Source organism: Sorex fumeus, unplaced genomic scaffold (assembly GCF_029834395.1).
Source record: "Sorex fumeus unplaced genomic scaffold, SorFum_2.1 ptg000007l, whole genome shotgun sequence".
NCBI lineage: Eukaryota > Metazoa > Chordata > Mammalia > Eulipotyphla > Soricidae > Sorex > Sorex fumeus.
This window is the reverse complement of record NW_026606064.1, coordinates 60,983,237-61,055,325: the sequence shown is the minus strand read 5'-3', so window position 1 is coordinate 61,055,325 and position 72,089 is coordinate 60,983,237. Positions and strand designations below refer to the sequence as shown.

The following is a 72,089-nucleotide window of genomic DNA, read 5'->3' as shown; positions in this document are numbered from 1 at the left end:
CCACGATCAACTGTGTGCAAGCCCTAGTCATCGCGACAAAAATTATAAAGTTAAAGTCAAGTTTAAAGATAAATAAACAGAGAGTAAAACTATAATGTCATGTGTGGGCATGAAGAAACAAATTAATTATCTTTACTAAAAACAGTAATTATCTTTGGGATGAGAGGAGGCAGCAGGAAGGAACTCCCAGGGCATCTCAAATCTGTCTTCAATGTTTCTTTTCTTTTCTTTTTTTCTTTTCTTTTCTTTCTTCTGTTTTGCTTTTGTTTTTGGACCACACCCAGCAATACTCAGGGCTTACTCCTGGCTCTGCTCTCAGGGATCAACTTTGGTGGGGCTCAGGAGTTACATAGGATGCCAAGGATCAAACCAGGGAGGCTGCCTGCAAACTAAGCACCATTACCTGCTGGACAATCTCTTCGGCCTCTGTCTTCAGTGCTTAATGTTTTTTATTTAAAAAGGTCTTAGGAGACTGGGCTGGGGATACAACTCACTGACTGAGCACTTGCCATGAATGTATGAGGACTCGGGTTTGATTTCAAGCACTGCAGAGTCCAAAGCCTCAGCTTTGATTTTTAACATATCGAACGCAATGTATGCTGATGCTACTCTTGTGTTCAGGTGTTTAAAATATTTTATACTTTTCCTTCATTAAAGGAGAATTTCCCAGGAGTCAGAGAGCTAATGCAGTAGGGGGGCTCTGAGCACAGCTGGGTGGGGCTCAAAAAAAGAGAGGAGAATCTACTGGCTTATGTAAGAGGATGGTTTATGAATATATGATTGGGCATTTTGATCAGTTCAGAACATCAAGTGGTGGTGTTGGAAACTCTGTGTCTCTAGATCTGGGCTCTAATTTATCTCACAGGAGTTTGTTCATATTCGAGTTATTACTCATAAGTTACAGGACTCTGAAGAACTTCATGCCTTTGTTCCACTATTTCACTAAAGGTAAAGGTAAAGGCCCTCCCGTTGATCGTCGATTTGCTCGAGCGGGCCCAGTAACGTCTCCATTGGAGACTTTGTTGTTACTGTGTCTGGCATATCGAATACTCTCGGTAGCTTGCCGGGCTCTCTGAGAGGGGTGGAGGAATCGAACTCGGGTCGGCCACTATTTCACTATCCTTGTAAAATAGACATTTCTCTTCTGATGCTTTCAATGTCCTAGAATTTTATCCCATTGACTTCTGTGCCGATCTGTGAATTAAATCATTTCAAACAGGGGACAGAATCCATTAGCTAGGTCTCATTAAGAGCCTTTTACCACAAAGTGGTGAAACAGGAAGTCAAATTTTCCAAAATGACAATAAAGGAGATATTTCTTAAGGAAATTAGAAAGATGCTAATGAAAAAGAGAAATATGCTAACAAAAATTGCTAACAAAAAGGGAAATGTGCACGGGTCAAGTGATGGATATTGGAGAATTGTATGACTGAAACTCAATCATGAACAACTTTGTAATTTACATCTCATGGTGATTCAATTTTTTAAAAATCCTACAAAATAATAGAAAGGAAAAATACCTTTGAGATGACAAGAAACAACAGATATACTAGCAAAGGGAGTGTCCACAAAAAAAATTACCTGTATGCTAAAACTGTTAGATAGGTAGGCCAGTTTAGAACAGTACCCAGAATGCTCCCTCCAGCTCTAAGTGAGAAAAAAAAAGACTTTAAAGGATGTGGATGCTTGACTTGCACATGACCAACTCAAGTTTGGTCCCCAGCACCCTATATGATCCCTCGAGTGCTGCCAGAAGTGAACCCTGAACACAGACTCAGAAGCAAATTCTGAGCATTTCAGGATGTGACCCCAAAACAAAATGCAACAAGCCAAAAAAAGGGGAAATATATTTGTCTTGAAATAAGAATATATTTATATAGTCCTATAGGTAAATATGATATATAAACAAAATGCCCGAAAATAGAGTAGAATAGTGTATGAAAGAATAGTTTACTCAGGGAAGTCAAGATTTAGCACCAAAAAATCCCCAAAACAGATTGGTAAATAATAATAAAAGATCGGTGAAACTCTATAGGTTTTTTCAGTAAAAATCAGAACTCAGAAAAAGGGACTCTCATTGTTATTAGTACTTAATGTTTTCTGAAATTTTAGTCAATGTATTACAGGATAAAATGATGTAAGAACAACACGAAGAGAAGTTGAGAGAGTTACCATAATAATAAAAATAAGAAGCGGGACTGGAGTGATAGTTTTGCAGGTAAGGCTGTGGGCATTTGCCTTGTACATGAGTTGAAGCCCTGGTATCCCATTTGGTCCCCTAAGCACCACCAGAAGTGATTACTGAGTGAAGAACCAGGAGTTACCCCTAAACATCACCAGGTGTGGCCCCCCCAAAACAAACAAAAAAGAAGCTATCAAAAGCATACAGATACTTTTAAAAATTATCATACTAATAAAAATAAGAAGCTAACAATTTTTTTATTAGTAGACAATAGTCCAGTGTATAAATCAGCAACCCCTGATTGAAAGAATGAGGACACAGGCTTCCTTTGAAATGAAGAGAGTGATGGATACAGAGCCAAGTTGTTCTAAGAATTATCTCAGAACTAAAGGAAAAGAAGAAGACCAAGCCCCTTGGGAAGAGAATTGGCAGGAATAAAGCCAGAAGAAGGATTTAGCCAGCTGGCTTGAAACCCAAAATGTACAGACACCCCAATATTGAAAATCAGAACCCATGATGCTGGTAGAAAAGAGTCAGCAAGGGGCCCAGACCTGTATTTGTCAAGATGTCTTGGTGTACTGGAACTATAGGCATACTTAGTATTAGTACCCTGAGGTGAGATCAACAGAGCAAAAGACAGATGTCATGTGGTGTTGGGCAGGATCGTCGTTTGCTGAGGGTGGGAGGGCGGGCAGCCTGCTCCTAAAATGGGTATTTATTCCTCTGACAACTGAACTGGGCTGAGAATAGGGTAGAATAATCCTTACAGTGTTAGCTGCCATGTGTATAATGAAATAAACCATTATGATATAAGTACATTAACGAAAGAAATTTCCTAAAATTATAACTTTCCCCCCACCCCACTCCTAGTAGTGTTCAGGGGTTACTCTTGGCTGCGCAGTCAGGAATCATCTCTGACAGTGCTTGGGACCATTTGGGTTGCTGGGGATTGGACCAAGATCAGCTACATGCAAGGCAAGCACCCTGTCTGCTGTACTATCACTCCAGCCCTAGCAATTTGAACTTTTGAAATGGCAGATTCAAAGCTCTGTGAATTTGAGGACCAGGAATTCCTAGTTTCAAAAACCACTGGTTAAGACAGTCAGTTTTAGGAAAAAGGAAGAAACATTCTTGCTGTATCGCTGAATAAATCTCTGGAACCTATAAAGTATTTATGGAAAAACTTCTTATAAATTATTATGTAATAGTAGCATATAGGCTGGAGGGAGAAGACCAGAATTTGAAATGCCACCAACCCAATTGGATTCAGCATTATGCACCCCACACCCACTCCAGACCCTTCTGGCACAATCAGTTCAGTGCAATGAAGTGGACAATGGAGCACAAATAAAACTCCAGGGAAGTCCTCTGGGACTGATTTGAGGAATGCAAAATATAGCATCTAAGCTCAGAGTGTGATCTAGACTCCCTTCTTTTCCCTCCCCTCCCCTCCCCTCCCCTCCCCTCCCCTCCCCTCCCCTCCTCTCCTCTCCTCTCTTTTCCTTTCCTTTTCTTTTCTTGTGCCTCAACCTCCAAGGAGCAGCCAGTGGCAATAGTAGTTTAAGGCAAGCAAAAACTCTCTGGGAGAAAACCTCTCTTCTCTAATTAGTGGCATTGTGGAAGACCTCCGGTTGCAGCCACAGCTATGCTTAAGACCACTCTCCACATGTTCGGACGAGCCTCACGCACGAAGGAACCAGCAGAGGAATCCAGGTGTGCAGGACCCGGGGCGTAGATCTCCAAGCCTGCTCGGATTGGGACTGGGGCCTCCTCCATCCAGATTCCCCATCTTCCAGTATGTAGGCATTACACCCACCAACTGCCCTAGTGCCATGTAGTCCCATCAATGGCCAAGACCCAGAGACTATAAAACCCTGCTCTCGGAAGCAGACATCTTATTATCTAGTCTTACTCTGGAGAATCTGGCAGGCTACCCAAAGTATCCTGCCCACATGGCAGAGTCTGGCAAACTCCCCGTGGCATATTCAATATGCCAAAAACAAGTAACAATGATGGGTCTCATTCTCCTGACCCTGAAAGAGTCTCTAATGTGGCACTTTTTAAAATCTCAGGGCTAGAAGGAGACGTTACTGGGGCTTGCTGAAGGCAATCGATGAACAACAGGATGACAGTGAGTGATACAGTGGTTTCAAGATATGGGAGGCAACACCCAGTGCTTTTTTTGTTTTCTTTCCTCCCACCTTTTGATCATGCATATGGGCTAAGCCATGAAACTAAAGTACTGGTTTTCTGGCTGGAGGACAGGGAAGAGGCTATGTGAGGAATCAGAAAGTATTTAGGCAGATTACCAAGAGGGAAGAAGTCAGAAAACGATACTGTGCCTCGGGGCAAACAACACTCAAGCTCACATGATTAGATCTGATCCTGTTCAACCTACTAAGAACTGAAAACTGAACATCAGATACAACGTAATCCATACACCACATTCACCACTGGGTGGTGCTTACATTGGAGGAGTTCAAATTGCAGATTGACATTAGTTAGATAGAAAAGTGGGTTCAGCTATTGTCTTCCCCTGAACCAAATTAGACTCAATGGTAGAACAAATTATTGGTTTTAAATAAAAATCTCTCATTTACTGTTATAGTCAAGATGTCTAGAATAGTCAAGTGTTCAAATCAGTCTGTTAACAAAGAATCTGGAAAATTCTGAAAAAAATCTGGAAAACTCCCACCCAGAAAGACAATGAGGTACCAAGAGTTACTACAGGGGTCAGGGGCACATGCTTTGCTTGCTTGGGACCCTGGTTGGATCCCTCAGTTGCATGGACACAGCCATGCTGGCTATATCTCTGCACTAGTATTGAACTATGCAATCAGGTTGACTATATCACTGTGAGTGGCCCAGGGGCCTCTTGAGCACTTCTTGGGAGTCTCTCACAATGAAGAAGAAGATGAATAAGTTGCAATGTTGAGATTCCAGATTTTGATATTATTTGACTAAAACTTTGGAACACCTTTTATTTTTCTTGGGTTGAAAAACTTTTCTTTATTTCTTTTTATTTTATTTAATTAATTTATTTTCTGGTTTGGGGTCACATCCAGTGATACTCAGGGGTTACTCCTACTCTGGAACTCAGGAATTACTGCTGGCAGTGCTTGGGGAACCAGATGGGATGCAGGGGATGGGACCTGGGTCTGCCGCGTGCAAGGCTAATGTGCTCCCCGCTGTACTATGGCTCCATTCCAAAACTTTTATTTTTAAATTGATTTGAGATACTGTGATTTACAATTTTGTCAATGATGATTTCCTGTGTACATATTTCAAACCATACCATCACCAGTATCTCCTCCACCAGAGGATTTCAGTGTGCCTCCATTTTAACTCCTTGACCCCCAAACTCAGTTTTGTAAATGAGTTCCCTCCTTGTATTGCCTTTGGCTCTTTGTTGCTACCTTGTAAAGGACCTATTAAAAAAACACTCCTGGAGAAGGTCAGAGAAATAGTCTAGAAGTTGGGACTCTGGCCTCACAGGTGGCTTTACATATAATTATTGTATATTTACATATATTATTTTATTATAATTTACATATATTATTGCATACAATATATGAGGCTTTACATATAATTCCCAGCTCTCTGTACACCAACCCAGTGTTGGTGTACAGAGAGTGACACTACCTCCAGCCGTACTTTGAATGGAAAGTATTATCACTATAAGAAACATCTATGAAGTTCTAATCAGTAAAATGATATAATGCAAACATGTAAATATTTAAATAGAACATCTCTCTTTAATCAGTGGCCTCCCAAGTAAATTCATCTTCCTTTGAGACTTCTTGGTAGAGCGCTAACTAGAAAGTAGCCATGAGTGAAATAAGCTTTGCCAGGTCTAACTAAAGTGTGTACTCTGGGAGTTGGGGTCATTCGTAGTGCAGCTGAGCCCAGTGGTGAAGGCCTGATGAGTTCAATGTTTGGGCCTGGCAATGTTTGGGTGCCACCAGGGCCACCTTTAGGGGTGCTAGGTGCCATGTGGAGCTGATTGATTTAGAACTTGTCATGCTAGGTGCATATTCTATCACGTCAGTTATCTCCTGCATCCTGAAATTTGTGTTTTCACGCAAGTATATCCATAGAAGTGGATTCAGTCCCCATTCCCTGAAATTGTGACTGAGTGTTATATCACTTCAACTTGTATGACTTCATTTATATTCCTTGGTCAGAAGTGATACTTTACAGGTTATAATGAGTTTGGGATAATAACCACAATGTATTATTCCCAGTCAGAACTACCCTGCTCTAAAAAAAGATCTACTTGAGCCAAACTACAAAGCCTCAACTGTCTACTTTAGCTTTTCACCTTGACATTGCTCAGTCTTAGGACTGCAAGTTCATCCATGGGGCAAAAAGGCACAGTAACTGTCTCTTCTAGGAGCTTTACCTTTCACCCATTACTCCCAAATGACAGGGTTTTATCAAAGCAAAGTCATGAACTTCTTGAATGCAAACCAATGGGCCTGTGATTAGCAACAGAGACAGCAATATAGGTAGAGTTGTATTGGGAGCTTTTTCTTGTATCAGAAGTGAATGGAGCAGAGGCTGCTACATGGGCAAGGGATGCTGTAGGATTCTTCTCACAGCTAGCACTCGGACTCCAGCTGCAAAGCCTCTTTTTAGTCTTGGCCATTAGCAGCCATTCACAAGCCATGAGTCACAAAGCTCGTGTTTGTACCTGCCAGAGCATGTGAGTTCTGAAAGAAATACTTCACTCTAAGTTGAAACAACAAAAGATGTAGGAAAATTTGTCACCTCATGATTTTCTTTTTCTCCCCTGTAGTACCTTTATGGAACTATGGCTGTTGGCGTTTTCCCAACAGCACTGACTCAGGATGCCTTTCTCAATTCACCTTCCAGTGGTTCCTTAATTTTAATTCCTTTTTTTTCCCATTTTATCCTGGGCTTGCCCATAGATTATTTCATATTTAAGGTTTTAAGAATATTGCTTTGGGGCTTGAAAGACAGTGCATGTAGGAGGCCCCATTAGATCTTCAGTTCTGCAGGTGTAACCCCCAAACAAAATCAAAATATTTCCTTTGATATTACATTATGCATTGATCATCTTTTGGATATGGAAAAAATAAGACCTTCAAGAACAAGAAACTATGTCTATGTCTGAAATCTAAGAATGATTTCTTTCTTTAAGGATTTAAGGATAATAGTGTTTTTGCTGAGCAGATTATCCAGACCAAGTCACTGGTTAGGATTCCCAATTCTCTGAATCTTGTTTTGGTGTCCTATTACCTTTCCTGAATATTAGAAACAAAGCTCTAAAAAGAGTTCTAAAAAATTTCACCTGCAAGGCTTACATTCCCAGCATGGTTGAAATGATCTGTTTTCAGTACCCTGGCCACATTCAGATATTCTCATAATTTCCTATGAGGTCTTCATGCCTTTACTCCCTCCCTTTCCCTCATATTTCCCTCATATTTCCTATATACAGTTAGGTCAAATCTACCTTAAGTGTAGTATTTTACATGCCATACTTTCTTCATGAGGCTTTTTCTAGTTGTCCTTAATGTTAATGAGCATACACTCTTATCTGGGTTTCTAAAGCATTTATTGTCTCCTTCATTCACTGGACACAGAAATTTACTACCTTGTCTCATTTATGTATAGATGCTTATTTCCTTTCTTTCTAGCTGTGCCTGGTAGCAGTTGTGTATTGAGAACTATTTTCTGTTTGTGATAGATTCAAGAGACATATGAATTCCTATAAACAAAAAAAAAACTCAAGCAGACCATACTCTTCCAAACTTGTGAAGTTAACTAAGCTTCTTATATACATATATGTATATAAGCTTATATACATATATGTATATAAGAAGCTTATATACATATAAGTATGTAAGAAGCTTATATACTTATATGTATATAAGAAGCTTATATACATATAAGTATATAAGAAGCTTATATACATACAAGTATATAAGAAGCTTACATATATGTGTGTGTGTGCGTGTGTATAACCAACTACTATACGCTTGGCATTTTACTGAATGCTGGAGACAGGACAATGAACAAGGCATTAGTTCTGCTTTCAAGAATAACATTGTGGCTGTAGAAAATAGGAAAAATCCCCTACCCACTGTGTTATCTAGTCTCCCTATGAACTATCAGGAGTAATTCCTGAGTGCAGAGCTAGGAGTGGCCCTAAGCTTCGCCAGGTGTGGCCTCATAACAAAACAAACAAAAAAAATCAAGAAGAACATTTTGGTATGGGAGCAAGCAATTAGACATACAATTAAAATATCGTTCAGTACACCATCAGACTTTTTGGGGGGGGGGTCATAACCAGCGAGGCACAAGAGTTACTCCTAACTCATCACTCAGGAATTATTCCTGGTGGTGTTCAGGGGACCATATGGGATGCTGGGATTCAAACCCGGTTGGCTGCATGCAAGGCAAATGCCCTACCGGCTATACTATCGATCCTGGATCAATGGGCTGGAGCGATAGCACAGCAGGTAGGGAATTTGCCTTGCACGTGGCCAACCTGAGTTTGATTCCTCCGTTCCTCTCAGAGAGCCCGGCAAGCTACCGAGTGTATCTCGCCTGCATGGCAAAGCCTGGCAAGCTATCCGTGATGTGTTTGATATGACAAACACTATAACAACAAGTCTCACAATGGAGACATTACTGGACCCGCTTGAGCAAACTGATGAACAACGGGAGGACAGTGCTACAAGTGCAACACCATCAGAGCATGTAAAGGCACATACAATGCAGACTTGGCAGGCCAGAAAAGTCATCCCAGATAAAAGGGCCCAAAAGCTCAGACATGGAGGATAAATATGAATTTTCCAAGCAAAACTAAGCATTTGACTAGAGAGCCCAGGCATCATGATATATATATATATATATATATATATATATATATATATATGTGTGTGTGTGTGTGTAAGGTAAAGGTAAAGGCCCTCCCGTTGATCGTCGATTTGCTCGAGCGGGCCCAGTAACGTCTCCATTGGAGACTTTGTTGTTACTGTGTCTGGCATATCGAATACTCTCGGTAGCTTGCCGGGCTCTCCGAGAGGGGCGGAGGAATCGAACTCGGGTCGGCCATGTTGGCCGCTTGTAAGGCGAACGCCCTACCCGCTGTGCTATCGCTCCAGCCCTCATATATATATATATATATATATATATATATATATATATATATATAAAGGCCCTCCCGTTGTTCATTGATTTGCTCGAGCAGGCCCAGTAACACCTCCATTGAAGATTTTGTTGTTACTGTGTTTGGCATATCGAATACATCAAGGGACACATTTCAGGGACGTGTAAATGTGGAATTAAGTGTTTAGGTTTAGGAGTGAGAAAAATGTACTGGGTAGTAAAGTTATTTAGGAAGAAAGAACTCTGGAGAAAAAGGAAGGATTGAGGGGAATACAATGAATTCATTGTCAATCATGTTTTGCTTGGCACTCCATCTGGGTACCCTTAAGTTGTCTGGGCAGTTAACGTGAATCTCAGGAGAGAAAGCTTTGGGTCTCCTGCAGTGGGATGAGGAAACCATGTAAGTCCAAGAAAACAAGGTGTATATATACACAGTAAGAACATAAAATCAGGCTAATGCCCCCCAAATAAAAATGTTTAAGAGATAAATATGAAACCAGTAAAAAATCTGGATAAGACCAATGGGGCTGGAATGATATCACAGTGGGTAGGGCATTTGCCTTGCATGCAGCTGACCTGAATTCGATTCCCAGCATTCCATATGGTCCCCTGAGCACCACCAGGGGTGATTCCTGAGTGCAGAGCCAGGAGTAATCCCTGTGCATTGCCAGGTGTGACCCCAAAAAAAGGGGGGGAAAAAGGAAAAAATCTGGATAAGATAAAGAGATGGAAAGATATATAACTTAAAAATGTTTTGAATATAGTGTAGAATTCTAAAGTGCTCTGGGGGCCTTGGGGAACACCACCTGCTGCTGGGGATGGAACCAAGGGCTTCTGCAGGCAAAGCATACGCCCAGGCCACTTGAGCTATCTCTCTGGCCCTAAAATAACTGTTGTTTTTAAAAACAAAAATTAGTGACAAGAGTGGATATATTTTAATTTTACATTTTTATGCTACTCTTTAATGTCTGGGTTAATAGAAAACAGCTATATTCTCAGAACTGAGTCTCCCATCAGTCTGCTTTTTATCATACGTAGCCTCTGAAAAACTCCACTGTGCTTTCAGGGAACAAGAAGTACATAGCATCTTAAATAATTATCATACTTTGATCTCACATGCCCCCATGAAAGGGATTAAGGTCGACACTTTTATATTCCTGAGTCTGAGAGACTGTCAGTACTGTGAACCTCACAAATCTGCTCCTGCCGCATTAAGCCAAAAGTTGCCGAAATAGAGTTGACTGAGGTTCAGGGCTATTTTATGAGAGGTTTCGATGACTGGTTTGGTATCAGCTTCCCAAATTAGCAGTGACGTTCAATTTATTCAACAAACAGCACACATTATAATGTCATGAACTGTGAGTTTCAAAAGAAAAGCGCAGGGGGCACGTGTGGGACTTGAGCGTTCGGTGGCCAAGAACTGTTCCCCTGGCCGGCTCATGATGACAGACCAAGAATTGAGAGAATGGAGAAATAGGGTCCCAGGCTGGTAGTCAGTTTATTTCTCTCTCCTCCCCAGCATACTCCGATTTCTCCCCTTATAGCACAATTATAGTCATAGTTTTGCTCGTAATCCCAGTCATCATAGTTCCTTTATCCTAGTATCCTTGTAGACCTCAAAGTGTTCTCCCTCTCCCCTTACAGCATAGTTATATAGCAATAATGAAGGGTGGGGGTACACATAGGTGGGGTTGAACATTGTCATAACAACAAACAGAGGTAAAACCACTCCATCAAGGGAAGTTCTAGGGGATTAACTCAAGGACAAAATGTCATCTCAGGGTTCAGCCCTCCAGTTTATTAGGAGATCCGCTCAAGGATGGGGTTCCATTCAGGGTGTATTGCTTTCTCCTTTCCTCAGCTAGTAATCCATTAAAAGAATCATAATAAATTTACTTTTTATAATATTTCTAGTCATTTTGTATGAACACAGTAAGAGATATATTAAGCTTAAAGGTTGGCTCTCCCTGGGGACATCTTACTGTTTATTCCAGACAACAGTCCTCAGGCCAGGTTAGTCTTTCCTAACCCCAGCAGGGTCCTTATTCAGTTACTTCTTTTTGGGTCATGACAGAGTTTGTTCCATGACCATGCTCTTATTATACTTATGGCACTTAGCTTGTTCCCTTTCGATGCCAAGGTATCTTATGGCTTGCCTTGGGCCCATCCAGTCCCTTCATTGAAACCCTGCTTTTCGGGTGCTAGGAACTAAGGGAAATGAGGCTTAAGTCAGGTAAATATGATGGATGCCCAGGAGTAAATATTATTTGAAGTCAATTAAATCCCATGTTACGAAAGCAGAGCATGAACTGTCTTCCTGTGTCTATACAAAAAGGACATTGCTAAACCATGAAAGTGACATAAAGGAAAGAGAAAGGCAGTATAGGATTATTAGTGCTTGACGGAATTGGGAATTGGATGTGCCGCAGGAGCACTGTTGTGGGAGTAACTTAATAAACCTAAGCTTCTTGCAGTAGGAGCAAGGACAACCTAGTATTATCCAACAATAAACTACTTTAGACAAAAAATAGGACAGTAGGCTGAACCAAACCAAATTAAAATTTTTGCCTTCATAAAACCAAGTATTTGGAGGTTGCATTGCATTATAGCATTATATACATTTCAGGTGTACATTATTATAAATTAGCATCTTTTAGACACATTACAGTCACCATTAAAAGCCCAATTTCTTCCTCATCATAGAATAGAACACTTACTTGATTTACCCATCTCCTCCCTGGTTAAAGTTTATTTTTGTTGGTTAATTTGTTCTGTTTAGTATATAACTCATGTGAATCTTTGGAAATTATACAATGAATAAAGTAATAAAGAAAAAAGTACAATTTCTAGAATTTCTATACAGGGAACCTGTATCTATGATATATAAATGCATGTTTTCATTGTCACTGTCCTCCCATTGTTAATTGATTTGCTCGAGTGGGCCCAGTAATGTCTCCATTGTGAGACTTGTTGTTACTGTGTTTGGCATATTGAATACGTTACGGGTAGCTTGCCAGGCTTTGTCCTGTGGGTGAGATACTCTCGGTAGCTTGCCGGGCTCTCCGAGAGGGGCGGAGGAATCGCATCATATTTACATGAAAATAAATTTTTAGTGACTGCTAGCACTGATACTGTTGGTGTCCCCGGGTAATTTATGTGAAGTGAGGGGAAGAGAGAGGCTGCAGCCTCTAGAAGAGAATCTGCCATTTCTCTCTATCCAACGCTGCCACCCAGGAACAGCTGGGGAAATCCAGAACTGATAAGAATTGACTGTGGGCCTTGCAAGAAAGGAAAGTCAGTCCTAGACCTTACCTAGAACTTCCAGGATCTCACCTTTCTGTCACAGAATGGAAATTCAGGAGACAAGCAGTGGAATTTTATTTTGGTAGTTTTGAGGGATGGGTAGGAGGGGGAGTGAGAGAGAGAGAGTGAGAAAGTGGATGTGAGAGAGAAGAAAAGAGAGAGGAAGTTAGAGAGAGACAGAGATACACAGAGAGACAGACCCAGTATACAGCCTAGTCTTCGTTTGAAGGTACAAAAATACACATCTCAAAAGGGGAGATTTGCTTGGGCATCGCATGCGTTCAAAAACAACACATGAGCAACATATGTGCACACTCCTTTGTTCAAGGGGGCTTTTAGAGGGTTTCTCCCAGACTGCCCCACATAGGGCTTTCTACCTAGGTTACTAGGGCGTTTGCTAAGGGTTAGATTTAGGAGTAGTTGAAGGTCTTCTTTAATATTCCTTTCCTGGCCTTTGTTTTTGCTGGAGCTGCTCTCAGAGTGGGGTTCAGCCTTCTCTGGGTCTGTACCTGGTGCCAGGTAAAGGTCTTGGTCTTATCAGGCCTTAGTTTCTATGTCCACAAGGTAGGTTCTGACAGCCTCAGAGCCAGATGGATTTTACTGTTTCCCAGGAACTCATGCCATGGGGGAACCTTCCCTATCTACGTCTCTGCCTCAGTACCAAGCACCATGCTAGGTATTTTGAGAGCTTGTTTGGAGGTTCTAGCAGGAGAGCGCAGCTGCTTTTATACTCTCGACCGAAGACTGGTCCATCTCTATTCTGAGAAGGCCTTCCTCTTCAACCAAGCACGTAGTTTTGGGAGGGACGCACATGAAGCGGTGAGGGAGGAAGGGGACACCCACCTAGCCAGCCAGATCAGCCGAAACAACCCTGGTGATCACTGGGGTGACAGATGTCGCAGCCAGATCGCCCTCACATCCATGCTAGGTGTTTTGAGTCGTGATACCTTCACAAGGGGACAAAGCAAAGCATATACAAACAATTCCTGAAATTGTGTAACAGTTTTGAAGAACTGGAATAGTTGGTCTGAACTTGCACCACCAGAGTTCTGTATGACTCAGATCTAGCTGGAACTTCACATCTCCCCTTAAAGAGGAACTTACCTTTAAAGGGTACTCTTAATGGAAGAGAAGATATGCCAGGAATTAAAGGGGTCACATCTTTTATTGAGCACTTAACACTGTGCTTTCACAAAGTAATATTTATTTGGTTGGCATAATACATTTTTTTTTGTTTTGTTTTGCGGGCCTCATCTGGTGATGCTCAGGGATCACTCCTAGCATGCTTGGGGGATCCTAGGGAGGGTCTCGGATGGAATCTGGGTGGGCAGCATACAAGGCAAGCACCTTCTCTGCTGTCCTATAGTTCCGGGTCAGGTCAGCATAACTCTTCTAACAAGCTGGTAAGAATGATTATGGTCTCTGTGAGATGAGAAAATAGGCACAAAATGTACAACAAATATAGGTCACACGATATGGCCTAGTTGGAACCACACACATTATTTACTGTATGCAGCTTTCAAATCCAATCCCTTACCTCTGCAATGCAGCTGTGACAAGCAGTGGCTGGAATGAAGCGTTACTCAGACAGGACTCCTCTCTCTCCCAAACCCACAGTCAAAAGGTTTGGTTAGAATTTGGGAGGATCTGGTGGAGAGCCACAGGAGAAGCAGGCCTGAAAATGCCTCCAGACCCTGGCAGGCTGACTCATCAAGGGCAACTCTGAGGGGAGGGAGGTTGGTGAGTCCCCTCACCTACTCCAATAGAGCCCTGGAAGCCGAAAACCTCCAGAACTCAATTGCTGCCATGTTCACTGCCTAATTCCTGGAATAGCCACGCAACATCTCATACTCAACAACACTGAGGTACCAAAACAAATACTTAATGGCTCTAGGGCGAAATACAACAATCTTCACACGTTTTACTGTAAGGAAACTCTTTGTATCATTTTTAGTGGATTATTTATATCAAGCAAATGAAAATAATTTAGGTTTGCTTTGGGGGCAAAGTGGGGGGAAGTGGGGTGGAACATTCTAAATAAAGTGGTTAGAAGGTATAATGGTGGTGGGATTGGTGTTGGAATATTAAATGTAACAAATTACTGTAAACCACGTTGTCAAAAAAAAAAAAGGAATTAGGGAGGAGGCAGAACCTGGGGCTGGGGAAAAAAAGAGCACTGGGCTCTTCCATTTGCGCTTGCGCAGGGGAGGGCCCGCTCCCCGGAAATACCTCGGAGACTCCAGCTCTGCGCAGGCGCAATACGTCCTCGGGGCGGAAGTGGGCGGTCCCGGCGTCTCGCCACCCAAACAACCCCGAGTTGAGAGAAGGTGGCAGCCCGGCCGCAGTGCGCGTGCGCGGGGAGGTTTCCGGGGTTAAGGGTTGCGAGGCGCAGCGGGGCGGCCAGCTGGGCGACGCGCGGAGCAGGGCCAGGATGGACGAGGACGTGCTGACCACCCTCAAGATCCTCATCATCGGCGAGAGTGGCGTGGGCAAGTCGAGGTGAGGCGGGGCTACGGGCCGTGGCCGCGGCGGCCGGGCTCCTGGGGCCTGGGTGGACGCTGACAGTCGGGGCCGGTAAACGGCGGCGGGCGGGGAGGGCCGGGAGCGGGTGGACACCGCGCGTGGTCGCCCCCGCCGCCCCCGTCACACGGTGCCGTGGCCCCTCTCCCCGCGCCCGCCCGCGCCACTGGGCTTGGCCAGGCCCGAGGCGTCTGGATGGGAGGAGTGTCGGGGGAGAAGCAGCCCCCGACTGTCCCGCCGGTGGACACTCGGCGGCCGAACCCAGGGCGTGGCGGGCCGGTCTGGGCCCGTGTCCCCGGGACGCCGCGGGCCGCCTGTCCCCCGGCGAGTCGGGAGTGGCCACTGGGCGGCTCCGCGATTTCGCTCGCGCCGGCTCCAAACACCGAATGTTCCTCCGGGCAAGTTTCGTGGTGGCCCTCCCCCCACCCTCACCCCTACCCCCACCCCCACCCTTACCCTCCGGGATGTTCCCGGCCTATTATTGGGTGCCCCCCGACCGACGGTGGCATCTTTGCTGCTTTTTAACTGAGTCAACTGTGAAAAAACTGATTCACAGTTTTTTCATTATTTAAGATGCCAGCGCCTCTGCCCTGCACCGCCTTTGAAAAACACGGTTTTTCTTAGCATCCCGCCGCGTTTTATAAACACTGTCATTGAGTGGGTGGGGAGATGCTCTTGGGAGAAGATAATGCAATAGAGTTGAGTTACAAGGGTAAGACCTGGGCTTTGGCGGCTGTCAGCTAGGCCTCCAGAACAAAGTTCCCAAGTTGAACTTACCCGGCCGGCTTAACCCCCTCCCCTCCCCCCACCCCCCAGCCAGCTGGTATCTACTCAGGCAGCCTCAGTCTCCAGCAGTTGTTCAAGTGCCAGGACGGGTCCACGGTTTCCCATTTTAGCGATTTCTCCTGTTAACGTAACCTTTACACTTACGAGTTTTTAGATGTTTAACAAAGACTTGGTCGTATTTAGGAGTACGTGCGAACGTTTTTATTGTTAAAATATGACAGTACACTTTCAGAATTGGTCTCATTTAATGTACTCTCTGCATTGGAGTGAAAAACGTATTTCATAAGGAATAAATGCAGGGAAGATTGTGGATTGGCAAAAGATGATGGTCTGTGTGTGCCTTCAAGGGCGAAGTACAATCATTTTTAGGGTCACGATCATATTTGTGGATAAAAAAGTTAGTTCTGTGCTGACCACTGTAATAGTAGGAATTCTTTTATGACTTTCTCTCCCTTGAAATATGACCCTCATATAGGTTAAAGCATATGCAATTACTAATTTTGAAGTAAATGTGATTGAATATTATTTCATGTAGTGTGACCCTGTCTAGGGTTAGTTGCCCCTTTTACACCTTTAACTACCTCTTTTTACAAGAGGATTTCATATTTTGAAAAAAATTACTTTTCTAACTAGATATACATTCTAGCTTGACATTTCTGATGTAGTTGATTTTCTGTGGAAATCAGCTTTGAATACCTTCTGAACGGTGAAAAAAAATGGTTCTAAAATAGTCTATGCTTTTAAAGGTGAATTAATACAAAAACATATGTCATGGATGTAATCAGAAATTATTTGTTTCTATTTCTTTTTTGATCCAGATTTAGTGTACAGTAGAATTGTGTCGTTGAGAAGTTGTATAGGAAGTGATATCTTCACTAATTCAAATTTGTAGGGTTTTTATTTATTTTTTAAAAATTTTCAAACTGGTGGGAAAGTAAACAGTATCCGGATTTTGAAAGCAGTGCTGCCACTTAAGTGACTTTAATGTGATACTTGAATGCTCAAGGCTTTCAATTGGAAAAGGGGGTTGGAATAGGAATCGTTGAAACTCATTGGATATTAAGTATATGAAGTTCTTTGATTCAGTGACTAGCTGTGGTGAAGTTAGGAAATAGCCAAGCATTTCAGAAACTGGAAGGAAATACAGAGAACAACTGTTACCCAAGCAGTTGTTCCTCCCTCTACCCTTCCCATCCCTTTTTGGGACCAAATTCCTTTGTAAATTAAGAAATTTAGATTAGTTACAATCACACTACTTTTTATTTGTAACTCTATGTGGCATGTTTTTGGCTCCCTTACCTTTGAAAATCAAGATGTTAGCAGTATTTCTCAGTGTTTCTCTGACTGGCTCCTTTCTGATCTTCCTGTGACCCCCTTAGTCTTGTGGTATGGCCTCCCGTTTGTACAATTTTCTCCTGTGCACTCTTTGGAGTAACCTGGGGGTCCACAGTGCACCCCATGGACCCCACATGGAAGCATTAATTCTTAATCACATGTGGGGTATTGATTCCTTTTAAAATCTAATAAATGAACACAGCCTAGAAAAGTCCATGCAAAGGATTTTGAGTACTCTTCTTGCTATGGGTAGCTTTTTGTCCAAGACCTGTTGATGTATACTCAGAACCTGCATTAATATGTGTTGCTGTCCACACACCATTCCATTTACTGGCAGTGGACCATCAATGGCATGACAAGGGCTGTTGTAAGAATGAAACCCTGGGGGCTGGAGTGATAGTACAGCAGGTAGGGTGTTTGCCTTGCATGCAGCTGACCCAGTTCGATTCCCAGCATCCAGGAACTCAGTGTTCCTGAATGCAAAGCCAGGAGTAACCCCTCTGCATCTCTGGATGTGACCCAAAAAGCAAAAAAAAAAAAAAAAAAAAAAAAAAAAAAGAATTAAACCCTGGCTCAGTGGCTGGGATCAGTGCCTGACACATTGTTGATGTTCAATAAATAATAGCCAGTACCACTGATATTGCTTATATTATTGCTTTTATTTATTTATTTATTTATTTATTGCGGGGGGGGGGGGGGGCAGGTGTTCCCATACCCATGGCTCTCAGGAGCTATTCCCGGCTTTGTGCCTGAGTTTGCTTGTGAAGGTGCTTTGGGGACCAGGTGGTTCTAGGGCTTGAACTCCAGCCTCCTGAATGCGAAGTGTGCACTCAATTTTCTCTCAGGTCTAGGCATTGTTATTCTTATTTTCCTCCTATAAGGTTGTATGTTTTTTTAAAGATAGTTTCTGTGGTAACAGTCTTAGTGTCTTATCATTGTCCCTTGATATCTTTTTTTAATACCTAAAAGATCAGTTAACTGAACTTTTTATTGAAATCTTTACCATTGTTAATTTGAAGCTTTATGTTGGAAAGAGAATATTTTTTTAAGTGGTCTTTTAAGATTCTTGTTTTGTTGTCATGTGACTCACATTGGAATACAATAGTGATATCAAGAAGATTCAATATAAAATTTGCAATTTGACTCTTCTGTTTTCCTTAGCTTTTGTGGTTCTGGTTGCTTGGTAAAAAGAAGAGAGCAAGCAAAAAGGGATCATTTAAATACAGTTAATGGCACTGGGTTTGGAAACTATCAAGAGGTCATTACAGTTTGCAATATACTTTTCAGCCCCCTCCCGTCCCGTTCCCTTCCCCCCACCTAGAAAAAACCAACCCAAAACAACAACAAAATCAAGTCTAGCAGCAGTACTTATAGTTAAAAAAAAATACTCTTTTTTTTCCCCTGGAATTCAGATATATAAAAGCTATTTTCTAGATTACCATTGTATACAGGTCAGTACCTTAGGAGGCATGTAGGTAAACTTACATATATATATGTGTGTGTGTGTATGTGTATATATATATATATATATATTTATGTGTGTGTATATATATATATTTTGAGGGGGTCACACCTGGCAATGCATAGGGGTTACCTCTGGCTCTGCACTCAGAAATTACTCTTGGTGGTACTCAGGGGACCATATGGGATACTGGGAATCGAACCTCGTTGGCCGCATGCAAGGCAAATGCCCTACCCACTGTAATATTATTCCAACTCCCAGTTACCTTTTTTATATTTGTAGTGCCAGGGGTGGAACTAGGAACTCACATAGCAGTCACACATGCTACCCTCACATATGCTAGGCATACATGCTACCCTCACATATGCTAGGCGTACATGCTACCCTCACACATGCCAGGCGCACATGCTATCCTCACACACCGCCAGGTATGCGTGCTACCCTTGTACATGCCATGCACACAAGCTACTGTTGAGTCACAACCTTTGCCCCATCTTGGAGTTGTTCTCTGTTGACAGTCTTTTGTATATATATATATATGTATGTATGTATATATATACACACACATCTATCTATCTATATATATATACTTTACTGCCTTAAAAATAGTTTATTACTGTGTTTTGTTGTTATCAGGATTAGGGGTCATATTTAGATGTGGTGCTCAGTCGACTCACAGTTCACCCCAAGAGGCCGAGTTTTGGTGTTCCCATGCTTGCGCTTCCTGGCCATGGCATATTTTTCAGTTGTGGTGCTCTGGAGGATTGCACCCCTTTATTGTGGAACTGCAAATATGCTTGGCTGTGGTGTGGACAGAAATTGCTGGTTAGTTGCCTGCATCACACTCAGTGCCTGTAGAGGCACTGGGATGGACTTTATGGTTTTCTACTTGCAGGGGTTTCTAAACCACTGTGCTGCTCCTCCAGGCCCCTTTGCCCCCCCCTTTTTTTTTTTGAGTGGGGTGGGGAGACATACCTGGGGCAGTGCTTATGGCTTTGTGCTCTGGGATCACTCGTGCTGCTAGGGAGACCAAGTATAGTCTCCTGTATTGATGTAGGGTCAGTAAGCAAGCACCTTACCCTTTGTACCATCTCTCTGGCCCTCTGCTGTCATCTTTTGCATCTTCTGCTGCCAACTTTTCAAAATGTTTAGTGGTTTCTGGATTCCTTTCTCTGAAAGTCTCAGTAACTTCCCGTTGTGTGATTGATTTCATACGCCCCACCTAGCTAACTTATACCTGGTCTGACCTTGTGATCTTTATCCCCTGACTTTTTACTCTATCTTTTCTTCCCACTTAGATAATAGTCCTGTTAATTGTAATTAAGCACAAGACTTCCAGGTCTTTCCTTTTCGTTTCCTTTCTATTTTTGAGCCACACCCAGTGGTGCTCAGAGCACCCTGGAACTCGGGAGACCATATGAGGTGCTGGGAATTGAACCCAGGTCGCCCGTGTATAAGGCTAGTGCCCTACCCTCTATACTCTCTCTTCAGCCCCAGGCCTTTCAGTTTTTACTTGAACTCAGAATGAATCACATATCAGATTTTAGAAAATAATGTTTTTGTGTTCCAAGTGACTTCCAAAGCTTGACATGCTGCTAATACCACTTTCTCATACCAGTAGAGGTTTAAAAAAAAAAAAAAACAAACCTTTCACTCTTGGGAATTATGTGGAGGAGCATGGGGAATAGATTTTCTAGATAACTGCTTTGCCCTGGGGAGTCTTTAATTGTCTTTTCAATAATTTAATTTTGTATGTATCTGCATTGAGGTGACATTTTTCTGGGAGCATATTTCCATTGGTTTTTCTAATCGACGTTTAAATTTGTTACAAATTTAAAGTACAACAAATGTCATGAAAGCATCACATAATTAGAAAAGTCAAATTCCTAATCTGTCTTTTTAATTTCTCTTTTAGCCTGCTCTTGAGGTTCACAGATGATACTTTTGATCCAGAACTTGCAGCAACAATAGGTAAGCCTATTTTAAAACATTCAGTAGAAATATCAAGTATTTTCTGGCCTTTAGGTGGTTTTATCTGACTCCTTTACTTATTCTCAGCGTCCTGTGGCTTCTATGTCAGTTGAAGTCTGTCAGGTCTTAATTTATCTGTCAAGTCTCATTATTATTATTATTATTTGGTTTTAGTCTTGGTTATGTTTTGGGGCCACACCAAGCACTACTCAGGGCTTACTCCTGATTCTGTGCTCAAGGATCACGTCTGGTGGGGGGTTTGGAGGACCGTATATAGTGCTAGGGATAGGACCTGGGTTGGCAGCTAGAAGGGCAAGTGCTTTGCCCCTCCAGGCTTCACCTTGATGTCCTTAAATTTTAGAAACCTTTCTAGATTTTGCTATGCAAGAATAACTATTTGTTGTCCTATGATACTTTGTTAACACCATGGGTATTATGAGCACAGACAAATAAATATGTTTAGATACTAGCTTTTAAGACTTGTGAGAAACATTTTAAAAGCATCCTTTGAAAATAGAGTTTACTTTGCCACACTAGCTTATTGGAATATAAGAGGAATTGGAATATAATATGAGAGGTTCGCTTTTTAGGAGATGGAGGACAATGGAAAGTTATTGAGTGATTGCACATAATAGTTGAAAGAATTGTGTCTGAGCAAAATTGCTTTAACGTCAACTTGTTATGACCTACAATAAGTCATTTAATTTTACTGTCTTCATCTGTCAGTTGAGAAGTTTTTTGTAAGAGATATGCCAAATGTTCAAGTGTTCTCCTAGTCCAAAGATTTCACAATTCGATGAGTGGACTGTACTAAAGATAATCTTAACATTGTTAGGGAAGATAAAATATCTCTTAGCCAATTTGATTTTCATTTTTTTTCCTTTTTATTGTTAAATGTCATTGTTAGAGAAAAGTTGTGAAAGTAGTAGAAAGAATTTTCAAATAGCTTTCTCAAGTTTAATTGATCCTATGTTAGCATGTCACATGTGCTACACACACACACACACACACAGATTATTCTTGTGGTTTGAATGAAAGTGAGATTGGAATTAAATAATCATCATTCAGTGAGTTTGGAAGCATCATATTGGACAATAGAGAATATGGAAAATAAAGTAAAATGACATAGAAGCTAGAAATAGCCAAAGATGGACTAAACTTGCCAGGCACATTAGAGAAAATGATGGATGCAGAAATCAGAACATAAATGCATATTTGAACCTCAGAAGAAGGAAACAATGAGACACAGCAAATATTTAAAGACATAATTCAGAAAAACATTTTTGACATAGAAAGAAACACGAAATTGCAACAATATTTTGACCAGATATTTGTTTGTTACCTGGAAAAGTTTAGGGAGATTATTTTCCCTTTCCCTCTATGGCAAGTACCTCTATGCCAAGGTACTTAGTTAATGTCATCTGTTGGTTCTTAGGAACTGAGATGTGAATCAAAAGGATGGATATGTGATAATTATTTTCTATCAACCTTTTAACAAAATAATGACTTTTACAAGCATAGGCTTGTTGTACTTGACATACTTAATAGCTAGAATTGACTAAAATTTAAGCAGGCAGATTTTTTCTTTGTAGAAATTAGTTACACTAATGTTTTATAATCTGATCACATAGGCAAATTTTGCTTCATGATAACTTTCATTTACTTGCTTTAGGTAACCTCTGAATATAAAAAGAATTCCTTGGGGCTGGAATCGGTAGCATAGCGGGTAGGGTATTTGCCTTGCATGCGGCCAGCCTGGGTTCCATTCCAAACATCCCATATGGTCCCCCAAGCACCGCCAGGAGTAATTCCTGAGTGCATGAGCCAGGAGTAACCTCTGTACATCACCAGATGTGACCCAAAAAGTAGAAAGAAAAAGAATTCCTTAACTAGAACTTTTTAAAAAACAAATTAGAACATTTGAAACCAGTTTGTGAAGATATACAGAGTATTCTTTATCTATTCATTAATACATCCTTACTAAAATACTTGATAATGTTTCAACTAAAGTTAAGAGTTTGTTATTTGTTGACTTAAACCAATGATTCTTAGCACTTCTTTGGTAAATTTTTTAAAAATACCCAGAAATGGGGGCTGGAGTGATAGCATAGTGGGGAGGGCATTTACCTTGCACGTGGCCGACCCAGGTTCAATTCCCAGCATCCCATATTGTCCTCTGGGCACCACCAGGAGTCATTCCTGAGTGCAGAGCCAGGAGTAACCCCTGAGCATCGCCAGGTATGACCCAAAAAGCAAAAGCAAAAAAAAAAAAAATACTCAGAAATGTGCCCTTGTTTATAATAGACCTCTTATTACCTGTGTTTGTGTTTGTGATCAAATTTAGATACTTTTCAGGTTACAAATTACCTTATAGTTTGGGCTTATTTAACACAAAGAGAATTCAGTTAAAATGGAAAATAGTGAGGTTATGCTGTATTTAATCCCATAACATACAAATATTTATTGTTAAAATATTTAGAAGTATGAATTTAAAAATACAGTTTTCCTATTTTAATTTGATTCAGTGAAGTGCTTTCATCAGAATAAAACATTAAAAATGACTAGCATTTCTTTATAGTAATAGGAAATGGTCCATCATATTTAAATAGCTTTCCCCCCTCAGTTTTTACTTACTCATTTGCAGTGCGGTTAATAATAGTTCAAACAGCTCACCCACCATTAGAGTGTCACTGTCCCTCTACCAGTGACTCATCCACCCACTGTCTTTCCACTTCTCCCCCCCTTGCCCCATCCCTTGGCAAGCTCAGTTCTTTATATTTGGGGGAGGGGTGTGGGGATACCCAGTAATACCCTGGGGTTTACTCCTGACTACACTCAGCAATAAGTCCTGGCAGCGCTTGGGGAACCATGTAGTACTCTGGGGATTGAACCCAGGTTGGCCTGTGCAAGGCAAGTGGCCTGCCCACTGTCCTATCTCTCAAACCCACAAACTGAGTTCTGTAGGTCGACTTACATAGCCGTTTGCCATTGGTCAGTTGTTACTTCTTTTCTATGTTTCTATATATTCCACATATGAGAGAGAGAATTCTTACTATTCCTCTCTCTCTGAGCTCAGTCAGCATGGTGCCCTCTCATTTCTATTTACTTAGAGCTTTCTTAGTAAAGGTTGTAATTTACTTATTTTTGTATACTTTTTCATTGGTTAGTGGTTGATTTACTTTTTTTGACACTGAAATATGCTTGCTTTCCTAGATGCATTTTTTTTCTTTTCTTTTTTTGCTTTTTGCGTTACACCCGGCATTGCACAGGGGTTACTCCTGGCTCTGTACTCAGGAATTACTCCTGGCGGTGCTTGGGGGACCATATGGGATGCTGGGAATCGAACCCGGGTCAGACGCATGCAAGACAAACACCCTACCCGCTGTGCTATTGCTCAAGCCCCTAATTTTTATTCTTTATTAGTAAAGGTGTCCTCTGAGAACAAGTGTACTGTGTTCCATGAGTTTTGGTGTGTTTTTCATTACACATTGGCTATCTTGAATTTTCAAGTTTTCCTTTTATCTTTGAGAACTCATGTCATTGATTTCAAAATGTGCTTCTTAATTTCCAGTCTTTTTTGTTTGTTTATTTGTTGTATTTATTTGTGAACTTCTAATGAAAGCACATGGGTGCACGAGGGATGCGAGGGTTCAGTGGCCGAGAGCCGTTCCCCTGTCCTTACCCTGGCCAGTCCATGATGGACAAAGGGTCAGGGGTAAGGAGATACAGGGCCCCAGGCTTGTTGGTTGTCAGTTTATTTCTCTCTCCTCCCCAGTGTAGTCCTTAAAACTCAATCGGAGTTGTAGCTTTGGCCATAGTCCTCGTCATCATAGTTCCGTTATCCTAGTCTCCTCATAGACCTCAAAGTCCTCTTCTTCATTATATCTTCTTCCTCTTCTCGTTGTAGTCTTGTAGTCCCTTCTTTCCCCTTACAGCATAGTTATATAGCAATCATGAATGATGGGGGTACACGTAGGTGGAGTTGAACATTGTCATAAAAATAAACAGGTAAAGCCACTTCTTCTGGAGAAGTTCTAGGGGATTAACTCTGAGGACAAAATCTCATCTGAGGATTCAGCACTCTAGATTATTAGGAGATCCACTTAAGGGCAGGATTCCATCCAGGGTATATTGCTTTCTTCTTTCCTCAGTAATTCATTTAAACAGTGAGTAAATTTACTTCTTATAATATTTCTTTTTTTTTTAATGTAGGAGTACTGCTATTTATTCAGCCACTGATTAGCTGACAGAAATGGGCATGAACTCCACCTTACTTTTTCTTTTCATTTTTTATAATTTTATTTATTGAATCACCGTGAGAGCAGTTACAAAGCTTTCGGGTCTAAGTCTCGGTCATACAATGAAACACCCGTACCTTCACCAATGCTCATTTTCCACCCCCAACAACCCCAGTATACCCCCATCCTACACCCTCCCCCTGCGTGTGGGGCAGATGATTTCCACATTACTCTCTCTCTACTTTGATCACATTCAATATTTTGACAGCAGACCCACCATTATTATTTGGGATTTTACCCCAACACTCAGATCTGCTGAAAAGGCAACAGTAGACAATTTTTTTTCTAATGTTAAGTAAAGTAAGTAAAGGCCCTCCCGTTGATCATCGATTTGCTCGAGCAGGCCCAGTAACATCTCCATTGAAGGCTTTGTTGTTACTGTGTCTGGCATATCGAATACTCTCGGTAGCTTGGGCTGGAGCGATAGCACAGCGGGTAGGGTGTCTGCCTTGCACGCAGCCAACATGGCCGACCCGAGTTCGATTCCTCTGCCCCTCTCGGAGAGCCCGGCAAGCTACCGAGAGTATTCTAATGTTGGTTATGAATAATATGTTGTCAAGTGACTGCAGTAGTGGCCGCACGATTTTGAAATTCTGAAATTTTAACATTTATCTGGGGTGATTTCTGCCAAAACCTGCTGGGTTCCGAGATTTGCTCCTGAGTCTCTGGGATCATGGCCGTTAAGCAGCTTGATCAGGAGCTAGAAAGGCAGTTCATGGGCGGCGACTCAGGGTCTCGTTGGGGCAGGGAGGAAAGGGTCGGCTCCACCCCCATCCCACGAGGCCCCGCGTGTCAATTATACAATGATCACTGAGGGCCCAAACCTGACTGTCTAGTGGCCTCTAGAGGATAGTCGCCACTGAGCCACCTAGGGGGAGCAGGCGGAGGGACAATACCCTATCCCCCCTGGGGTGGCCCGGCAACAGTAACCTACTGTAGGGTCCAGACGCATTTCTGCCAAAAGCCACTGGGTTTCAGGATTTTTTTCTGAATCTCTTGGATCATGGCCATTAAGCAGCTTGATCAGGAGCCAGAGAGGCCGATTGTGGGCAATGACTTGGGGTCTCATTGGTGTGGGGAGGAAAGGGCCGGCTCCACCCTCATCCCGTGAGGCCCAACATATCTCGTCACTGCGGGCCCAAACCTGACTGTCCAATGGCCTCTGGAGGATGGCGACCGAGCTGCCAGGGGAAGCACGCGGAGGGACAGCATCCTTTCCCCCCTGGGGTGGTCAGACAACAGTAACCTAATGCGGGATCTGGACGCATTTCTGCCAAAAGCCACTGAGTTTCGAGATTTGTTTCTGAGTCTCTGGGATCATGGCCATTAAGCAGTTCAATCAGGACCAGAGAGGCCATGCCTCCAATTATATAGCTGAGCTGGAGGTGGTTTGTGGGTATGTTTCCCACATACCTAACTTCTGGCCGTTTACTTTCTTGGTAAACTTTGCCCAAGTTTTGGAGTCTGGCAAAAGGCACAGGAGCAATTTTGGGGTATCTGGAAGTCTGAAGGCGCCATCAGGCTGCTGATGCACTCACCTCACAGGTACAGATTGACCTGCTGGTGGCAACATACCCCCAACTTCTTATAATATTTCTAGTCATTTTGTTTGAACACAATAAGAGATATATTAAGCTTAAAGGTTGGCTCTTGGGTCTACCTAGTCCCTTCATTGAAACCCTGCTTTTTTGTTTTTTAATTTTTTTTTATTTTTTATTAGTGAGACACCATGAGGTACAGTTGTAGACTTATAAATTTTTGTGCTTGTATAAATTTTTATACCATGATCAAATACCCATCCCTCCACCAGTGCCCATTTCCCACCACCACAGATCCCAGTATCCCTCCCACGTTCCATCCCTCCATCCCACCCTGCCTCCATGGCAGGGCATTCCCTTTTGTTCTCTCTCTCCTCTTGGGTGTTGTGGTTTGCAAAAGAGGCATTCAGTGGCAATCATGTTTGGTCTATAGTCTACTTTCAGCATGCTTCTCCCATCTTGGAAGGATCCTCCCAACATTGTTTAGTTGGTGCTCCCTTCTCTATCTGAACTGCCTTTTCCCCTAGCATGTGTGGCTGGCCTTCAAGCCATGGAGTGAACGTCCTGGTACTTATCTTGGCTATTCTTAGGTGTTAGTCGCCTATTTTGTTTCTTTATGTTCCCCAGATGATTGCAGTCTTTCTAGGTCTGTCCCTCTCTTTCTGACTCATTTCCCTTGGCATGATACTTTCCATGTAGTACCACTTGTATGTAAATTTCATTACTTCATTTTTTCTAACAGCTACATAGTACTTTATCGTGTAGATGTACCACAGTTTCTTTAACCATTCATCTGTTATCGGGCACTCAGGTTTTTTCCAGATTCTAGCTATTGTAAACAGTGCTGCAATGAACAAACAAGTGCAGATGTCACTTCGACTGTACATTTTTTCCTCTCCAGGGTATATTCCCAGGAGTGGTATTGCTGGGTCAAATGGGAGCTCAATTTCTAATTTTTTGAGAATCGTCCATACTCTTTTCCAAAGGGGCTGAACCAGTCGACATTCCCACCAGCAGTGAAGGAGGGTCCCTTTCTTGCCACATCCATGCCAACACCGGTTGCTTTTGGTCTTTTGGATGTGGGCCAGTCTCTGTGGTGTGAAATGACATCTCATAGTTGTTTTGATCTGCATCTCCCTGATGATTAATGATGTAGAACATTTTCTCATGTGCCTTTTTGCCATTTGGATTTCTTCTTTGAGAAAGTTTCTGTTCATTTCGTCGTCCCAGTTTTTGATGGGGTTTGATGTTTTCTTCTTGTGGAGTTCAACCAGTACTTTGTATACCCTTGGTATCAACCCCTTGTCTGATGTGTATTCGGCGAATATGCTTTCCCATTCTGTAGACTGTCTTTGTATTTTGGTCACTGTTTCTTTTGAGGTACAGAAGCTTCTTAGTTTAAGATAGTCCCATTTGTCTATCTCTGTTTTCACTTGCTTGGCCAGTGGCATGACATCTTTGAAGATACCATTAGCTTCAATGTCATGGAGGGTTTTGCCAACTTTGTCTTCAATGTACCTTATGGATTCCGGTCTGATGTTGAGGTCTTTAATCCATTTTGATCTTAATTTTGTACATGGTGTTAGGCAGAATTCTGAGCCCACTTTTTTGCATGTAGCCGTCCAGTTTCGCCAGCACAATTTGTTAAAGAGGCTTTCCTACATTTATGGTTTTGATGTACATAGTCACCACACCTCACCACCACCAAAATGCCGCCACTTTGGATTTAAATTTAAAGAAAAGAAATTCTAAATGACTCTATATCCCCAGAGGTAAGTAATTTTAATAAAATTTGGTTTTCTTTCTGAGGCCAACATGTTAACATGTTGAGAATCTATGGATCTTTCGTGTTTTAAAATTTTTTGTTTGTTTGTTTTTGTTTGGGGGCCACACGTGGCTGTGCTTAGGGTTTACTCCGAGCTCTGTGCTCAGGAATCACCATTAGCTTCAATGTCATGGAGGGTTTTGCCAACTTTTTCTTCAGTGTACCTTATGGATTCTGGTCTGATGTTGAGGTGTTTAATCCACTTTGATCTTACTTTTGTACATGGCGTTAGGCAGAGATCTGAGCCCATTTTTTTGGCATGTAGCCATCCAGTTTTGCCAGCACAATTTGTTAGAGGCTTTCCTTGCTCCTCTTCACTTTTCTTGCCCCCTTATCAAAGATTAGATGATCATATGCTTGGGAGGAGAGGTCAGTTTATTCAACCCTGTTCCATTGGTCTACAGCTCTGCCTTTGTTCCAGTACCATGCTATTTTAATTATTACTGCTTTGTAGTAGAGCTTGAAGTTAGAGAGGTTGATTCCTCCCATTTTCTTTTTCCCAAGAATTGCTTTATCTATTTGTGGGGACCCTGCTTTTAGGGTGCTAGGAACTACGGGCAACTGAGGCTTAAATTAAGTAAATATGATGGATATCCAGGAATAAATATTATTTGGAATCAATTAACTCCCATGCTACAAAGCATAACATGAACTCTCTTTTTGTGTCTATACAAAAGGGACATTGTTAAACCATGCAAGGGACATAAAGGAAAGAGAAAAGTAATATAGGATTAAAAATGCTTGATGGAATTGGGTGTGCCTCAGGAGCACTGTTGTGGGAATAGCTCAATAAACCTAAGCTTCTTGCAGGAGGACAAGGACAACCCAATGTTACCCAACATTTATTAATGATTCCTTTTGAAGGAAGACTGTTCTGCCAGCTTCATACCCGTCAGTGGGAGTCTAGTTGGAATCCAGAATTTAGCCTGTTTCTGACCAAACTTTTCTCCACAACTATTTTCTCCCCATTGTTTGTCTTGATGTCATTATCTGACATTAAGAAAGACCATTACACATCATGTAATTTCCTCTATAGTTACTGCAGAAAGCTCTGACTTCCTAAATACTCTGGCTCTAATTTTCTTAGTTTTTTGTGTATTATCTTCTGTTGGGACAAAGTCACGCGGGTTCCGGGGCCGAGATCTCCAAGCCTACTCGGATTGGGGCCGGGCATCCTCCACCTAGATCCTCCAAACTCCAGTAGGCGGGGGTCACACCCACCAACTGGCCCCCTGGCACCGTGTAACCCCATCAACGGCCAAGACCCAGAGACTGTAAAAACCAGCTCCCGGAACCGCGTGGCCACATTTGTGGCTGTGCGAAATCTTATTATGACATCTTATTATCTCATTCCTACTTTGGACAAACTGGCAGGCTACCGAATGTAGCCTGCCCACATGGCAGAGTCTGGCAAACTCCCCGTGGCGTACCCAATATGCCAAATACCAGTAACAATGATGGGTCTCATTCTCCTAAAGAGCCTTGAATATAATCTCAGGGCTAGGATGAAAGAGACGTTACTGGGGCCTGCTCGAGGCAATCGACGAATAACAGGATGATTTGTGATTTGTGATTTGTGATCTTCTGTTGGTGCAGACAGGGAGGTTCCACATGCAAAGCATGGGACCTGGGACCTTTGATCCCTCTCCCTGGCCCCTGTACACATTAGTCTGAGTTCATTTCTCTCCACTCTTCAGACATAATTTACTTTGTCCGCTGGGATAGCCAGGGACTTAACCATTTATAGTTGTTACTAATTAAATCTGAAATTGGATTTTTTTTTAAAAAATACTCTTCTTAAAACTTGTCCTTGGACCACACCTGGTGATGTTCCCGTGATGCATGGTTGGGGGTTCAGACCATGGGGTACTGGGCATCAAGCCTGGGTTAGTTAAATACAAGGCCTTACCCACTGTACACTCTCTAGCCTTTCCTAAAACAGTTTCATATCTCTTGCTGCCCCCTTCTCTAACAACCTCTAGTCCTTCACACACTCCCTGAGAACTGCTAAAATCAAATAGAGCACTAATTCTTGAATTTTTTGATAAGAGGATAGATTTAAAGAGGCTTAAGTTGTTCTTTTTTTTTTCTTTCAGAATTTAGTAAGAGAATGGAAACAAAATGCAGCCTCCCAGCTTTTGGTAGTTTCTTGTTTGTGTGGGGGACATTCTGGGCAGTGCTTAGGGACTACTCTCGTCTCAGTTCTTGGGGGTCATTCCTGCTTGTGCTTGAGAACCGTTCACTGCTAGAGTTGAACCCACTGCTCCTGTGTGCAAAGGTTATGTTGCAGCCCACAGAGCTATCTCTGCATCATTTGGTATTCTTCTAATAGTATTACAGAATTAATTATGCACAACTTAAATGAGCAGGATCAAACATAAATTTGAGTAGATTGTCAAGATATTGGTCATAAGAGAAAAAGCAGCATTATATTAGTTAAATGAATATGTCTAGTTGTAATTCAGATGTCAAATGAAGTTGAGGAGTACTTAAATAAGAAAACTGAAAATAAAAGAGTGGGCCAGGCAAATGCGAATAGTACAAAAGTAGAATTATCTAATGTAACTTAAAATAGTTTTAGCTTCATTCAGTGGAAAGAATAAAATGAGTTTTATATAATGATGAAAAGTTAAAGCATAAAAAGTAGGCACTAAACATAGATCATAATATGAAACGCAAAATTTGCTCAAAACACAAGAGAAGCATTTGATGAAAATAGTTGTATTAAGTTTGATACATTTCCTTCATAATTAGATTCAAAAGACAAGGTCATTGGAAATAGAAAATCACAATCAACAGATTAAATTTACTACTTTAAAAGCCCTGGGAGGGGGGTCAGAGAGATAGTACTGTGGTTAGAGCACTTGCCTTGAATGTTGCTATCCTGGGTTCGATCCCTGGCACCTCATATAGTCCCCTGAGCCCATCAGAAATGATCCCTGAATGCAGAGCCAGGAGTAAACCCTGAGCACCGCTGGTTTTCGAGATTTGTTTCTGAGTCTCTGGGATCATGGCCGTTAAGCAGTTTGATCAGGAGCCATAGAGGCCGTTCGTGGGCAGCAACTCGGGGTCTCGTTGGGGTGGGAAGGAAAGGGCTGGCTCCACCCCCATCCCGCGAGGCCCCCTGTGTCTCATCACTGCGGGCCCAAACCTGACTGTCCAGTGTCCTCTGGAGGATGGCGGCCAACAGACCGCCAGGGGGAACAGGCCAAACTACGAAACCTATTCCCACCTGGGTTGGCCCAGCGCCGGTAACCTACTGCAGGGACCGGACGCATTTCTGCCAAAAGCCTCTGGGTTTCGAGATTTGTTTCTGAGTCTCTGGGATCATGGCCGTTAAGCAGTTCGATCAGGAACCAGAGAGGCCATGCCTCCAATGATATAGCTGAGCTGGAGGTGGTTTGTGGGTGTGTCTCCCACATACCTAACTTTTGGCTGTTTACTTTCTTGGTAACCTTTGCCCCAAGTTTTTGGGGTCTGGCCAAAGGCACAGCAGCAATTTTGGGGTATTTAGAAGTCTGAAGGTGCCATCAGGCTGCTGATGCACTGGCCTCACAGGTACAGATTGACCTGCTGGCGGCACCATATCCCCTGTTTCTATATTTTCATTGAACAAATGTCTATTCATCTCCTCTCCTCATTTTTGGATTTTGTTGTTGTTGTTGTTGTTGAGCTTTATGAGTGCCATATATATATTTTCTCTCATTGAGTTGGGTATCTGTTTTTTAGTAAATACTTTACATTCCCATTAGCAATATATAAAGTTCCAGTTCTTCCACATTTTCACTTATTTTGCCTAGTATAAAGAGGCTTTTATATTTTTCAATTTTTTTGGACTTTTTTTTTGGGGGGGGTCACTCCCAGCAATGCATAAGGATTACTCCTAGCTCTGCACTCAGGAATTACCCCTGGCGGTGCTCAGGGGACCATATGGGATGCTGGGAATCGACCCCGGGTCAACCACGTGCAAGGCAAACGCCCTACCAGCTGTGCTATCGCCCCAGCCCCTATTTTTTAATTTTAACCTGTATATACTGGTACCTTGTGATTTAATTTGCATTCTCTAAAGGTTAGTGTCTTTTAAAGTGCTTAGTTTTCATATGTGCATAGTATGTGCTAATGTATATGGATGAGTGAAGTCCAACTCTTGTTGATTTTTAAATTAGTTGTGTTCTTAATTAGCTTGAACATTCTATCTATTCTGCATATAATCTTTTGTTAAATAGTCTATGCCACGATCATTTGCAATTATTCTCATCCAGAGTTGTCACTCTTATTATTTGTTAGTATTGCATTTCTAAGAATAGTTTTTATTTTAATCAAATACCGATTTTCAATGTTTCTGCCCTTTGCTGTTGTTGCAGTGAGCGTCACATACACACTTTGATATGGTGCTCGTACCCAGTCTAGTTGTCTCACAGCAGTGATCACACCGCCCCCTCCCCGCCCCATTGCATCATGGTGGGTCCCACGTAGCTGCAGAGCTGCCTACCACGGGCTACACATGAGGGAGGCACCAACACTGGCGAGTCGTATTTGCGTAGCAGGGGCTTTTGCCACTGAGCCATCTCGCAGGCTCCTGAGCTTTCTGCTCCTTTGCTTTCCTGTACCAGGGATTCTCCCAGGGCCTCACACAGGGCAACATATGTGTGGACACTCAGCCATAGCCCAGGCTCACTTCAGGTTTTCCTTTAATGGGTGGTGATTGCAGCATTGTATCTTTTGCCAGGCAGAAAGTTGCAATGATTTTCTCTTAAGTTTTCTTCTAGAAGCCTCAATGGTTTTATGTTTCAGTTTGGTCTGTGATTTGAATTTTGGTTTGGTGTTTTGGGAGCCACAGCCGGTGGTGCTCAGGGGATACTCCTGGCGCTGCATTTAGTAATTACTCCTGGAGGACTCTGGGGACCCTGTGGGTTGTCAGGAACAAACCCAGGTCTGCCACGTACAAGGCAGAACGCCCTTTCCTGTGTCTATCACGTTGACCCCTAATTTGAATTTTCTGGATAGCATGTGAAGTATGAATGGGAGTTTTATCTTTTTCCTTCTTGTATTTGGATATCCTTTTGTTCCAAGTACCATTTGTTGAAAACACTGTCCTTTTTCATGCACGTTGGCAGTTACCATATACATGTGAGTGTACTTCTAGACTCGTTTTGTCCCATTTATTTGTCTATATCAGGATTTCATGGTTTTTAAAATTTCTGTAGCAGAAACCATGAGAATTTACCCACTATCTCTATGTAGTACCTGTAGTGGCTTTCATTGGTACTCTCACCAGATTAGAACCATTTTGTTTCCATCATGTGCATTTTCTTGGGTTTTGTTATACTTTGAATCAATATAAATAAAATGTCAGTAATTATGTTACTTTATCTGGTCCTGAAAAATGCAAAATTATTTAGCCCATAGGTTTTATGTGATGTAAAGAGACTTTGTCACTACGTTTTTCTTTGGTATATACAATCCTTTCACTAACGGTGCTGTCACTTTACAAATGGTTCTTATCAACTCTTTTGTTATTCTGACCTAAAACACCAAGCTGTTTTTATTTTTATTTCTGTTTTTGCCTCTAGCATACAGAGAGATCTGTCATAGTGCATGTTTTGAAATGCCTTTTTTAATTACATAATTTATGTGTTTAATGGGTTGCTAGAATTACTAATCTATGTCTATTTTGGTGACAGGTGTTGTTAAGCATTTAGTGTATGAGGGTGCTGTTCATCTTAGTTGGGACTGCTCTGAATTAATTATGACAAGTTAATAAGATCTTCAGAAAGTTCTTTCCAAACTTCTTGAGCTAATGTTTTCCCTCTGGTCAGGAGGGTAGACTGCATATTATTTTTGATATTCTTTAAAGACATGTGGGCAGTTATTGTTCATTTAATCCAGATGGCCCGTGTCAGCTCCTTTTCCTGGCAAGGGAACGGTTTTTTTGGGGGGGTGGTTGCTATAGTGAAACCTTATGTGACTTTGTATGAAGTTCTTCTTTTTACATAAATTAGTACTTATAGAACATGTTCACAGAACTTTGAACATCATCTTTCACTAATGAAACTTCCTAGAAAAATGTTTGGACACACAAAAACTTGTGTGTAAATTTTCTTTTTGAAATGATGCAATAGGGAATAATTGCTGGTAAGGTTATAGAGGGCTGGAGCGATAGCACAGCGGTAGGGTGTTTGTCTTGCATGCAGCTGACACGGCGGGCCCGAGTTCGATTCCTCTGCCCCTCTTGGAGAGCCTGGCAAGCTACCGAGAGTATCTCGCCCACACGGCAAAGCCTGGCAAGCTACCTGTGACATATTCAATATGCCAAACACAGTAACAAGTCTCACAATGTTACTGGGCCCGCTCGAGCAAATTGATGAACAACGGGAGGACAGTGACAGTGAAAGTTATAGAAAGCGGACAAAACCAAACAAAACAAAGACAAAAAGTGAGTGGGTCCTCCCTCCCTCCCTCCCTCCCTCCCTCCCTCCCTCCCTTCCTTCCTTCCTTCCTTCCTTCCTTCCTTCCTTCCTTCCTTCCTTCCTTCCTTCCTTCATCCCTCCCTCCCTCCCTCCTTCCCTCCCGTCTGTCCTCCCTTCCCGTTCTCCCTTCCTCCCTTCCTCCCTTCCTCTGCTTGGTGGTACTCAGGGCTTGCACCTGGCTCTGCACTCAGGGATCATTCCTGGCAGGATGTGAGGGACCAACCATATCTGGTGCTGGGGATTAAATCTGGGACAGCTGCATGCAAGGCAAGCACCCTACCCACAGTACTATTGCTCTGGCCCCAGGCCTTTGGTATCCTCTACATTCCTAGAGCCAAGGCCTCAGTAGGAGATTGGCCCCCTGTCTACGGATACTCTTAGTAGCAGACATTTGGAGAGCCTGCTGAAAGCTTCCCTCATCCACATCAGCCATTGCTCTCTTCACATTAGTACTGGGAGTGACAGACAGGTTTGGCTTTAAGTGCACATGTAATCAGTTTACACTGAATTTTTTTTAAAGTTAATTATTTTAAAGTATAGGTAGGGAAGTGATTTTTACAAGTATTTGATTTTTATTTATCCTGACTAGGTGCTGCTGAATTTTAGTGGCACTTTGTCTTTTAGTATTCATAATTTTAAGTATTTGGGGTGTGATTTGGGCATTAGAATTCATAGATAAATGGTTTTTCTATTTTTTTAATTTCATAGTAATTGGTTTCAAAGTATATTTTACTGAGGTTCTTATCAAAGTTTTGATTTCTTCCAGGTGTTGACTTTAAGGTGAAAACAATCTCAGTGGATGGAAATAAGGCAAAACTTGCAATATGGGTAAGGGTTTTATGTGTTTTTAATAAATATTAGAAGTTTTTAGAGAAGCTGTAATCAGTATATGTAGTGTTCCAGAGTTGAAATGAAAACTTATATTCAATAGCTTTTGGGAGATTTGTTATTAGTTTAAGGATAAGCAATGGATAAATCTTCTAATTGGGTAATTTAGGCAGTCTTATTTTTACTTAAATTCAAAAATCCCTTCAGAATATTAAAAAAAAAGATGAAAATATATTTAAAAAATCATCTTGCTGCTCAGAGAGATCATTATTATCACATGTGTTTCAAGTTTAAAAAAACTCAACCTGAACTAAACGAACACTAAAAAGCAGTTTTTGTGGAGAAGGCAAATCTAGTGAAAAGTTTTATGTTTATGAGTATAAATGTCTGTGTGATTTGAATTTATTTTTTAATACTAGTGTCCAGTCTTTACTTTTCATTTGTATGTAAACCCAACTTTTTAGATGCATGTTGCTATAGTTCTGAATAAGGTGATAATTAACTGTGAAAAGTATCCAAGATGCTCTGTGTCTGTCACTGGCTGCCTGTCTCTGCCTTTTGCTCCTTTCCTTTCTCCCCCTCATTCCCTCTTTCATTTCTTCTTTGCTTCCAACCTCCTTCCTTCCTTGCCAAATATATGTTATATATATCATTTAAATTGACTGCTGGAGCGATAGCACAGCGGGTAGGGCGTTTGCCTTGCACGCTGCCGACATGGCTGACCCAAGTTCGATTCCCCCGCCCCTCTCGGAGAGCCCGGCAAGCTACCGAGGGTATCTCGCCCACACAGCACAGCCTGGCAAGCTCCCCGTGACGTATTCGATATGCCAAACACAGTAACAACAAAGTCTCCAATGGAGACGTTACTGGGCCCGCTCGAGAAAATCGATGAACAACGGGAGGACAGTGACAGTGACTTTAAAGTCAATTTCCACATTACACTGTATGATAATCAAATAGATAAGTATATTTTATAACATGTAAAAGAATGTGTCAGCAATTCCATAATTCAGACACTTCAGCACGGTGAGTAAATCCTAAATGTGTGGGCAGAAGTTCCAGAGGGAAATGGCAAGTGCTCGTGCCTTGATTGACCTCACTCATCTTTCGGACTTCTCTGAATGAACTCTTAGATCATCTAAAGTACATCTTCCCACATAGAACCAGTAACTATGTAAATGTGTCTTAGTTTTTTCTCATTTTTTTCTCACATAACAGTATGCTTGTTAAGTGAGTATGTTAGGCAGGTGGAAGATGGGTTCCCACCGAAAGTAAAAAGGGTTCACCAGGCGGTTTATGTGAGGTGGGGAGCAGAGAGAGAGGGAGCCAGTGCTTCCCTCACCACTTGGGGGAGTGACATGGAGAAGTTTAGGATTGATGAAAGTCCATTGAGTGCAGGTGGGACCACCATTCACCTCACCTGCTCCATGCAGTAGTCAATCAAACCATCCCTGGGTTCCACTTATACTGCCCCATGTGGGAAGTGATCCTGCCAGTTGCTTTCTTGGGGAGCCGTGAAACTCAGGCTGGTGTGAAGAATTACTTTTGCAGGGAAGGAGAGTCCATTCTAAATCCTACCCAGGCTTTTCCATGTCTGTGGCCTTCCCTCAGAAAAGAATTTCGGGAGCTGAAGAATGAAGTAAAACAAGCTCATTTGGGAAATTAAGTGGAAAAGAAGAGTAACCTGCTCAAGAGAGAACCTGGGCTTCTTCACAGTAGAGAAAGCATGTACACAACCCAAGCAGGGATTTCTCCAGAATGGGGACAAATGGCCTAAAGTTAGGGAATATACTTCTCAGACATTGATGCAGGCAAATGCACCATAACGTGAAAGTAAGGAAATGCACATTTCAGGCATAGATGTGGGCAAATGTGCACCTTTTCCTCTGACAATTTATGTAAGTTTCCCCAAACTGTCGCTCAAAAGTTTGTTGTGGAAGTGTTTGTCAAGAAGGAGTCCTTGAAGCTATTTATAGTTTTTGGATATTCTTTTTGTTTTTTTGTTCTGTTCTGTTTTTGTTTTGTTTTTGAGTCACACCTGGCGATGCGCAGGGCTTACTCCTGGCTCTGCACTCAGAAATTACTCCCGGCGGTGCTCAGGGGACCATATGGGATGCTGGGAATCGAACCTGGGTCAGCCACGTGCAAGGCAAATGCCCTACCTGCTGTGCTATCGCTCCAGCCCTCAGTTTTGGATATTCTTAGCAGGGGGTGGGACATCTCCTCGGGTGTCCAGCTGTGCTCTAGGCTTTAAGGATAATTTAACTAGATTGCAGTTCTGATTTTTATATTACATTTTATTCATCAAGGCTATACTGAAGCTGCAGTGAATACAACCGAAGGAGTCAAACTCATATTCAAGTGTTATCTGATAGTTCTGTAATTTAATTTATTAAAATATGACATTTTCTTTATACAAATAGAATTATCTCTTTATAATAAAAACCCTGAGACTAAAGCATTTCATTCTTGGTCCGGTCCTTGCCATCATCTAAGGCATATTACCTGGTGTAGATTGTGTGTCCACCTTACACAGCTTTTAATTTACATTATTGTCTTTAAATGGTCAAATAAGCAAATTGAACAGTGTTACTTATCAAAGGCAGTTCTTGCAGAAAACTGGGAGAAAGAGAATGTTTGTCCAAAGAAGTTACTTTTGCATGGCAGGGATGGTTGTTATGGTGGTTGGAATATGAAAGTAAGAATGTTCTGTATTTGTGTAGACTTGCTTGTGGAAGAGGAGTAGATGTGCTGTGTGGCTTACTTTAATGGTTATTTTCCTCTTAAGTTTCTCTTCTGGGCTGTTACCTCAAACACTGTACCTTTGTTTATTACTTTTTTTTAATGCTGTCTCTGCTTGGGCACCAAAGAAACTAGGCGTTGCTGGAGCCTGTCAGTGCAGTTTTAAAGTTTCTTATAAAACCTTGTAGGGGTTTCACATTTTAACAGCCATGGCACTAGGAACTGAGTTGACATTTACCGAATGCTTTAGTTTTGCTGGGCTCCTTGACTGTAGCTGAATAAAATGTGGTCTTAAAGGCTGGATGGTAAATATTTAGTTCAGCTTTCAGGCAAGGCCATCTGGCAGTGTTAACTGAGTGGACCTGGCTGTGTTCCAGTAAAATTTTATTTAATACAACGTTAGATAAAACAGGTGGCAGCAGATTGCCAACTGCTACTTTGCATAATTTTAGATCCCTTGAAGCCACAGGCCAAAGATGATAAGAAAAAAAGACAAGTAGGAACCAAGCCCAGAAGTAAGCACTTGTTAGTCTATTCCTTTCTTTTTCCCCAACAGAAGTTGAGAAGCAGACCTGTGGCAAGAATCGATTCGTAGGCCTTTTGGTTAAACTGGTGATTCAGTCAGCGAGGTCCCTTCCTCATAATTCACATATTATAGTTCGTGTACATCCATTTCAGAAACATACAGTAAGGAGTAGTTGTTGTTTTTTTTTTTTTTTCTTTCTTGGGTCACACCCAGTGATGCACAGGCGTTACTCCTGGCTCTACACTCAGGAAGTACCCCTGTATGTGCTCAGGGGGCCTTCTGGGATGCTGGGAATCGAACCTGGGTCGGCCGCATGCAAAGCAAACACCCTACCTGCTGTGCTATTGCTCCAGCCCCAAAGTAGTTTGGTTTTATGCATACATAGTCTCAACAGAAATAGATAATACTTAAATGAGTTCTACCGAAAAATTACCTAAAGTAAGATATCCCTGAAATTTCTTTTTATTTTAATTTATTTAGCTTTTTGGGTCATACCCAAGTGATGCTCAGGGTTTACTCCTGGCTCTGCACTAAGGAATTACTCCTGGTGGTGCTTGGGGGACCATATGGGATAGAACTCAGGTTGGTTACATGCAAGGCAAATGCCCTACCCATACTATCGCTCTGACCCCTGTAATTTCTTTTTAAGCCCCAACCCCAGGCTAGAATTTTCTGGAAAAACTGTGGGATAGGGAATTTGGGGCCTGCCTGGTGATGCTCTGGGGCTGCCTCTTGTCATGCTTGTGGTATACGGGGGATTGAACCCAGGCCTCTTGCATACAAAGCTCGTGAAATGTCTGTCATACCCTGGACTAGTTAAGTCAGAATCTCTTGGGGTTTGGACCCAAATAGCAATATATTTTGTATCACAGAAATTTGTTAGGTTGTTAGAATTGAGAACCATGACTTTCAATGAAATGGGCCTCATGTGTGATGAAAAATCCTAAATTCAAAATAGTACACAAACTTTATGAAGTTACTTTTTTAAAGAGATAACTCAGTATCTGTTATTTGTATTATATGCATCAAGTGTAAGGTGAATCTTGCATTAATATTATTTTTATAATGCTGCTAACTTTTTTCTTGTAGTCTATTGAAGGTCTATTTCTTTTATCTTCTGTTTTATGTGATAATTGATTACTACATTTAGGACACTGCTGGTCAAGAGAGGTTCAGAACATTGACTCCCAGCTATTACAGAGGTGCACAGGGCGTAATATTAGGTAAGTTTTTACTTTGACATATTGTTTAAAAATACTTTTTCTAAAATTTCTGATGTTCTTATTTGATGGTCAATATGTTCATTTTATTTTCATTTAGGGTTGTTTTCATGTAACTAAAATCATAATTACTTTAATACTAATAAACACTTAGAATGTTTTGTCAGAATAGTCTGGCAGTTAACGAAAATGTAACTTATTTGGCTTTAGAACCTGTTTTGAAGAGGACATAATTGAGAGTAAATCCACATGCACTTGGTCTCTCTTATAGTAGTACCAGCGACTGATGTAATATTGTTGCATTTTATAAAGGAAGGAAATATTGCTTAGCAGACTGTTCTGCCAATCCTAAAATACAACACTTGATACAGTTTTATAACCACACTCAATTTCAGAATTAAATGTGCATTCTTAGTGTATTTTGTTGAAAAATGTTTTTCTTACTATTTTTGGAAAGCAGTTTAGAAATGAATGGGGATTAATTATAGGGAGTTTTAGCGGGGATGTACTGTGACTGGGTGGCAGAATGCCCATCCAAAGTTGGGTGAGGCCCTAGATTCAATCCCTGGCACCCAGGGTGGGGAGCGGGGGTTGTGGGAGAGAAGAAACAGTGTTCCTGTAGTGACATTTGCTCAGAGTGACACTCAGGTAGCCAGCATTACTGTTTCTTTTTAATGCTTACTTAATTCATGACTGTTTCAGTGTATGATGTCACAAGGAGAGACACCTTTGTTAAACTGGATAATTGGTTAAATGAATTGGAAACCTACTGTACGAGAAATGACATAGTAAACATGCTAGTTGGAAATAAAATTGATAAGGTAAGCAGTCATACCCTTGGCTTTTGACTCTTTGGCATGGGGAAATGCTAAATGTACACATGCTAGAAAATTCCATCCTGTGGTAGCTTTCCCTGAGCTTTGCATTTATCTTTTAGGAAAATCGTGAAGTTGATAGAAACGAAGGCCTGAAATTTGCACGGAAACATTCTATGTTATTTATAGGTAGGTGTGTAAATATCTGTACTGGGATTTTTTTTTTTTGCTTTTTGGGTCACACCCGGCAATGCACAGGGTTTATTCCTGGTTCTGCGCTCAGGAATTACCCCTGGCGGTGCTCAGGGGACCATATGGGATGCTGGGAATTAAACCCGGGTCGGCCGCATGCAAGGCAAAAGCCCTACCCGCTGTGCTATTGCTCCAGCCCCTGTACTTGGATTTTTTTAATGCAGAATTTAGTGTGGTTTTTTGTTTTGTTTTGTTTTCATTTTATTGCTGGAGAGAGGGGTGGGAGTGGTTCCTGGAAGCCCCCAGGTTCTTTCCAGGGATTCTGACCATTTGGACCAGTGGCTCAGTGCCAGGCAAGAGGATTTGGTATGCTTGTTCCTGCAGTGTCAGGGGTTGCTGAGCCTTTCCTGACTGAGGCCAGGAGCTGCCAGAGCTGTGCCCAGCAGTGCTGGAAGACAGAGATAAGAGCAGGTTCGGGTAGGCTACCGGGGAGCCAAGAATTCTGCTTAGACCAACTTAGACCAACCCATTAGTGGACATGTTAGCAATTGGCTTATTAAGCAGCATTTTAGATCTTAGGAATGGGTGTGGCATTATGGGTATGAAATGGATAGTGCAGCATTTAGATCAGTAAACAGCACCAACAAATAAAAATAGGGCAAACCAGTGAGGGAGAATATCGGTGTGTTTAGGAAGTCAAGGGAATAGTGTGTCTCTCTTTTGTTTTGTTTATTTGGGTCCACAGCTGGCGATAGTCAGGGTTTACTCCTGGTGGTGCCCAGTGGGGACTATATGTGATCCTGGGAATCGAGCCTGGGCTGGTCATTTGCAAGGCAAGTGCCCCACCAACTTTTTCTTTGGCCCTGTGAGCAGTGTCTCTATTTTAATTTTTTAATTTTTTTTTTGGCTTTTTGGGATACACCCAATGATGTTCAGGGATTCCTCTTGACTCTGCACTCAGGAATTATTCCTGGCGGTGCTCAGGAGACCATAGGGGATGCAGGAGATTGAACCCTGGTCAGCTGCATGCAAGGTAAACACCCTCCTCACTGTACTATAACTCTGGCCCCCTGGGAACAGTGTATTTAAAGAAGAAAACTGACTAAATTTATCTTATAAGATGAGAACATTAGATTTGGTAACATAGAGTTTTGGCATTCTTTAAAAAGACTAGTTTTAATGGAATGATGGGAATAGAAACCTGATTAGAATTATTTAACGAGGAAAGAATATGAGATATGAAAGAGGAAAAATCTAACATAAATCTCTAAAAGTTTTGCTCTGAAAGATAGTAGGAAAATGGAATGACTGCTGGAGGGTTCTAAGGGCTGTGTTGTAGGTGGGCAAAACATAGAATAATTATAGTGGACTCGGACTGGTTGGTGTGATCCAGTAGAGAAGATACATGATCCTTCAGTGAGTGAGAAGAAAGGGTGTTATCCCAGCAAGTAAGGAAAGGGTTAGTTCATTGCAACAAGAGTACAGATAGAACATAGAGACGCCTATGCAGGTAGGTTGGGATAGCTGTAGGTAGATAATCAGTAATTCTATCAGATTGCTTCTCAACCGGGCCGGAGCGATAGCACAGCGGGTAGGGCGTTTGCCTTGCATGCAGCCGACCCAAGTTTGATTCCTCCACCCCTCTCAGAGAGCCCGGCAAGCTACCGAAAATATCTTGCCTGCACTGCAAAGCCTGGCAAGCTACCCCTGACGTATTCTATATGTCAAACACAGTAACAACAAGTCTCACGATGGAGACGTTACTGGGCCTCCTCGAGAAAAATAGATGAACAACAGGAGGACAGTGCTATAGTGCTTCTCAACCAAAAAAAAAAAAAAAACAAAACAAAAACTAGATCACCAGTTCAGACAAAGGAGTTTTAAGGTAACAAAGTAATCACCTCAATCAGTGAAAAAGATGTCACTAGGGAAAAGTAGGATTGGGGAAATGCTTAATATTCATGTGCATATCGTAAACATAAATTTAAGATGGGACTCGTGTCCACAACTACATGTAATTTGTTCAGCTATTGGTAGGTACTTGAATGCAGACACAAAGCAACCAGATTGTTTACCTTGTGGCCTAAATTTCCTCATTCTAAAAAAAAAATAAGAATGTCTGCACCAGGGACTAGTTTAATTAATTGAAACATTATGTAGATAGAAAATTGTCTTTTAGGAAAGATGTTTTGCAAAATATTTGAGTAAAAATTTGGGTGTTGCAAAGAAATGTTTTTAAATGAATTTATGATTATCCGCCCAAAATCCTTTACAGTTTACTATCACAAAATCTTGGACATATAGGCTAGTATTCCTGTGGACAGAATTTAAATAGCTCAACTTTTAAGAGTTAGGAGAAATTTTCTAGTAATAAACCTGCGGGCAGAAATTGCTGATTTGGTTCTTTATATCTTGCCAACTGATATTTATTCTGTAATAGTTTCCCAGAAAAGTGAGGAATGTGGTCAGAAAGGAAAATACTATGTGACTTTGTTTCCTTTGACTTTCAGAGGCAAGTGCAAAAACCTGTGATGGTGTACAGTGTGCCTTTGAGGAACTTGTTGAAAAGATTATTCAGACGCCGGGACTGTGGGAAAGTGAGAACCAGAATAAAGGAGTGAAATTGTCACACAGGGAAGAAGTCCACGGAGGAGGAGCGTGTGGGGGTTATTGTTCTGTCTTATAAACTCTGGGAAAGTCCATCTCTTGCATATTTGATCAGATAGTGACATCTTTCTGTACATAAACTCTTTAACTGCTATTTTAGGGACCTTGCAGTTTGCACATATTTGTTATGTATCATGGCAGTAAATATTTGCAAGAAATCCCACTCATCTGCTTTCCCAGCTAAATTGTTATGGTAAGCATGCACAGTTTGCAGTCTGCCGTTTTTTATGTAACATAAAATAAGTGTACCTTTATCAGTACATTGGATTTTATGATTTACATTTATCATGTGATTAAAAAAAAGCCACCCACCTAGTATATGTTGATACAAAGCCTACTTTTGGTCTCCTTTTTGCTTCAATATGCCTATCAATTACTGAATTAATTGGTATGTAGAGTTCCTAGAACCACTGGGAGATACACAGGTATCATCAGACCTGGCAGGGGGTAACAACAAGCATGATTCCCCAACTCTGCTAGGATGTCTGCTGAGAGAGTCTCTTTTAGTACCTCCGCAAAAATCTCTTTACTGAATGTAGTCCAGGTCAATTTATAATTAAATCTCTATTTGTTCTGATGATGCTTTTAAAATAGCATTGATATGTTAAAGAAGTTTGATCTTTTTTCACTTCAATGAGTAGCTCAGTTGCTTTAATTGGAGTTTTATTTCTGTGATGTACATTGGATTCATGAGCCTATGTGCAGCATTTTTAGTTCTGTGGTGTTAGAGTAGCAATAAGGGTTTCCCCCATTTTGGTTTCATAGGGACACAAATAGTCTCATGTAGTACTTACACTTATCAAACATCTTTCCCCCTAAATGGTGGTGTTTGTCCACATACCTCAATTGTAGCTTGTGTAATGTATATGAATATCTGTATCGTACGACTTCCATAAATGACAAGTTGATACTGAAAAACCTATTTCTGTGTCTTGATGGTTGGGGGAAAAAAAAACACTAAATGACAATTTGAGAAAGGCATATTGCTTCCTGATTTTGATGTGGGTGGGAAAATATTATTGCAATGAAATTCTTGGTAATTTACTGTAACAAGTAGCCAGTAGTTTATCAAAACCAAATTGTACAGACTAATAAATCTTTTCCACAATATTCAATTTTCTAACCTCTTGAAATTGTACATTGTATATCTTTTTAACTCATGTTATATAATTTACTTCAATCTTTACTTTTTTAAGCTCTCAACTAAGTAATTTATCCTTTTAAGCTGGTAACTATAATACCCCTCAGTAAGATTTTGATAATTTCTGGGCAGTGAATTCTTTGTATACAATAGCAAATGTTGAACATTTTGTGGCCACCTTCAAAATACACATGGTAATGGATTTATTTCAACTTTTCTTTCAAAATTTGTACATCTTCACATAAAAAGAAGACTTCCATTCTAACTTGGTTTATGCTTGTTAGACCACTTCACATATGATTGAAGGTTTTTTACACTCTGTATGTTTTTACTAAATATGAAAACATTTACTACATTAATGTTGAAGAAAAGTAGCAAACACATGTACTTAGAGTTTGTTTGTCTTACATTAAAACTTTAGATTTGTATATCTATGTAGTGTGTATTGATGACATTTCTCTTGCTTTTTTTTTTTTTTTTTTTTGCTCCTTGGCTAGGTTTATTTTCTTTTTCATCTTTCGTTTGTTTTTATTGTCTTGATTTGGTCCAAGTTTGAATAAACACTGAACTTTTGAAAACTTATTTTGATAGATTTATATTGTAACCTTTTATAGTTTTTGAATAAATATATCCTGGTTTCCCTAGATGCATTTGTGCAGGAAGTGTTATGCATTTTCCTATTCTAACCAGCTAAGGAACATGTGAATATAATCATATTCAAATTCTATGATATGGCTTTCATTTTATAATATTGCAGAAACCTTATGTCAAAATGGAGATTTGGTAATATAAGTGAAGTAGTTGTAATCACTGAAATCAGTCACTCATTTGTTAGGATCTTGTCAAATCTTTTTTTTTCCCTCCCAGTCAGTGTTCAGGGAGTCAGAGGACCCCCACTGGTGAGTGTAGCCAGCCAGGCTGTTGGTTTTGTGCAAGTGTTGGGGATATGTGAGCCACCATGGTGGTTCTAGGGGGTCTCCAGGGGGCTGGCTACAGGGCTGCACCTGGTGATGCTCAGCAAGCCCTCCAAGAATCCAGCTCGGGTTGGGCACTAAGCCCTATACTAACTCCTGGCTCTGGATTTTACTTATTTTGGAGTCATTTGAAGTAGCTAAAAAGTGGGTTTGCAAATTAGAACAATTAGTATTTATGTTAGGGGAGTACTGACATAAACTAGAACATCTATATTAAAAGCAATAGTTAGTATTTATTGAGAGTTTGCTTGGTGTTAGTTGCTGATCTAAGGATATTTCCTTAAACTTCACAGCAATCATGAAAGATTATGTAGACTCCTGCCCTCATTTTAAAGATGAAGATTTAGAAGCCCAGGTATGTTGGAGCTCACAGCTAAACGGGAGTTAAATTCCAATCAAGGGATTTTCACGCTGACTCCATGTTCTTAACCATTGTACATTTCCTATGGCAAGTTACTATCTTTTTGTTTGAAAACAACAAAGTGAAGATACTCTCCTTACCAGTCTTCAGGTAGATGTAATGGAAATACTATAGGTTTTTGGTTGTGAGTAAATCCCACTGAGACAAACCAACCCTGAATGGACATCTTTTTTTTTTTAATTTTATTGAATCACCGTGAGATAGTTACAAGCTTTCATATTTGGGTTTCAATCACAGAATAATCAAACACCCATCCCTCCACCAGTGCACAATCCCCACCACCAATATCCCCAGTATATCCTCCCCTTTCCCACCCTCCTCCTACCTCCATGGTAGACAATATTCTCCATACTCTCTCTGTACTTTTGGGCATTATGGCTTGCAATACAGACACTGAGAGTTTATCACGTTTGGTCCTTTACTTTCTGCACACATCTCCCATCCCGACTGGTTCCTCAGGCTATCATTTTCTTAGTGATCCCTTCTCTATTCCAGCTGCCTTCTCCCCTTTGCTCATGAGGGAGGCTTCCAGCTATGGAGCAATCTGCCTGTCCCATTTATCTACTATCCTTAGGTGTCAGCCTCATGTTATGTTGTTTTATACTCCACAAATGAGTGCAGTCCTTCTGTGTCTGTCCGTCTCTTTCTGACTCATTTCACTTAGCATGATACTCTCCATATCTATCCATTTCTAAGCAAAGTTCATGACTTCATCTCTCCTGACAGCTGCAGCTGCATAGTATTCCATTGTATAGATTTACCAAAATTTCTTTAACCAGTCCTAGTTCTAGGGCACTTGGATTGTTTCCAGATTTTGGCTATTGTGAACAGTGCTGCAATGATGCAATGAACATATAGGTACAGATGTCTTTTTTTTTTTTTTTTTTTTTTTTTTTTTGCGTTTTGGGTCACACCTGATGATACAAAGGAGTTACTCCTGGTTCATGCACTCAGGAATTACTCCTGGCAGTGCTCGGGGGACCATATGGGATGCTGGGAATCAAACCTAGGTCGGCTACGTGCAAGGCAAACGCCCCACCCACTGTGCTATTGCTCCAGCCCCCAGATGTCATTTCTGATGTGCTTTTTTGCCATCCTCGGGATATATTTCCAGAAGTGGTATGGACACCATTTGATCTAAAAGCTAGACTTTGTTTCTCAAAGTAGGTGATACCACTTATCAGGGAACATTGAAACATTGGGGGGGTAGCGGATGCAATTGTGGGGTGCTTTCAACTTAAAGTAGATTTTCAGGGATTGCTGATTTTCCCCCCTCTCCTGAAAAGGGGCAGCAGGCCAAAGAAATTTTAGAAACTCTTGAGTTAAAAAGTAACTCTCAATCTCTCAGTTCTGTTCCCTTATTATGGAATGAAAATTCTTGACTTAGGAAAGAACAAAATCAGGAGACTTTACAGAACACTAGCTTCCTGTTTGTAATTAAACATACACAAGGAAATTAAATCTGGGAACAGTCTTTCACAGAGATGACACATTGGTCAGAACCACTGAGGCCTGGGGTCCATCCCCAGCACCTCTGTATGTGACCCTGACTGCCCCTGAGAACTGCCAGTGACTAGGACTTAGCACCATGGACTGGATCCAGGCTTTGAAATGTCTGATCTTGTTGACCATGCATTGCTGAGAGTGACCCTCAGACTCCCTGAGCACTGCTCAGGATGCCCTGCACAAAGATTGAAATCTTGCTATAGTTTCTACTTTTTTTTTAATGGTAGTTAGGTGTTATGGTTACAATAATGTTAACAATAATTCCATGACTTTGAAATACAAAGTTCATGTACCTTCTCTACCTGTGAAATGCCCAGGATTCTCCACCACTGTCCTTCTTCCCTTCCAGTTAGCTGCTTCCCTGCTTTTTGGTCACCTCAGTTCTGCAAAGACCAAGGATTTGTCCTCATTCTGTCTTATCTGTTCTCCTGGTTTCTTTGCTGTACCACAGATGAGTTACATTCTCTGGCATTTTCCCTGGAAGTTTAATTTGTAAGAACTTAATGGTTACCTGCAAAGTTACACTTGTTGGCTTTCTAATTTGAGTTCAGAGGCTTGATTTTGATTCACAGTAGTAGGTGTGGGACTCTAAGACAAAATCATGAGTCTGAACTAAGTTTAGGATGACCCTTTTAGAAAAGGAGTCCAGTGAGTCCATATTCATACTTGCTGTTAGGTGGCACAGACTTACCTTCCACCCATAAAATCTTGATTGCGTATATTTTTTTCTATCTGATTTTTAAGTGAAATGGGATCATCCAGAAGGTATTAAAAATAGTAGTTGTTGTAGTTTTCAAACATTCTTCTTCTATATCCAAATTTTTACCTTATTTCAGAAAACAAATTATTCAACATCCCCTGAAAATCTACCTTCCTCAAATGAATGAGCAACACCCTTGACCTATTACAACCAAAGCCACCATTTACACCCTGAATCATTCTAGTACTCCCTGGTGGTGGAGGAGGGAGACTATGTAACCCACTTTGGTAAACACTTACATACCTTTTTTTCCAGTCATAGAAAGTTGTTTTGTTCAAGCTTTTTGCTGCAGTATTTCCCTTGATTGGTAAAGGAGTAAAAAGTATTTAATCAGATTTCAGAAGTCACAAGTTCTGATTCCAACAAGGAAATACACACACGTACACACACACACACACACACACACACACACACACACACACACACTAGTATAAACTCACCATCTCTTACACATGAAATTCTTTTTTATAAAGATCAGAAACAAAATACATAATTGTATTTTATTACTAAGATTGAGTGCTTCTAACATTTTATTGGGTGTTTGAATTTTCTTTGACACCTTATTTGTGTTTAGGCTGGGGTTGCCCATTCAGCACCTACTTTCATTTCTCACAGTACCACTGCTTTCTCTTTGGGCAGCTACCTGCCCTTGTTCTTCTGGTTTGGATAATGTCATACCCTTAGCTCTAAAGATAGCCCAGTTTCCTTTAGCCAGTGCAATGCCTGCCTTTCTCCACTCCCCCACCACTCCACCCCCAGATAACAACAATAAGTTGAATGGTTCAGGGGTGAGTACCCGATACCCGACCCAGATCCAGGCTATGTCTGGTATATGATGCTTAGGCTTTCTCAGGAACCACGCAAGAAGACATCTTGGAGACCTTGTGGCAGTATTTGTGTTCTTGGAGACCTGGTGATGAGATTCGTGTACTGATGCTGTTGCTGCTGCTACTGAGTTTTGGGAGTAAAGGAGTTGGAGGCGCTGCCCTCTGAGGAGTGGACACTCTGGTACTCTGGAACCTCTGAATCAAATTGGGTCGGAAGTGAGATCTGCTTCTGAACAATTCACTTATGTGAGCCAATAAATTGCTTTTTTTTTGTCTAAGTCACTTGGTGTTGGATTTACCTCTTTTGTCGTAACCAAGTAAATGCTATATGAGTGTCGCATGTTCTTGTAGGGCAGTATACCAAATTCAGTAGGCTGAGAGTTTGCATAAGGAAGAAAGCATAAACTCATTGGAAATACCACCGCTCGTTTAAAATATTAAAACACTATTGTTCATTATTATTTTAGTGAGCTTAACTATGGGTATATACATACATGAAGTTAAATATTTATGAGTTTATTTCATACAGTGATTTTAAGAACCTGTTATAAGTCTTTTATTGGCTTCATTTTTTTTTCTTTCCTTCCATTTTTCTGATCCACCCTGATGGTGCTCAGGGGTTACTCCTGGCTTTGTGTTCAGGGTTCACTTCTGGTGGGTCTCTGGGTGGTGTGAGGATTGGATATGTGGTGAGGTGATTGACCCTCTGTCAGCTGGGTCATCTTACTTGATGCACTCTCTCCAGTCCTGGCTTAATTTCTATTGTCACTCACTTGCCCTTGGTAATCTTCACAACCTGGCATGTATACCACACTTGTATTTCTCCATGCTTCTGTAATCATAGGACAACACATGTGTATATATTATTGTTCTCTTGTTTATTTTACAAAAATTGAATCATCTGTGTATTCCATCTCTGCATGGTGCTTTTCTTATCCAATAACAGATTGTGTAAATCTCTCTAAGCCTGTTGTAGATAAATCTAGCATCTAATTCAGTGGTCTGATATGCCAAGGTTTATTTGACCATCCCTTTAGTCTTGGGTGTTTATATTGTTTCCATGTCTTGTCACTGAGCACGATGCTACAATAAATATCCTCGATACACACACACACACACACACACACACACACACACACACACACACACACATATATACATACACATCTTGTTTTCTGTACATACCTAACAAAATGTGTTATCTGTTTAATTTTGATACATTGTATGGACAATTAGTAACATTCCCTCCAGCAGAATGTGGGTGGATTCTTCTCTCCCCACATTCCCAATAGCTGCAAGTGTTCTCAAAATTTAATTTTGGTCACTTTGTTATTTGTAAGGTATAGCCATTATTCTAGTTGCTTTTTTTTTTTTTTTTGAGGGAGAGTTCTCACAGCAGAGCTTGTGGTGCTGGGGATTGAAGCCAGGTATCCAGCATATGAAGCTTATTCAACTTTTTGTGTGTGGGGGGGGGGGGGGGGCAAGGAACAGGCTTGACTCCTTGCCAAGGGCTGGTTCCATGCCCAGGGATCACTTCTGGTAGGAATCAGTGATGGAGATGGTGCCAGATATCAAACTCAGGTCAGCAGTGAGCAAGGCAGGTGCCCACACCTCTGGACAATGGATCCAGCCCACCACTCCAAGCCTTTGAGCTCTCTCCTGACTTGCATTTTCTGAAGAACAACGACCTTCATGTTTGTAGGCTATTCAGAGTTGTTGCTTGTGAAAAGATTATTTATATACTTCGCCAATTTTCCTGTTCATATTTTTTATGGTTTGTGAGCTGTTTGAATAGAACAGATAGTAAGCCATGTGTTTTATGTTTTAAGCATTTGTTTTTAACTTAATTTTTTTAAACTTCCTTTTTACTGTTTTTTTTTTCTTAAACATTATTTAAAAAAATAGCTTCTGGAACCCCCACTCAGGCTGTACTTACATCCATTCTCCTTAAACTTGTGAGGCTTTTATTTTTTCTCTTTGTCTTCGGTAACTTGGAATTCACTTTTATATTTGCTTTTGCTTATTTACTTTTGCTTACAGATTCGCTTTTGCTTCTTTGTTCTTTTATGTAAGTTTATAGTAGGCCAGCTGCACATACTAAGTTAAACTAACCTGTACCCACTAAACTGAAATGCCATCTTGGTGTTAGATAAAATCCCTACTTTCACTTTCAATTTTGTGATCTCTTAACCTTAGAAGGGAATATATTTCAACGTACTCGGTTTTCTTTAGTCCTGGTATTTCATGGTGTGCTTTAAAAAGTCTTAGAGGAGTCTACATTCTTTATCGCACTGCACAGGAACCAAGTTAAAAAAAAAAAAACGTTTTGATGAGAGTGGATCTAATTAATGTTTATGCAAGTCCACCCAAAGATTTTTTTAAATAATATGAATAGAATAGTCTTTCTCATTTCAAAATCTGTTTATTGCTGATCAAAGAAAGTTGTTTTCTTTCCTTTTTTTTTTTTGTTGTGTTGTTTTGTTTTTTGGCTACATATGGCGATGCTCAGGGATTACTCCTAGCTCTACACTAAGAATTTACTCCAAATAGTGCTCAGGGGCCATATGGGATGCCAGAGATTGAACCCTGGTTGGCTGCGTGCAAGGCAAGTGCCCTATTCATTGTACTATCGCTCCAGACCCAAGGAAAGTTTTCTAATTTTAGCCAAATGCCTAATTTATGTGGTACTTTGGTCTATACTAGGATTTCCTTAGTTTTTCAAGTAAAATATATTTTTTAATTTATAATATGTTTAGACGTAAATGCAGGCATCTGTTTTCTGTTTGTATGTTTGTTTCAGGGTTTGAACCTGTTTTCTGTGCGGAGGAAATGCCCTATTTCACAACTGCGGGAACATGCAGAACCCACCTTCCTAATGACCATTTCTTGCAGCAGCTTTGCCAGCAGAGCACCTCTCTCCCAGCCAGGGCTCTTGGGTTGCCAGAGCTGAAACTCTTCCTAAAATCTTTTTTTTTTTTGCAATTTTTATATATTTTATTTTCGTAATGTAGTTCACAATAGTTCATTACAGATAATATTCAAATACCAATCCCACCACCAAGCACCTTCCCACCACAATAAGAGGGAAGTGTGTGAAGGTTGTTGTATTTTATTCTGTATAAAATATATAAGAGAATACAAGCAAGTATGTTAAAACCAAACAAGTATGTGCTACTTTTGGTGTGTAAGTGGGCTAAAGTATAAGAGGTCACGTGGCCGCAAAATGCAGCTGTGTGCTCCAAGTCATTCTGTGTCACTCTCTTCTGGGAGTTTTAGTTTATAGTCTCGGGATCTTGACCATTGATGAGATTACATGGCACTGGGAGTAGTTTGTGGATGTGATTGCCAAGCTACTGGAAAACTGGGGAGTTGGGGGGAGGAGGCCCAGCCCCGATTTGAGTAGGCTTGAAGATCTCAGTCATGGGTCCCACATATCTGGGTTCCTCTGCATGTTCCCTCTTGGGTGAGGCTCATCTGAGTGTGCGGAGAGTGGCCTTGAGCATGGTGGTGGTTGGGCTTTGGAGGTTTTCGGCTGCCAGGGTTCTGCTTGGGGTGGGGAGGGAGACTCATCTCACCCCCCCCCCCCACCCCCAAGGTGCCCTAGTGAAGACAGCCTAGCTTGGGGTCAAAGCATTCTGCCTTTCCCTAAAATCTTATCATTTCTTCTTTTTTTATTTTTTTAAAGCCATGATTTGCTCGAGGCCCTCCCGTTGATCGTCGATTTGCTCGAGCGGGCCCAGTAACGTCTCCATTGGAGACTTTGTTGTTACTGTGTCTGGCATATCGAATACTCTCGGTAGCTTGCCGGGCTCTCCGAGAGGGGCGGAGGAATCGAACTTGGGTCGGCCATGTTGGCCGCGTGTAAGGCGAACACCCTACCGCTGTGCTATCGCTCCAGCCCATGATAAGACTGGGTTATTGTTTCTGTTGTCACGACATTGAGAACAGAGAATATTTCTTTTTTTATATGTTGGAACAATTTGATTTCATTGTTTAGAAAAGAGAATTTAGAAAATTCAGAAAAATTTGATTTTAATTGTTTTTGGGTTTTGGGGTGGAACACCAGTGGCAACAGTGCTCAGGGCTTACTCCTGGCTCTGTGCTCAGGGGTCACTACTAGTGGGGGTTGGGGGAAGTATATGGGGTTCCAAGATACTAACCTGGATTGACTGTGCAAAGCAAATGCCCTACCTCTCAAGCCCCTGGAGTATTTAATTTTTTTTTTAAATGGGGACCAAAAAATGAGTGCTGCCTTGTCAAAAGTTTTCTAGAAGTCAAAATAGCATGATGCTAAAGAGCCTGGCCTTTTGATGCCACAGAGATGTCTCAGTTTTGTTATTTTACTGTCCAGTCTTGCACTGGGGACAGGCCCGGGTACAAAGGTCTGACGCAGGGACACTACCTTAAGGAAAAAGAAGAGTAAACGCATGTGGCTCTTTTGCTGAGGCTGACAGCCTCACAGACTGAACCTCAACTGTCCTCCTCGTACAATATTTATTGCTTAAAACCAATAATGGGCTGGAGCGATAGCACAACGGGTAAGGCGTTTGCTTTGCAAGCAGCCAATCTGGGTTCAATTCCTCTGCCCATCTCGGAGAGCCTGGCAAGCTACCGAGAGTATCTCGCCCGCATGGCAAAGCCTGACAAGTTACCCGTGATGTATTTGATATTCCAAAAACAGTAACAACAAGTCTCACAATTTGTTGTGAGATGTTACTGGTGCCTGCTCAAACAAATCGATGAACAACGGGAGGACAGTGCTACAGTGCAGTGCTACAGAACCAATAATCAGTCATCAGCAGAAAAACAGTCTTTGGTCAAATGCCTAACTATCCTAATCCAGCTGGGTAGGCTCGACTTTCACGTATCCAAGGGCTTAGAATATTGGGACAAACATCTCTGTAACGGGCTTTTGAAGGGGAGATTCTCAGGGAGAGGAAGTTGGATGGATCAGTTACAGGACCCGGCTGTGGTTGTATTCCATGTTGGGGGCCAATTTTCTTGGTGTAATGGTCCTATCAGCCCATCTCCTTTATCTTCTACCTCAACTCTTAGACCCAAACAATCTCAGGCCAGTTACTTAATCCTATAGAGTCTCAGAAGTTGTTTTCATGTTGAAAATTTGGACTAATAATAGTCTCAACAATGTCAGAGTCGTTAGTATTCAATGAGTTAGAGTTTAAAGTGGGGCGCTACTTTCCTCTAAGGAAACTTTTTGGATCATTTTTAGCAGATTATTCATAAAAAGCAATACAAAATAAGTTATTTAGGTCCTGCTTTGAAGGTGGTGAGAATGTTCGGAACAAAGGTGGCAGGAAGGTATAATGGTGGTGGGATTGGTGTTGGAATATTGAATGTAATAAATCATTATGAGCAACTATAAAAAATAAAATTGAAAAAATTAAAATGAAGTGCTGTGTGCTGAATTCAGTGAAGTGTTAACTGTTGCTACTACTATTTTAATTATCAGTCTTTTAGAATTTTCTGTTGTTCTTTCACATGAAGAGAACTATATTTAGGATTTTTCTAGAGCAAACTTGATATGCTTACTTAAAGCTTATTTTCCTGTGGCTCCAAGTGTTCGAGGTGATCCTGACAGCCTTAGGGTTTGTGATCTTGGTGGGATAGGAGGATCACTTTTCCCCAATTAAGCTGGTGAAATAGTTCTGATGGAGGTGGGCTTCACACAGAGCCTGTGAACTGCAGGCACTTCTGCCTTTTAAATCTCCTCTTGCATGAAACCTAGCTAGGATGCAAGACAAGGGAACCTCCTATAGCTTCAGGGAGAGGGTTCTGGTCATAGGTGGTGGCAGACAAAAGATAGTATACCTACCCCTTCCAGCCTCATCTCAGGACATCCTCCTGGTTATAGGACAGAAGGTACAAAGCAACTGGGATCTTGTAGTAGAGGGGTGAGTGCCGAGGCAGAGGTTGGTGCTACAGAGGCCCCCTCAGCACAGCAGCTGGGCACGACATCCATACAGGAATATAGGATTTGGATGAAATTGGCTACCATGAACCTTCGACAGCTACGCAGTTCTGCTCAAAACCAGACCCTCTCTTATCTTCCCCCGCTCCAATGAGACCCTGAGTCACCGCCCACGAATGGCCCCTCCAGCTACTGATTAAGCTGCTTAATGGCCATGATCCGAGAGATGCACAAACAAATCTCAGAATCCAGCGGCTTTTGGCAGAAATGCGTCTGGACTTTGCATTAGGTTTCTGGCACCAGACCACACCAGGTGGGAAAAGGTGTCATCCCTCCACCTATTCCCCCTGGCGGCTCGGTGGCTGCCATCTTCCAGAGGCCATTGGATAGTCAGGAATGGGCCAGCAGTGACAAGACATGCGGAGCCTCAAAAGATGGGTGTAGAACTGGCCCTTGTCCTCTCCTGCTCCAGCAAGACCCCGAGTCACCACCCATGAGTGGTCCCTCCGACTACTGATTAAGCTGCTTAATGGCCATGATCCCAGAGTCGCACAAACGAATCTCAGAACCCAGTGGCTTTTGGCAGAAATCCCTCCACATTTAATTATTAAAATTTCAGAATTCCAAAATCAGCAAGAATAAACAAATTGTCTAATGTTGCCTATTTGGCAGGTCTGAGTGTTGGGGGAAAATCCCAAATAATAATGGTGGGTCTGGTGTCAAAATATTGAATGTAATCAAAGTAGAGAGAGAGTAATGTAGAAATCATCTGCCACACAGGTAGGGGGAGGGTGTGGAGTGGGGGGGGGGTATACTGGGTTTTTGGTGGTAGAAAATGTGCACTGGTGAAGGGATGGTGTTTCATCATTGTATGACCAAGACTTAAACCCGAAAGCTTTGTAAATGCTCTCACAGTGATTCAATAAATAAAATTATAAAAACAAAACAAAAAACAAACAAACAAAAAAACAAAAACCAGAGCCTCACCCTTATTGTGAAGTAGACAAAAGCATAGGAGACCGAGTAATAGCCTAGAAGTGTCTCCAGCACCCAACAGCTCTGTAATCTCTCAGATGTTGACTTCAGAATGATGACAGTGAAACTGTTTCACAGAGCTGAAAGAAAGAATAGTGCAGACCTCCAGTAAAGAAAGAGAAAGCCTGAGCGAAGATATGAGAAAACTGCACTCAGAAGTCACAACACTGAAGAGCTTGGTAGATGACATTTAAAAAAGAATTAGTGAAAGGCTTCAATTGCAGAGTGATGCTGATAAATTGATGAGTATAAAGACAAGGTACAGGAAACCATCAATAAAAAGATGGGAAAATATTAAATAAAAAGCACATGAGAACTGTGGGATGAGTTCAAGAGGAACAGTATGAGAAAGGAGTCTTTGAGGAACAGAAGGTCAATGAGCTATTGTCAAAGTAGTTATAAGTAAGAAAATGATTTACAACAACAATACCAATAGAACTACCAACCATGATAGTTGGTAGTTCTACTAACACAGTGTAGCACATGACTGGCATTCCTTTTATACTTAGGCATTATCTCACAATGAATAATGCACTGTAGCACTGTAGCACTGTCGTCCTGTTATTCATGGATTTGCTCGAGCGGGCACCAGTAACATCTCCATTGTGAGACTTGTTGTTACTGTTTTTGACATATTGAATACGTCACGGTTAGCTTTCCAGGCTTTGCCATGCAGGCGAGATACTCTGGGTACCTTGCAGGGCTCTCTGAGAGGGATGGAGGAATTGAACCTGGGTCGGCTGCATGCAAGGCAAATGCCCTACCCACTGTGCTATCACTCCAGCCCGAATATAATAATGTTGGCAAGTATTCAAATTATTTGAATAAATTATTTTATGATTTTATATAATTACTTTTGTCCTTATATTAAAAGATTTTCTCTCTTTAATCTTTTGAATAATAAAAAACAACTCAGGTCTCTAGTCAATTCACATAAAAGTTCAGTCTGCTCTCTCATATTAAACCTCATACACATCTATAGTCATACTAGATTCTGGTTTATCTCTCGCATTTAATTTTGTAAAAATTATAAAATGATTCATTATTCTTTTTTCTTTTACACAAAAACCAGTGTAGTATGCTATGTCATTTGAGCCATGTTCTTTTTTTTTTTTTAATTTTTATTAGTGAGACACCATGAGGTACAGTTGTAGACTTACAAATTTTTGTGCTTGGGTTTCAATTACACAATGATCAAATACCCATTCCTCCACCAGTGCCCATTTCCCACCACGGAGCCTTGTTTTTTTTTTTTTTTTTTTAATTTTTTTTTTTTTTATTTATTTATTGAATCACTGTGGGAAAGGTTACAAAGCTTTCAGGTTTATGTCTCAGTCATGCAAATATCAAACACATTTCCCTTTACCAATACTTATTTTTTCCCATGAAGAACCCCAATAAAACCCCACCCCCCACCCCTCCCCGTCCCTGTGAGGCAGATGAATTCTAGTTAACACTCTATCCGCTTTGATTAGATTGTTTCAATAAAAGATTCACCACTATTATTTAGAGTTTCCCCCCCCCCCCCCAAATCAGACATGCTGAAAAAGCATTGTGAAGTGATTTGCTTTCTACAGCTGGGTTCAAGAATTAAATGTTGGTTTTGGATTTCTGCTATTTTACCTATTGACCCTGGAAGTATTTCTACTGAAAGTCAGATAGTTAAGAAATTGGTTTCTGTGTTCTGGAGTCGTGGCCGTGCTGGAGAGCCGCTCGTGGGGGGCAACTGGTGGCCTCGGTAGGGCGTGAAGGGCGGAGCGAAACGCCCCCCTTCCCGGAGCCTTGTTTTTTTAATTTAACAATATTAGCCTGAAAAATTACTCTGTTATCAGTTTGTGGAGCTTTTTCTCAATTATTTTTCTGAGTAAAATGGCTTTATTTCAAGAAATAGAAGAGAGAGAGTATAAATCTCAGATTGAAATGTGGATGAATGAGTCACCACCCCTTCCCAATAGGTCTGTGTATCTGCTTGGCGCCCACTCCCCACCCAAACTCAGGACATTGAAAGCCAGCCACAGCTGGGACCCCGGCCTGGGGCACCTGCCTCCATTTCCACAGCAAGCGCCAGCCCAACTAGTCACTGCCTCTCCCCAACAGTCTGTGGACTAGCATCTGGAATGGCTGGGGGCGTGACCACCTCAAAAATGAGCGAGGCCTCCTCAAAGTGGGCGTGGCCTTCTCTAAGGAGCAGAGCCGCCTGATCCTACTTCCAGCACTCTTTCTTTCTTTTTTTTTTTAAGATTTAAAAAAATTTTTTTTTTACTTTTTTATTAGTGAGATATCATGAGGTACAGTTGTAGACTTACAACTTTTTGTGCTTGCTTGGGTTTCAATTATACAATGATCAAATACCCATCCCTCCACCAGTGCCCATTTCCCACCACCAAGGATCCCAATATCCCTCCCAGGCAGGACCCTGGCCATCCCACCCTGCCTCTGTGGAAGGGCATACCCTTTTGTTCTCTCTCTCCTTTTGGGTGTTTTGGTTTGCAAAAGAGGCATTGAGAGGCAATCATGTTTAGTCTATAGTCTACTTTCAGCATGCTTCTCCCATCCTGGGAGGATCCTCCCAACACCCTTTATTTGGTGCTTCCTTCTCTATCTGAGCTTCCTTTTCCCCTAGCATGTGGAGCTGGCCTCCAAGCCATGGAGCAAAATTCCTGGTGCTAATCTCGGCCATTCTTAGGTGTTAGTCTCCTATTTTGTTACTTTATGTTTCCCAGATGAATGCAATCTTTCTATGTCTATCCCTCTCTTTCTGACTCATTTCGCTTAACATGATACTTTTCTTGTATGTAAATTTCATGACTTCATCTTTCCTAACAACTACATAGTACTCCATTGTGTAAATGTACCAAAGTTTCTTTAACCAGTCATCTGTTCGTGGGCACTCAGGTTTATTCCAGATTCTGTCTATTGTAAAGAGTGCTGCAATGAACAAACAAGTGCAATGAACAAACAATAAACAAACTTTGACTATACTTTTTTGCCTCTCTGGAATATATTCCCAGGAGTGGTATTGCTGGGTCAAATGGGAGCCCAATTTCTAATTTTTTGAGAATCGTCCATACTGTTTTCCAAAAGGGCTGAACCAGTCGGCATTCCCACCAGCAGTGAAGGAGGGTCCCTTTCTCACCACATCCACACCAGCACCGGTTGCTTTTGTTCTTGTGAATGTAGGCCAGTCTCTGTGGTGTGAAATGATATCTCATAGTTGTTTTGATCTGCATCTCCCTGATGATTAATGATGTGGAGCATTTTCTCATGTGCCTTTTAGCCATTCAGATTTCTTCTTTGAGAAAGTTTCATTTCATCACCTCATTTTGTTGAAGGGGTTGGATGTTTTCTTCTTGTGGAGTTCAACCAGTACTTTGTATATCCTTAATATCAATCCCATGTCGGATGTGTATTCGGAGAATACCCTTTCGCATTCTGTAGACTGTCTTTGTATTTTGGTCACTGTTTCTTTTGAGGTACAGAAGCTTCTTAGTTTAAGATAGTCTCATTTGTCTATCTCTGTTCTCACTTGCTTGGCCAGTGGCATGACATCCTTGAAGATACCATTAGCTTCAATGTCATGGAGGGTTTTGCCAACTTTTTCTTCAATGTACCTTATGGATTCCAGTCTGACGTTGAGGTCTTTATTCCACTTTGATCTTACTTTTGTACATGGCATTAGGAAGAGATCTGAGCCCACTTTTTTGAATGAAGCCATCCTGTTTTGCCAGCACAATTTGTTAAAGAGGCTTTCCTTGCTCCTCTTCACTTTTCTTGCCCCCTTATTGAAGATTAGATGATCATATGCTTGGGGGAGCTGTCAGTATTTTCAACCCTGTTCCATTGGTCTACAGCTCTGCCTTTGTTCCAGTACCATGCTGTTTTAATTATTAAGGCTTTGAAGTAGAGTTTGAAGTTAAGGAGGTTGATTCCTCCAATTTTCTTTTTCCCAAGAATTGCCTTAGCTATTCGTGGGGGCTTATTGTTTCATATAAATTTCAGGAGTGTTTGCTCCATTTCTTTGAAGAATGTCATGGGTATCCTAATAGGGATCGTGTTGAATTTGTATAGTGCTTTGGGAAGTATTGCCATTTTGACAATGTTAATTCTCCTGATCCATGAACAGGGGATATTTTTCCATTTCCTCGTGTCCTCTTTTATTTCCTGAAGTAGCGTTTTGTAGTTTTCTTTTGTAGAGGTCCTTTACTTCCTTAGTTAAGCTGATTCCTAGGTACTTGGTTTTCTGGGGCACAATTTTGAACGGGATTGTTTTCTTCATATCACTTTCTTCTCTCTCACTATTTGCGTATAGGAAAGCCATGGACTTTTGGGTATTGGTTTTATAGCCTGCCACTTTACTATACAAGTCTATTGTTTCTAGGAGTTTCTTGGTAGAGGTTTTAGGGTTCTCTATAGTTTCATATTATCTTTAACAGTGAGAGCTTGATTTCTTCCTTTCCTACCTGGATGCCCTTAATATCTTTTTCTTGCCTAACCGCTATTGCAAGTACTTCTAGTACTATATTGAACAGCAGGGGAGAGAGTGTGAACATCCTTGTCTCATCCCTGATCTTAGAGGGAAGGCTCTCAGTTTTTCCCTGTGGAGGATGATGCTTGCTCTAGGCTTGTGGTGGATGGCTTTAAGTATATTGAGGAAAGTCCTCTCTATCCCCATTTTGGCGAGGGTTTTCATCATAAACGGGTGCTGGACCTTGTCAAATGCTTTCTCTGTATCTATTGACATGATCATATGATTTTTATCTTTTCTTTTGTTGATATGACGGGTTATGTTGATTGATTTCCGAGTGTTAAACCATTCTTGCATCCCCGGGATGAATCTCACTTGGTCATGGTGTATGACCTTTTTAATGAGTAGCTGAATTCTATTTGTTAGTATTTTGTTGAGGATCTTCGCATCCTTGTTCATCAGGGATATCGGCCTGTAGTTTTCTTTTCCTGTGTTGTCTTTGTTTCCTTTTGCTATTAGAGAGAGATGGGCTTCATATAAACTGTCTTACTCCCAGCACTCTTGACTTTCATCCCAGCCTTCATCACCTAATTCTGTGGAAAAATTCCTGGTCACCTTAACTCCAATACAACAGTAATCCACTGGCCTACTCCAATTCTAAGAAAAGACCAGTACACAAGAAGCTGTACAAAGCCCAATATTAAAGAGCACCTCCTCCAAAGCCTCACTAGATGCCCGTCATAAGCCAAAGAATGATGCTTGAGAGGAACGTTAAACCCTAGAAAGGGAGAAGGTTGACCACCATCGACTGACCTCATCCAGAATCCTTTTCCACGATAAGAGGGAACAGTGCTAGTGAATTACAGGGTTTTACCATAGACAACCAAAACAACATGAAGAAACAGCGCAAATCTCCACTATAAGGAGAGGACGAAGAAAAGAGTACTGAATCCTCTACCGGGATTATCCTCAAATATGCTCTCTCTGATAAAGAATTCTGAGACGAAATGCACAGGATGGTCAAGGAACTACTCAAAGAATCAATGGAGGAGATAGCCAGAAAACTAAAGGAAGAAATGAAAGAAACAGTAGAACGGATAGTCGAGAAAATACAGGGAGAAATGAGAGCAGAAATAAAAAAGCTACAAAAAGAAGTGTCACAAATAAAGGATTCGGTAGACAAAATTAAGAGCTCAGTAAGTGTCCTCAGCAGTAGGATGAATACAGCTGAAGACAGGATCAGTGAGCTTGAAAATGAGCAACAAAAATCAAATAGGGAACAACAAACAATGGAAAAAGACCTCAAAATAGCCCTAAGGAGAATTAGAGACCTAGGGGATGATGCCAAGAGAAACAACATTAGAATCATTGGAATACCAGGACAGGGAGGCAACCCCAATGAAAAAGCCACAGTCAAAGAAATCATTGCTGAAAAGTTCCCAGAGGTAAAGAATGCAGACATACAGATCCAAGGAGCCAGAAGGGTCCCAGCTAAAAGAGAGCCTAATAAAAACACTTCTCCCATTGTTCATCAATTTGCTCGAGCGGGCCCAGTAACGTCTCCATTGTGAGACTTCTGTTACTGTGTTTGGCATATTGAATATGACATGGGTTTCTTGACAGGCTTTAGCATGCAGGCGAGATACTCTCGGTAGCTTGCCGGGCTCTCTGAGAGGGGCCGAGGAATCGAACTCGGCTTGGCCAAGCCGGCTGTGCGCAAGGCAAATGCCCTACTGTGCTATCGCTATATCAGAGTCAGAATGATGGATGCTGTGGCTAGAGACACGATACTGCAAGCAACAAGATCAAAGAAAGAAATCACATACAAAGGAGCACCCCTTAGATTTACAGCAGACCTATCAGAGGAAACCCTCCAAGCCCGAAGACAATGGTGGGATATAGTGAAAAAGCTCAATGAAATGAACGCCTCACCAAGATTACTTTATCCAGTTAAACTCTCACTCAAACTCGATGGAACTATACACCACTTTGTAGATAAACAACAGCTCAGGAACCTCATAGACTCAAAACCAAATCAAAAAGAAGGATTAAAGGGGCTCTTGTAAGATAAGAAGGAAAACACTTATAAACACAACCAACCCCTAGAGTAAGATGGCACAAAACCCCATGACAATAATCTCTCTTAATGTCAGTGGTCTAAATGCACCAATCAGGAGACACAGAGTGGCAAAGTGGATCCAGAAATTGAAACCAGCGTTCGTCTGTCTGCAAGAAACTCATCTGAACAATCATGGCAAACACAGACTCAAAGTTAAAGGTGGAAAACAATCCTGCAAGCAAACAGCTCCCTCAAAAAAGCTGGGGTGACCATACTAGTATCCCACAACATAAATTTCAGGTTGAAAAAGATTAGAAAGGACAGCGAAGGCCATTTTCTATTTATCAAGGGATACGTACAATAGGAAGAAATCACACTCTTAAATGTATACACACCTAATGAGGGACCAGCTAAATACTTAAAACAACTGCTAACAGATTTTAAGGAGGACATTGCTAGCAATGTCTCCAATAGTATTTGGAGCTTTCAACATCACCTTATCACCTCTGGATAGATCAACAAGAACAAAATTCAACAAGGAAACATTGTCTTTGAAGGAAGAAATAGAAAAGAGAGGGCTAATAGGCGTATACAGGGCTTTACACCCCAAAAAGAAAGAGTACACATTCTTTTCCAGTGCACACGGAACATTTTACAAAATAGACCACATGCTAGGTTACAAGACATACCTCAATAGAGTCAGGAAGATAGAAGTAGTATCAACAATCTTTTCAGACCATAATGCACTGAAGATAGAAGCAAATCACACAAAGACACCGAGAAACAAATCAAACACCTGGAAATTGAACAACTCAATGTTGAACAATGAGTGGGTCAGGAAGGAAGTCAAAGACGAAATCAAAAGATACCTGGAAACAAATGAGAATGAAGACACGAGCTACCAGAAACTATGGGACGCAGCTAAAGCCGTGCTAAGAGGAAAATTTATAGTGTTGCAAGCATTCCTAAGGAAAGAAGACAGGGCCTTCATAGATAATCTAACCACTCAACTCAAGATCTTAGAAAAAGACCAACAAAAGGAACCCAAGCCAGGCCGAAGGAAAGAAATAATAAAACTTGGAACAGAAATTAACAACATGGAAACATGGAAACCCCCCAAAAAATTTTGAAAGGTCAACGAAACCAAGTGCTGGTTCATTGAGAAAATAAATAAGATTGATAAACCACTAGCAAGAATCATAAAGAAAGAGAGAGAAACAACCCTAAAGAAACGGATCAGAAATGAAAAAGGGGACATCACGACAGAAACCAATGAAATTCAAAAGATCATCAGAGACTACTTTGAGAGTCTGTATGCCACGAAACAAGAGAACCTAGAAGAAATGGATAAATTTCTGGATTCCTATAATCTCCCGAGATTGAACCAGGAAGACTTGGGATACCGGAATAGATCCATTCATATTAAGGAAATTAGGTAAAGGTAAAGGCCCTCCCGTTGATCGTCGATTTGCTCGAGCGGGCCCAGTAACGTCTCCATTGGAGACTTTGTTGTTACTGTGTCTGGCATATCGAATACTCTCGGTAGCTTGCTGGGCTCTCCGAGAGGGGCGGAGGAATCGAACTCGGGTCGGCCATGTTGGCCTCTTGTAAGGCGAACGCCCTACCCGCTGTGCTAAATTGAGGTGGTAAAATCAAAAGTCTTCCCAAAAACAAAAGGCCAGGCCCAGACAGATTCACTAGTGAATTCCTCCAAACATTTAAAGACCTTTTGCCAGTTCTCCTCAAGCTATTGCAGGAAATTGAAAAAACAGTAACTCTCCCAAACAGCTTCTATGAGGCACATATCTCCCTAATACCAAAAGCAAACAAAGACACCACCAACAAAGAAAACTATAGGCTAATATCCTTGATGAACACGGATGTGAAGATCCTCAACAAAATATTAGCAAATAGAATCCAACAACTCATCAGAAAGATCATACACCATGACCAAGTGGGATTCATCCCGGGGATGCAAGGATAGTTTAACATTTGGAAATAAATCAACATAATCCAACATATCAACAAAAGTAAAGATAAAAACCATATGATCATATCAATAGACACAGAGAAAGCTTTTGAAAAGATTCAGCACCCGTTTATGATGCAAACTCTCACCAAAATGGGTTATGAAGGAACTTCCCTCAAAATAGTCAAAGCCATCTACGACAAACCCATGGCAAGCATTATCCTCAATGGGGAAAAACTAAGGGCCTTTCCACTAAGATCAGGGACAAAACAAGGATGCCCACTATCACCACTTATGTTTAATGTAGTACTGGAGGTACTTGCAATTGTGATTAGGCAAGAAAAAGACATTAAAGGCATCCTGATAGGGAAGGAAGAAATCAAGCTCTCACTGTTCGTAGATGATATGATACTGTATCTCGTGAATCCTAAATCCTCTACCAAGAAACTCCTAGAAACAATAGACTTGTACAGTAAAGCCGCAGGCTATAAAATCAATGCCCAAAAATCCGTGACCTTTCTATATGCAAATAATAAGAGAGAGGAAAGTGACATGAAAAAAAAATCCTGTTCACAATCGTGCCCCAGATAATTTAATACCTCAGAATCAGCCTAACTAGATAGGTAAAGTACCTCTACAATGGAAACTACAAAACAGTACTCCATGAAATAAAAAAGACACAAGGAAATGGAAACATATCCCCTGCTCATAAATAGGAAGAATTAACATTGTCAAAATGGCAGTATTCCCGAAAGCTTTATACAGATTCAACGCGATCCCTATAAGCGTACCCATGAAATTCTTCAAAGAAATAGATCAAACACTCCTGAAATTCATATGGAACAACAAACACCCACGAATAGCTAAAGCAATTCTTGGGAAAAAGACGTGGGGAGGCATCACCCTCCCCAACCTCAAACTCTACTACAAAGAGGTAATAATTAAAACAGCATGGTAATGGAATGAAGCCAGGGCCACAGACCAATGTAACAGGGTGGAATATCCGTACACACAACCCCAAATGTATGAACATCTAATCATTGATAAGGGAGCAAGAAATGTGAAGTGGAGCAAGGAAAGCCTCTTTAAAAAACGGTGCTGGCATAACTGGACAACCACATGCAAAAAAAATGGACTTAGACCTCGACTTAACACCATGCACAAAAGTCAGATCAAAATGGATTAAAGATCTCAACATCAGGCCAAAATCCATATGGTATATTGAAGACAGGGTTGGCAAAACCCTCCAAGATATTGAGGCTAATGGTATCTTCAAAGACAACACTCGACTGAAACAAAGTGAAAACAGAGATAAACAAATGGGACTATCTTAAATTAAGAAGCTTCTTCACATCAAAAGATACAGTCACCAGAATACAAAGACAATCTACAGAATATAAAAGGATATTTACCCAATACCTATCTGATAAGGGATTGATATCAAGGATATACAAAGCACTGGTTGAACTCTGTAAGAAAAAAACATCTAACCCCATCAAAAAATGGGGCAATGAAATGAACAGAAACTTTTCCAAAGAAGAAATCCAATGGCTAAAAGGCACATGAGAAAATGCTCTACATCACTAATCATCAGGGAGATGCAGATCAAAACAACTATGAGATATCATCTCACACCACAGAGACTGGCCCAAATCCAAAAGAGCAAAAGCAACCCGTGCTGGTGTGGGTGTGGTGAGAAAGGGACCCTCCTTCACTGCTGGTGGGAACGCTGACTGGTTCAGCCCTTTTGGAAAACAGTACGGACGATTCTCAAAAAATTAGAAATTGAGCTCCCATTTGACCCAGCATTACCACTCCTGGGAATATATCTCAGAGAGGCAAAAAATTACAGATGAAATGACATCTGCACTTCTATGTTCATTGCTGCACTGTTCACAATAGCCAAAATCTGGGGGGAAAATGAGTGCTCGAGAACAGATGACTGGTTAAAAAAACTGTGGTACATTTACACAATGGAGTACTATGCAGCTGTTAGAAAAGATGAAGTCATGAAATTTACATACAAGTGGTACTACATGGAAAGTATCATGCTAAGTGAAATGAGTGAGAAAGAGAGGAACAGACATAGAAAGACTGCATTCATCTGGGGAATATAAAGTAACAAAATAGGAAACTAACTCCCAAGAATGGCCGAGATAAGTACCAGGAGGTTCACTCCATGACTTGGAGGCCAGCCACACATGCTAGGTGAAAAGGCAGCTCAGATAGAGAAGGGAGCTCCAAATAAAGGGTGTTGGGAGGATCCTCCCTGGTTGAGAAATGCATGCTGAAAGTAGACTATAGACCGAACATGATTTCCACTCAATGCCTCTTTTGTAAACCATAGCACCCCAAAGGAGAGAGAAAACAAAAGGAATGCCCTGCCACAGGGGTAGTGGGATGGGGGGGTGGGTGGGAGGGATACTGGGAGAATTGGAGGTGGAGAATGGGCACTGGTGGAGGGATGGGTACTCAATCATTATATAACTAAAACCCAAGCACAAAAATTTGTACGTTTACAACTGTTCCTCATGGTGTTTCACTAATAAAAATTAAAAAAAAAAAGAAACGTGTGTGAATGTGGGTGAATTTCTAACTTAAAGAAATGTTCCTCAATATATTTTTTTAATTACATGTTCTCCATTGTGGATAGCAAAGTTTATTCAACTAGTTGCCCTTGAATGAGCAGTGACTAGCTTGTGGTTTTTTAATTTATGTGGAGAAAAACTCCCTAAGGCAATTATTATTTTTTTCTTTTTTGTCTTGGGGTCACGCCAAGCACTGCTCAGGAATTACTTCTGACAGTGCTCAGGGAATCGAATGCCATGTGTGGGATTGAATCAGGTTCAGCTGTTTACAAGGCAAATGTCTTAACTTTGTTTTGGGCCACATCTGGTGATTTTCAGGGGTTACTCTTGGCTCTGCACCTGGAAATGTTCAGGGACCATGTGGGATGCCAGGGGATTCAACCATGTTTGGCTGCATGCCTTAAGACAAGTGCCTTAATCACTGTACTATCTCTTTGGCCCAATGTCTTAACTTTTGTACTATCTTTCTGGCTCACTAAAATCTTTATTGGAGTATATTTTACATAACATGTACTCACTTTTGGACTTTTATATAAAATGTGCTCATTTTTGAATACATCTTGATGATCTTTAGTGAATATATAGAATTGTATACCCACTCATCACCAAGATATAGAACTTTATTTCCAAATTCTTACTTTGTATATAATGTTTGTTCCCTTCCTCCTCTACTATAGCAGGCACTAGGCCAGTCAAATTGGCTTAGCCTCCATGTAGTCTCCACCTGTATGTTCTGTTCCTTAATTTACCTCTTTTATACAGTAGTCTTTTCTCCATTTTTCTCCATTTACAAATACATGATGATGTTCTTTTCTGCTGTTGCTATCAACATTTCTTCTTTAATTCTATTAATAAATTTTAAACATGTATTTGGGAGGTCACAGAAACAAACTCATGAGTGGGCATGTTCTTGGATTCAGCAGTCACTAAATTTTGTACCAGGAAGATCAGTAGGAAATTGTTAATAGAAAAAAATCGGGGGGCCAGGGAGAACAAAGAATGATTTTTCCTAATCACTTCGCTTAATCACTTAATCCCCGTTATTCATCGATTTATTCGAGCAGGTGCCAGTAACGTCTCCATTCATCCCGGTTGCGTGCTAGCGTAGCCCAATGGTATCTGTTCGTTCTAGGAACATGCAGAGCCTCAAACCGATCATTTAGGGTCTTGACGAAGAAGTCTGACCATCTTATAGGTGGGCGTCCACGTGATCTTTTGATGTCCCGTGGAATCCAATCAGTAATGGCTCTAGTCCAGCGGTTGTCTGTAAACCTCATTACGTGTCCAGCCCATCTGATTTTTGATGTCTTGGCAAATGAGACAGCATCCCTGATTCTTGAGCGTTGATGAAGATCAGAACTCCAGATTCTATCTCTCATTTGAGTGAATCGTGATATTCCAAGCATAGTTCTTTCGATTCCTCTTTGAGAGACCCGAATAGTGCTCTCATCCTGTTTTCGTAGGGTCCAGGTCTCTGAGGCATATGTTAATGCAGGAAGAATAGTGGAATCAAAGAGATGTGCTCGTAGCTGGAGGTTCTTTGTCCTTTTAGTTATTTCTTCAATGCTCTTGAAGGCATTCCAAGCCGCTCTCTTCCTCCTGCGCAACTCAGGTGCCAGGTCATTCATCATGTTGATTTCTCGACCTAGGTATATATAACTGTTGCATTCAGAGATGGTGGTTCCGTTGAGAGCGAATGGAGCATCAGGAACAAGGCTGTTTCTCATAAACATTGTCTTCGTAAGATTCAGCTGTAGTCCGACCTTTCCACATTCACGGTCAAAGTCGTTCAGCTTGGCTGATGTTTGGTGTTATTAGAACGATGTCATCAGCAAAGCGGAGGTGGTGTAGTTGCCGACCATCTATCTTCACTCCCATTCCTTCCCATTCCAGTCGTCGCATGATGTTCTCGAGGGTGGCACTGAAGAGTTTTGGTGAAATGGTATCACCCTGCCGAACCCCTCTCTTGATATGGATGATTACTTGTTTGTAGAATGGTGAGATCTTGGTAGTGAATCCGCAATAGAGCTCACGAAGGATCCTGATGTATTGAGTTTGTACGCCCTGATTGGCTAGGGCTTCCATAATCGCTTCCGTCTCAACAGAATCAAAGGCCTTCTTTAAATCAATGAACGTTAGACAGAGCGGCATCTTGAACTCCCGAGATACCTCAATGAGCTTGGTTATTGTGTGGATATGGTCGATGGTACTGAATCCTTTTCGAAATCCAGCTTGTTCACATGGTTGTCCTTCATCTAGTGTTCTGCTAATCCTATTCAGGATGACTCGAGTGAATAGTTTGTAGATGACAGACAATAGGCAGATTGGGCGATAGTTGCCAATGTCGTGGATGTCTCCTTTCTTGTATAGTAGTATAGTCCTGCTGGTTTTCCATTGGGATGGAACCTTGCATTCAGACAGGTAGCGTGTGAAGAGTCGAGCTAATGTATTGATGAGTACTGATGGTAAGTTCTTCAGGTGTTCAGGTCTGATCTTGTCTGGGCCAGGTGCTCTTTGTTTCTTTACCGACGAGATGGCATGTTGGATTTCGGAAGGGAGGACATTGGGAACGATTTTTCCTAATGAGATCAAATTATTTTGGAATGCATTTACCATAGCATGGGAGCTGGAAAGAGAGGCAGGAGTGGAGAAATGCTTGACATTGAGGTTTTGGAAGGGTAGATCAAGGTTACAAGGTCTAGTGAAAAGATGTCTGGTGAAAAGAAAGATCAATGAAGTGATAAGGCCTAGCTACTAGATTCATCATAGATGTTTCTCCAATCATAGATACACAGTTGAATCTATTTCTAGATTCTGTTCTGTCCACCAAGAATTGATCCGAGCTATTTGCAATATTTTATTTTAGAGACTAATTTGGGCTAACATTTGATCAATTTGCAAAGTGAAGTTCTTTGAATTTTGACAAAATTCATATTAAATTTATGTATTAATTTATAAACTTAAAAATGTCTACCCATCAAGAAACATCTAGAGATATTTCCATTTATCTAGTTTTTGTTTTATGTTCTTCAGTAAAAATTTTAGTCTCTTTCATATACCCTGGCTATTGTTGTTAATGTTTTCTTAGGCATTTTGTTAACTGCAAAATATCAGGTTGTTATTTGTTTTTAAGTTTTGATTTTTCATTTGTTTTTTTCTGTAATAAGTAAAACAGTGTAGTTTTTTTTCTATATAGCATCTTACCTTATTTGTCTTTTATTTGTTTGGGGGCTATAGCCAGCAGTGCTCAGAGCTTACTCTTGGCTCTGTGCTCAAGGATCACTTCTGGTGGTGTTTGGGGGATCATATGTAATGCTAGGGACCCAATCAGGGCAGACTATCTCTACAGTCATCACTTTGTCTTTAATACTAACCTCTAGTGTTTCTTATTTTCTAGGTTCATAATCATAAGTGTGGGTAAAGATGATTTTGAGACTGGAGTGATAACACAGCAGATAGTGTGGTTTTTTTGCACATGGCTGACCCAGGTTTAATCCATAGCACCCCATATAGTTCCTTGAGCACTGCCAGGAGTGATCCCTGAGCACAGAGCCGAAAGTTATCCCTGAGCACCACTGAGTGTCTCCCCCTTATCCCCCCAAGATGATTTTTTCTTATTTTGATTTTATGATAGTTAGTCAATATTTTTTCTTTTGAATGTACTATTTTTTTATTTCAGGAAATTGTATTTATCATTTTAGAATATTGATTGAGCTTCATGCTTTCATTACTATATTAATTTTTGTAAAATAAAAAAAGAATTTATTAAAAAATAGACTTGAGAGAATATGAGCTTCGAGAGAGAGAGAGAGAGAGAGAGAGAGAGAGATGGCTTATAAAGTAAAAGAAAACAATTCTAGACCCCAAATCAAATTAGAATGCAGGCAATTTCAGAGTAGAATACAAAACCATTACCTATATGTGTGTTTGTATTTCCCTATTATGAGAATTCCATCGCTGAGATAAAACATGAGATTGGAGAAACAATACAAAACGTGAGAAGATTTTTTAAATTTAGTATCAAGAACTTGCAGGGAAGATGGGCATAGTGCATCAGCAACAAAATTTGACTGTTGATATATTTACATTGAAGAAACAATTGAAAGTGAGATTTTTTTTTTTTTGCTTTTAGGCTCACACCCAGCAAAAGCAATTAATTAATCAATCAGGAGTTAATCCTGGCTCAGGAGCCATTCCTGGCAGAACTTGAGAAACCATATAGCATGCTGGGGATCAGACCTGGATTGGCCCCATGCAAGGCAAACACCCTACCCACTGTACTATTCTCTGTACCCCTTTCTAAAGTAAGATTTTTATTCCTTTTCTTTATGTGTGATAAATAATATTGTTATAAAATATAACAATATGTATATCGCCGAAATGATAGACAGTGGGAAGTGCATTGGCCTTGCACGCGGCCGACCTGGGTTTGATTCCTCCATTCCTCTCCGAGAGCCCAGTAAGCTACCGAGAGTATTCCACCCACATGGCAGAGGCTGGCAAGCTACCGTGGTGTATTCGATATGCCAAAAAAAGTAACAAGTCTCACAATGGAGACGTTACTGGCGCCCGCTTGTGCAAATCGATGAACAACGGGA

At 41.2% G+C, this 72,089-nt stretch overlaps 1 protein-coding gene across 1 annotated transcript; it reads left to right on the top strand.

Moving 5' to 3' along the window:
• The first annotated feature begins 14,914 nt into the window (after positions 1-14,914).
• On the top strand, positions 14,915-45,604 carry RAB18 (RAB18, member RAS oncogene family). The gene is made up of 7 exons (XM_056131561.1): positions 14,915-15,121; positions 20,641-20,696; positions 35,594-35,655; positions 40,074-40,146; positions 40,846-40,964; positions 41,081-41,147; positions 43,661-45,604. Exons 1-7 carry the CDS (start codon positions 15,054-15,056, stop codon positions 43,834-43,836), a joined length of 621 nt encoding a protein of 206 aa, XP_055987536.1. The 5' UTR covers positions 14,915-15,053; the 3' UTR covers positions 43,837-45,604.
• The last annotated feature ends 26,485 nt before the right edge of the window (positions 45,605-72,089 follow it).

Bases quoted from the DNA above. Each gene is read 5' to 3' on its own strand.
- RAB18 (XM_056131561.1), top strand. From the start codon at position 15,054: ATGGACGAGGACGTGCTGACCACCCTCAAGATCCTCATCATCGGCGAG. The intron at 20,697-35,593 runs GTAAGCCTATTT...GATTTCTTCCAG, and splicing joins AGAACTTGCAGCAACAATAG to GTGTTGACTTTAAGGTGAAA. The intron at 41,148-43,660 runs GTAGGTGTGTAA...TTTGACTTTCAG, and splicing joins ACATTCTATGTTATTTATAG to AGGCAAGTGCAAAAACCTGT.